The sequence below is a fragment of the Sorex araneus genome, chromosome 9 (assembly GCF_027595985.1).
Source record: "Sorex araneus isolate mSorAra2 chromosome 9, mSorAra2.pri, whole genome shotgun sequence".
NCBI lineage: Eukaryota > Metazoa > Chordata > Mammalia > Eulipotyphla > Soricidae > Sorex > Sorex araneus.
In genome coordinates this window covers 67,986,707-68,051,053 of record NC_073310.1, presented here as the reverse complement: position 1 = coordinate 68,051,053, position 64,347 = coordinate 67,986,707, and the positions used below count along the sequence as shown (strand labels likewise).

General features: G+C 58.7%; 1 protein-coding gene across 2 annotated transcripts; it reads right to left on the bottom strand.

Moving 5' to 3' along the window:
* Nucleotides 1–22,291: 22,291 nt before the first annotated feature.
* On the bottom strand, nt 22,292–62,175 carry SFMBT2 (Scm like with four mbt domains 2). Of its 2 annotated transcripts, none has more exons than XM_055146683.1 (17): nt 62,087–62,175; nt 60,159–60,214; nt 55,477–55,574; nt 49,762–49,863; nt 48,755–48,902; nt 43,538–43,620; nt 39,245–39,371; nt 33,670–33,783; nt 30,250–30,292; nt 28,482–28,549; nt 27,767–27,906; nt 26,812–26,921; nt 26,333–26,508; nt 26,047–26,210; nt 25,716–25,967; nt 25,127–25,267; nt 22,292–25,058 (listed from the first exon to the last, which is right to left on the bottom strand). In XM_055146683.1, the coding sequence occupies exons 2-17, from the start codon at nt 60,172–60,174 to the stop codon at nt 24,918–24,920; spliced, it is 1,923 nt and encodes a 640-aa protein (XP_055002658.1). In that variant the 5' UTR covers nt 60,175–60,214; nt 62,087–62,175; the 3' UTR covers nt 22,292–24,917. The 2 variants fall into 2 exon arrangements, with proteins under 2 accessions (XP_055002658.1, XP_055002659.1); XM_055146684.1 differs by having other exon boundaries at nt 60,159–60,405; nt 62,087–62,165.
* Nucleotides 62,176–64,347: the final 2,172 nt, after the last annotated feature.

The window sequence follows — 64,347 nt, the reverse complement described above, 5'->3', positions numbered from 1 at the left end:
CATGCTGAGTGAAATGAGAAGGAAAGAGACAAATATAGAATAATTGTACTCATTTATGGGATATAAAAAATAGTATAAGGCTAATATCCAAGGCCAGGGGACACAGGGGCCAGAAGGCTGGTCGATAGCTGGAAGCTGCCACGCAGTTTTTAAAGTTTCTTTTCACCTTCTACTGCTCAAGGTCACTCCAAATGGACTAGTTGGCCACCAAAGATTTAAGACAAAGCCAGGAACCCTGACCTGGTCAGCCCGCTGCCCTCCCTCCTCCTCCTTTCCCTGCTGGGACGGTGGCCAGTTCCGGCCTCGAGTCCAGAAGCTGCAACCAGAGTGGGGGACTCTGTGGGCTCGGGATTGGTGGTTCCCCTCCCTCTGCATGCGGGCGGCTGTGGCCTGAGAGCAGTGGACACAGCGTGTGGCCCAGTGTTCTGCCCCCTCCTAGGCCGTCCCTGCACCAGCCAGCCCCTGTGACGGGCAAGGCCACGTGTCCGGGTGAGCTCCTGAGTCAGACTACGGCAATCATGGCCCTGGGGACGCCCTCCCGAGTGACTGGGGCCTTGTCCACTGCAGCTGCCCAGACTTGGCGGGGGATGACAAGGAGTGTAAAGGAAAGGCAGAGTGTCCCACGAGGCAGGGGGACAGTGAGCCGGATGGGGTTGGCCTGGAGCCAGGGAGGACACTGGCCCAGGCAGAGACCTGGACACACCAGCCCAGCAAGCCCTTGGCTCCATCGCATGCCTGTAACGGGGACGGAGCTCCTGTCCTAGGTCGGCATTGGCGAGAGTCAGAGCACAACGGCGTGGATTAGGGCGGGACACGGGCCAGAGGCTGCCGGAGGGACGGAACCACTAGCCGAGTGATGAACTGGGGGTCTGCGCACTTGGCTGCTGGCTGGACCATCCTTGTCGGTGTGGTGACCTCCTGCTTTGGTCACAGTTACCAGCCATACAAATACTGCCAGGCCTCAAAGGCAGGAGGCCCCGAAGTGCTTCTGGAAACGGGCGTCGCCGCTCAGCCGGGGCCGAGGGCTCTGAGGAACCACGGTGCTCCTCGACGGAGTCTGGGCAGTTCTCAGGAGAGAGGAACCTGTGGGCTGAGACAGGGCGTTCTGCTCTCACCCTCGTCTGCCCGCCACCCAGAGGGCCAGACCGTCTCGTGTGCTCCGGGAGGGCTGCCCTGGGCAGCACCGAGGGTGGGCGAGAGCCCCCCAGACTGCCCTGTGGCTACCCGGGACAAAAATATGTCCTGGAAACGTGGGAAGTGAAGAGGAAGAGGAGACTGGGAAAGTTCGGGAAAAGGCGGTCCTCTGCAGGGAGTGCCGAGTTTCCGAGCGTTCTTTGCCTCCCAAAGGGAAAAAGGCCCTCGGAAGGGCCACGGTGAGCGTGGGTCTGTGGCGCTGCCTCGTGGCGCACGCGGGAGGGGGCAGTGTCCGAGCTCCAAGCGCGGACGGGCAGGGCTAGCTCCTGCAGGACACAGGACAGACCGGAATGCAGGTGGCGACTTGGCTCCAGAGTTCCTGAAACGGGGACCCGCAGAAGGGCCCGGGGTGCAGCAGGGCTGGCGCGGAGCTCTGGGGACCCTCGGTGCTCGGTGACCCCGGACACCAGCCAGTCACTCAGACCAAGGGCCCTGCTCCTCCTCTCTCAGGCCCCTGGGTGCTGCCCGCCTACCCGCTGTGAGGAGCGCCAACACCTGTGGCTCCCGGCCAGCCCAGTGGCTGCTCCGGCTGCTTCTCGCTAGTTCCTCACCGACTTCTCCTGTGCCACCGTCTCCAGCCAGTGTGCCCCGCCCAGCACAGCCGCAGGACCGGCCAGCTTGCTCGCTCAGGCCCAGCACAGCCTCGGGACCGGCCAGCTCGCTCAGGCCCAGCACAGCCGCGGGACCGGCCAGCTCGCTCAAGCCCAGCACAGCCACAGGACCGGCCAGCTTGCTCAGGCCCAGCACAGCCGCGGGACCGGCCAGCTCGCTCAGGCCCAGCACAGCCACAGGACCGGCCAGCTCGCTCAGGCCCAGCACAGCCGCGGGACCGGCCAGCTCGCTCAGGCCCAGCACAGCCGCGGGACCGGCCAGCTCGCTCAGGCCCAGCACAGCCGCGGGACCGGCCAGCTTGCTCAGGCCCAGCACAGCCGCGGGACCGGCCAGCTTGCTCAGGCCCAGCACAGCCGCGGGACCGGCCAGCTCGCTCAGGCCCCAGCACAGCCGCGGGACCGGCCAGCTCGCTCAGGCCCAGCACAGCCACGGGACCGGCCAGCTCGCTGATGCCCCAACGCCCGCTCCAAGGCACCGATGTGATGTCACCACCAGTGACTCTGGACACATGACACGTGTCTCTGTGTCCCCTGTGGTGCCAGCTTGCCCTTCCCCTGTGAATAGGCACGAGCTTCCTGAAGACATCTAGAGTGGGCGGCTAGGACGCACGCAGGCTCCGCCAGACCCCAGCTCCCTCTCCCGCGCCTGCCCCCGCGCACCTGAACAACTGGAGCCGTTTCCATGCCAAGAGTCGCTCTCCTCAGTTCAGCCCTCACAAGCTTTTTCAGCGGTGAAGGCCCAGGATCACAATTATCAGAGGAACACCCACCAGAGGAGCACAGCCGTGAGAGGAGCACCCACTAGAGGAGCACTCATCAGAGGAGCACAGCCGTGAGAGGAGCACCCATCAGAAACTCAAACCCACTGAGGCTGCCAGACCTGAAAATGTCCCTTGCTCCTTATGCCGGAGGGGGCGTCTTGCCCGGGCCGAGGGAGCTGACCCTATGCCCCGTGGAGGGGAGGTGCCCGTGCCCTGAGGTCCCAGGAGCCCAAGCACGGGGCACAGGTTCTGGGTGGGCCTGAAGCTGATTCCCGCAGGGAAGGCATCCAGGCCGTGCTCAGGAGAGGTGCTAAGGGCCTGCGTCTCCCGGAAGCAGCGCCCCGTCCCTCCTACAGTGTGGCCCTTCCACGGACGCCTCGAGCCCTGGGGTCTGAGCCCAGGGGCACCAGATAGGAATAACTGTGCCCAGTGGGCAGTAAGGGCCCAGGAGAGCTGCGGGCGCCCGGGGCGGAGGACTAGCACACGGTCCCCCCTGAGCACCAGCCCCGGGGAGGACTCTGGGCCCGAGCAGAAGCAGCTCTTCCTAGGCACGGGGACTCCCGAGCCTTTGGAGCTTCCCATGCTCCCCCTCGCCTTGGAAACAGACCGAGTCTCAGCACCAGAGTCGGGGGTGGGCGGATGGGCCTGGTGCCCGTGGTAAGCGCCGGAACAGGATGGAGCAGGCAGGAGGGAGGTGTCCAGGGACTCCCAGGACACGCCAGGCGGGAGCTTGTTCTTCTCTCCACCCGACAGAGTGACTGCGTGTGCCCACGAGCTTTGGCGGAGAGTAGGAGTGTCGAGGGAACGTTACTCTCTGTTTTGGTGATGTGGAGGCATAGAAACAAAGGACAATTTCCCTTTGTTTAATTTCCCCTATTTGCTTTTCTTGCAAAGCATCTTAATGTCGAAGGGAACTTCAGGGTTATCTACTAGCTCAGAGTTTCTCAGCCAGATTGGAGGGAGGCCTGTGGCTCCCGAGGGTCCCCCGAGCTCCTGAGGCGGTCACAGGCGAAAGCCACATCACTGTGGAGTCACAGCACGAGACTGACGCAGACAGGCAGACAGGGAAAGGCCCTCGGCAAGAAGCCTAGGTCAGCTAAATTTCTGGGGAGGCAAGTTCTAAGGCTGACCCACCTTGTAGGTACAGAAAGCACTGTTTTACTGTATCACTGTCATCCCACTGTTCTTCGATTTGCCTGAGGGGGCACCAGTAACGTCTCCACTCGTCCCAACCTGAGATTTTAGCAGCCTCTCCTTACACATCCTTCCAAACGGTGCCATATTGGAGGCTCTTTCAGGGTCAGGGGAACGAGACCTGTTACTGTTACTGTTTTTGGCATGTCAAATACGCCACGGGGAGCTTGCCAGGCTCTGCCGTGTGGGCAGGATGCTCTCGGTAGCTTGCTGGGCTCTCTGAGAGGGACAGAGAATGCGTATAAGAGAATACAAGCAAGTATGTTAAAACCAAACACATGTGTGCTGCTTTAGGTCTGTCAGTGGGCTAGAATATAAGAGGTCGCGAGGACGCAAATGCGCTTCCGGGAGCTTTGCTTTACAGTCTCTGGATCTTATAAAAACAATCCTATAAAAAGAATATGATTTTGGAAACCATGAGACACACTCCTGTTTCTCAATTTGAATGCACAGTTTCAACAGTTATGAGCCCTTCCCAGTCGAATTTCAACCATCAGCAAAGAAGGAAAATACAAAGCTCCTCTTGAAAACTGTGCTCTCCCACTAGACCCTGCCAAAACAATGCGGTTCTGAACTCTTTTTAGAGTTGTTTCACACCTGCCCAGACCATCTTTCAGACAATTCTTATGTCATCATTTAAAAACTAATCAGGGGCCGGGGCGATAGTACAGCGGGTGGGGTATTTGCCTTGCACACGACCGACCCGAGTACAGGGCAAGAGCCCAGGTAAGACCTTCAGCAGCAGACCGGAGGAGATGGGTCCCCTCCCCGTGAAGGAAATCCCTCGAATACCCTCGGACCTCTCCCTCAATCCAATTAATTTTAGTGACTCAGCCCGGAGACTGGAGCGATAGCGCAGCAGGTAGGGCGTTGGCCTTGCACGCAGCCGACCCGGGTTTGATTCCTCCGTCCCTCTCGGAGAGCCCGGCAAGCTATCAAGAGTATCCCGCCCACATGGCAGAGCCTGGCAAGCTACCTGTGGCATATTCGATGCACCAAAAACAGTAACAAGTCTCACAATGGTGCCTGCTTGAGCAAATCCACGAGCAATGGGATGACAGTGCGACAGTGCTATAGTGCTACAGTGTTACAGTTCAGCCTGGAGAAGATCCAGCAGAACCAAAGGTCAAGGACAGGCGTTTCAAAGGCCGCACCCAATTCTTCCCTTTAGCAAGACTCTTACCTAGGAAGAAGCCCACGTGGAGGCAGGGTGGAGAGACCCTGTAAAGGCCACCTTGACCAAAGGGAGGGCGCATGCGCTGCCCGAGCCCAGGTGCTGCTTGTGTGTGTCACATGTGTTGCCCCCATCTCCCTCTCGAGATGTGGACTTCCATGCTTCCCCGTCCAATGCTGGGGTGTGTGTAGGGCTCTCTCCGCCCTTGGAGAAGCCCGCATTCTCTCTTGAGCGCGTTATTCCTCCTTCCCTTCAAAACCTCCAAATAAAAACTGTCACTTCACTGCTCGTCTGGTCCTGAAATTCCTTTCTGCGAGGCGAGACAAAAACCCAGTGGCCCTGGGGCCCGGGTGGCAGAGGCAGATGGGGAGAAAGTGACCGTCTTTCTCCTCCCCGCTTCACATAAGTCACCCCTGGGGCCCACCGACATCAAGAGTGGGGTGCAGCCGGCAGGGTGGGCAGAGGAAGGAGGAAGGGGGGTGGGGGGGTAAGACTTGAGCAACACAGCCGCCTTCGGGCAGCAGAGGGCGAGTGACCGTGACTTTCTTACCATAAAAGGAAAAACAGTAAATAGTTATTCAGAAAGATAGGAGGGGACAGGTAGGAACCAGTGTGAGCCAGCACAGAACTGGAATAATCTGTTAGTCTCTCCCTCGGCCGCCTGTGTGGGTCGCTCTGTGTGTTCCTCAAGTGGGTGGGTGTTTTCCCGGGTGTAGGGGACCCCCCTAGCCACCTGGCCCGTGTGCCAGCCCTCTGCCCAGGAAAGGCCTGTGTGGTCCTGGGAGTATATGCCCAAAGCAAAGTGATTTAGATGAAGGAAAGAATGGGGGTGAAGGGGGCCCAAATAAAATGGGGAGAAGCAAACCTCTGGCTCTGTGCGTATTAGGACCACGGGCAATTGGCTCTCTCCCTCCCTCTCCCTCTCTGTCTGTCTGTCTGTCTGTCTGTCCGTCCATCCCCACCCCCCACTTTGTAACTTAATTTTTCCCTCTCTAGTGCACATGGAAGTGTCACATACAGGAAAGTTGGGGCTAGAGCAATAGTCCAGTGGGGAGGGCATTCACCTTGCCCAGAGCTGACCTGGGTTCGATCCCCAACATCCCATAGGTCCCCCGGGCACCACCAGGAGTGATCCCCAAGCACAGAGCCAGGAGAGACCCACGAGCGTCACTGGATGCAAGTCCCCCCCATACAGCGCCCGTGGGGGCTGCCCCGCCTCCAGGCCTTGGAGAGGGAGCACGCTGTGTCTGCTTCCTTGCACAGAGACGGGAGATAGGGAAGCCTGTTGTCAGGAACAGCGAGTACTCCACCCAGCATTGGCACCCACGGTGTTCAGTAAATCAGGCTTCTCATAGAAAGCATCATTCCACTTTTCACCTGGCAAGGGCTCTTCGACTTCTTCAAGGCCAACCTGATGGAGACTGTGCCAGTACATCGGAGTGAATTAAAAGCCAGAGTGAGAAATTAAGGGTGGACAGGCTCATAAATTACAAGGAGGCAGTGGATTCCTCCGAGAACTGAACTGCCCAGAGAACCCAACCACTGCACAGAAGTTGATAAGAAAACCAGTGGCTCTCACTGGAAAAGTCAGGAAGTTTAGTTAGACACAGCTATGGTGGCTTCTTGAAAATGCATTAAAAATATACCTTATGCTCCCCCCACCCCCCACCCTGGACCCCATATCTACCACAAAAATTGCCCCTTTCCACATTATTATCTGTCACACTGGGATCATCACTGGAGCACTGTCGTCCCGTTGTTCATAGATTTGCTCGAGTGGGCACCAGTAATGTCTCCATTGTGAGACTTGTTACTGTTTTTGGCATAGCAAATATGCCACGGGCAGCTTGCCAGGCTCTGTCGTGCGGGCAGGATACTCTCAGTAGCTTGCTGGGCTCTCTGAGAGGGGTGGAGGAATTGAACCCGGGTCGGCCATGTGCAAGGCAAACGCCCTACCCACTGTGCTATCACTCCAGCGCATGGGATCATCAGGTACCATTATTTCTGAAAAGGACATACATGTGTCTCTGTTTTCTGGGATGGACTGTCAGAAGCTGGCCATCTCTGCACGGCTGTCTTTAAGAGACAAGGGTGAGAAAAGAAGTCATGAAATTTGCTTATAAGTGGACGGATGTGGAGAGTATCATGCTAAGTGAAATGAGTCAGAAAGAGAGGGACAGACAGAATGACTGCACTCATTTGTGAATATAAAGTAACATAGTACGGGACTCACACCCAAGGACAGTAGAGACCAGGGCCAGGAAGATTGCTCCACGGTTGGAAGCCTGCCTCCTGTGCTGGGGGAGAAGGCACTTGGGGTAGAGAAGGGGTCACTGAGTCCATGATGGTTGGAGGGATCGTCGGGATGGGAGATGTGTGCTGGAAGAAGAGAAAGGACCAAACACGACGGCCTCTCAGTATCTGTATTGCAAACCACGATGCCCCAAAGTGGAGCGAGAGTCTGGGGGAAACTGTCTGCCATAGAGGCAGGGGAGGGGTGGGATGGCAGGGAGGGATACTGGGGACATGGGTGGTGGAAAATATACACTGGCGGGGGATGGGTGTTTGATCATCGTATACTGAGACTCAAACATGAAAGCTTTGCAGCTGTATCTCACAGTGATCCAATAAGTAAAATTAATTAATTAATTAAAAAAGAAACTAGGGTGAAAAGGTGGGGTGGATGACCACAGGGCCTGCCGGGGGCATCCTGGAGGCCTCCTGGGCCGTCACACCTGCCTGCAGGATGCCCCCTGCCAACCCCTCGATGCCTCGTGGCTGGCACACAGCTCCCTGGCAGACTGAGAAACTGAAACACTAGCGCCAAGTGTTTGAGTTCAGTGAACTCTGAGTTGGGTTTCTCTGCCCTGCCTTTTTGTTGACGAACACCACTTGGTTCTTTTTCCCAGTGGACTTGCTCTTTGAGGAAGACCCACCAGTGGCCGGTGTGAGTAGGAGCCTCTCGTCCAGGAGTGTGGAGAGGAAATGGGTGGCAAGGCCGGTGGTCGAGCCACCTGCCACAGCCCGTTTAGGGCCCCCCGAGAGCAGGGAACTGAGGGGCAGCGGGGAGAGGAGGAGCAGCCGGGGGCGGGGTCTGCCGTCTTCCTCTCCTTCCTCGGTGGTCCCCAGGGAAGTACCTGGGAGAGTTGGGACTTCTACAGTGCTGTGCCGTGGACACATGCGTCCCCGGCTTCTCTGGGCAGCTCAGGCTGTGCCGAGTCCACTGACGGGCCTGGCACGGGAAATCATCCCCAGCCCCAAGTTCTCAGCTCGAGCCACCTGGCACAGGGCATCAAGCCGCCTCTCCCTGGATTCCGCCCAGGCCGGAAGCAAGCAGGCTCTCTTTCCTCTGGCCACTGACTGCCAGGGCGTGGAGCTGGGGCCTGGGCATGGCTCCTTCACAAGACATCCCGGTGTGGGCAACTCCAGACTCGGCCGCGTGACTGCGGGGGTGCCCCGCTCGGGCACCGGCTCTGGGTAGCTCCGTGGTCTTCCCCCTCTCGGGTGTGCTGCGGGAACGTCAGCAGGAGGCAGTGGGGCAGGCACGATGGGCCTTTCCCCTCTATAGCAGGCTGCGCCGTGAAGATCGAGCTCGTTAGCAAGAAGCGCAAAAAGCCCGATTTTCAACTTGCAGTCTTTCTGCCGCAACCTTGACAGCTGCTTGGGCCACCGGCTTCCTCCATGGATGCCGAGAGTATCATGTGACAGGATGGCCCGGGGTGCCGCTGGCTGTGGCCCTTCAAAAGCCTGGGAGGTGCAGCCGTGGAAGAAGCTGGCGTCAGAAATAGGACCTGTTGCCCCTCCCGGGGAGGGGTTTGGGTTTGGGGAGGACTTTGTGCTTTGTGCCGTTTGTGTGGACGAGTACGGATTTCCTTGGTCTCGGTGACAGAAACTCCTTCCTGGCTCCCAGGTGGCCCTCCTGCTCCCTAGCTCCCTTCCCGACCTCAGCCTCCCCGCCCTATGGCTGCTGCAGGTACGAGGGACTGATGTCAGTGAGCCCCACAGGTGGCTGATGTGAAGCAGGGGGGAGAAAGACGTCACTCTCTCCCCATCCGCCTCTGCCACCCAGGACCCAGGGTTACTGGGTTCTTGTCTCACCTCGCAGAGAGGAATTTCAGGAGTGGACAAGCAGTGAAGTAAATAGATTTTATTTGGAGGGGTTTTGAGGGGGAGAGAGAGAGAGAGAGAGAGAGAGAGAGAGAGAGAGAGAGAGAGAGAGAGAGAGAGAGAGAGAGAGGGAGGGAAAGAGAGAGTAACAGGCTCAAGAGAGAGCCCAGGCTTCTCCAAAAGCAGAGAGACGCCCCTGCACATATCCTAGCATCAGACACGGAAGCATGGAAGTTCACATCTCAAGAGGGGAGATGTGTGCGACATCTATGCTCGGCCACATGGGCTCAAGCAGCACCTGGGCTTGGGCAGCACATGTGCCCCTTTCTCTGTTCAAGGGGCTTTTATAGAGTTTTTCCAACCTGCCCCCACGTGGGGCCTCAACCCGGATGAGAGTCCATGGCTGCGGCTGTTGCCAAGTGGGTAGAATTGGGTGTAGCCCTTGAAACTCCTTTTCTTGATCTTTCAGTCCTGCTGGATCTTCTCTGTGCTGAATCACTAAAATTAATCAGATTAAGAGAGAGGTACGAGGTTTTCAAGGAATTTCCTTCATGGGGAGGGGTCCAATCTCAGGTCTGTTTTCTGTATCCACTGGGTGGATCAACCTTAGAACTTACCTTCCCAAAATTTTTGTTGACCTAAGTTTCATTGCCGAGGGCCTTTCCCTGTACCTCCCTACAGCAGGACACATGGGAAGCCAGGGATAGAACCCGGGCCAGGCAGTGCAGGGCAAGCACCCATCTGAGGCACTGCCTCTGCCCTGATATTTTCACTTTTAGCTAGTTTACCTCCGTAAGTATTTGATGTGTGAGAGAGTCAGCTGCACGGCGTGTGTGACCCGGTCAGCTGGACATCGGCCCCCAGCAGAGTCTGGGCAGGTTTCTTCTGACGGGTCCAGAAGATGCAGCCGCCACGTGAAGGGCCTTGTTTCGAAGACTGCAAGGCAGAGAGATGGTGTCCCCGAGTCTCTCTCCAGAGGGCCCCACACCTAGTACTCAGAACCCCTGTGAGGATAGCTTTTATTATTTTTTAAAAAATTTATTTATTTATTTATTTATTTAGCTTTTTGGGTCACACCTGGTGATGCTCAGGGGTTACTCCTGGCTCTGCACTCAGGAATTACTCCTGGCGGTGCTCGGGGGACCATATGGGATGCTGGGAATCAAACCCTGGTCGGTCACATGCAAGGCAAATGCCCCATTGTGCTGTCGCTCCAGCCCCAAGGACAGTTTTTAAACTCAACTACACACCTGCAGGCATGATGGCTCCACAGAAAGAGAGAAAACAAATTTCTGCTCCCAGTCTAAAATCAGACTCCAAATCTCCCTTCACTCAAGACACTTCCGGCCAGCTATCTGCTGTGACTGAACCCAGCAAACTCTGGAGAAACTTCAGGAACATGGGACATCACGGTCCCTTCTATACCTCAACAGCGGACCCCTGGCCGAGACCTATTTCTAGGGAAAGGGAATCACTAAATCTTTCAACACATCGATTCCAGGGGATTCACTGCCCTGCCACTTTATAGACCTCAAAGCATCCATCGGACAGCGGTTTGCATTTCTACATTTGCTGTGTCAGATTTTATTCCATTCAATAATACCTTATAAAAGCCTTCATGGAAGACTACCACCAGTTTGTAACTCGTGGGTGCCATCAAAAGACCTCTTTAAGGAAGAAATGCATAAGAATGTCCCCACCCAAGCCTGCCTCATGGGCTGGGAGAAGGCAGCTGGGATAAAGAAGAGATCACTGAGTGGATGGTGGTTGGAGGGATCACTCGGGGTGGGAGATGTGCGCTGAAAGTACATAAAGGACCAAACGTGATGGCCACTCGGTATCTGCATTGTGAACCATAATGCCCCAAAGTAGAGAGAGAGTCTGGGGGAAACTGTCTGCCATAGAGGCAGGGGGAGGGGTGGGACGGGGCAGATACTGGGGACACCGGTGGTGGAGAATGTGCACAGGTAGAGGGATGGGTGTTCAATTGTTGTATGACTGAAACTCAAACATTAAAGCTTTGTAAGTGTTGCTCACGGTGATTCAATTAAAAAAATTAAGAGAAAGTAATAAGAAAATAATTAGCATTTTCTACTATCAAAAAACAAAATGAAAAAAAGAATATCCCCGCCCACTGGGACACCTTTTCCTCATTGTTCTCCTGGAGATGGAGCTTCGTTTGCGTCTCCACCCCCGGCTCCCGGCTGGCCGCAGTGGCAAGTGTGCACACAGAAGTGAGGAGCGCGGAGACGGCAGCTCGAAGGTCGCGCTTGTCTTCTGCAGGGACACAGTGCTCCCAGTCTGTGACCAGCACGGAGCAGCTCGGAGCAGCCACCAGCGAGCAGCGCCCGGACAGACTACACGGACTTCTGGAGTCTCCGAAGAAACGGCCAAACCCTTCTCTGAATTGATTCTTCATATTTCTTTGGATTTGGAACTCGAATAACTTTTCCACGGCTGGGTTTGAGAGCTGGCTCACAGGAGATGAGGCTTCCTTGGGGTTGCAAATGCTCACGCCCCAGACCCCAAGCCTGAGCGGTGGGTGAGGAAGAGGAAAGGGAGCTGGCCTGCAAGCCACGCCCACACGAGGGTTGCCAAACACTCAGCACTCACTCGTGCAAACACACCCACGGTTCTACAGTTTGCAGCTGGAGAAACTCAAGGAGAAAAGCTCACTCGTGTGTTTAAATCATCTGCATTGATGATCGGGCACCGATTCATTTCATTACTTAAGCTGTCTGAACTTTGAGGGGGGAGAAAGAGAGAGAGAGTGAGTGAGAGCAAGAGCAAGAGCGAGAGCGAGAGAGAGAGTGAGAGAGCGAGAAAGGGAGAGGAAGAGAGAGGAGAGATAGAGGGAGAAAGAGGATAGAGAGAGGGAGAGAGAGAAGGAAGAAGGGAGAGAGGGAACAAGAGAGAGGAAGAGGGAGAGAGGAGAGGGAGGGAGAGAAGGAGAGAGGAGAGAGGCAGAGAGAGGGAGAGGGAGAGAGAGGAAAAGAGGGAGAGAGAGTTAGAGTGAGAGAGGGAGAGAGGAGAGAGAAGAAAAGAGAGAGGGCAGGGGAGAGAGGGACAAAAAGAGAGAGGGAGAGAGAGGGAGAAAGGGAGAGAAAGTGACAGGAAGAGAGAGGGAGGGAGAGAGGGAAAGAGGAGAGAGAGGTAGAGAGAGAGGGAGAGAGAGGGGGAGAGAGGGGGGAGGGAGAGAGAGGGGAAAGAGGAGAGGGAGGCAGAGAGGGAGAGGGAGAGAGCGAGCAGGCCCCCTTTACCCCAGCACAACCCCCTCATAGCCAGGTTCATCCTGGCAACACAGGGGCAGGGATGTGACATCTCTGTTCCTCCATGGTACCCAGGGGTTTCTATTTATCTATTTATTTATTTATTGCTTTTTGGGTCACACCTGGCCATGCACAGGGGTTACTCCTGGCTCTGCACTCAGGAATTACTCCTGGCGGTGCCTGGGGGGCCCTATGGGATGCTGGGAATCAAACCCGGGTTGGCTGCGTGCAAGGCAAACGCCCTATCTGCTGTGCTATCACTCCAGCCCTTCAATATTTCAGGGTTAAAATATGGAGTAATAAAGATGCTCAGATGCAGAGTTGGAAACGTCTATCAGAAAGTAGAAGAGAAAGGAAAAGGAGCTCCAGGGAGGTCAGGCCCATGAGGCTCTGTCTGTGGGTTCCCCAGGGCCCCTGGGTCTTGGTGTCACAGGGGAGTGAAAGGCGGGGTGAGTGCGTGGCCCGGGAGGGAAGTCGGGTTCCTGGCACTTCCAGCCAGCCACGGGGACTGCCAGGGTCCGGCGTTGCCCAGGGACTCCAGGTGAGCCTAAGCTCCGGACAGAGTTTTATGTTGGACAATTGTCCCTGAGCTCTTCTTGAGAAACAGGGAGTTAACAATTGTCCAACATAAGAGCCCAGGAATTCCCAGGAATCAAAAAAGTAGAGTGGGCAGTCAGAAATGGGCCTGCTCTGAGTGTTTAAAAACTCTAAGGGGCCGGATAGCACAGCGGGGATGGCGTTTGCCTTGCAAGCAGCCAACCCGGGTTCAATCCCCGGCACCTCATATGGTCCCCCAGCCCCGCCAGGAGTAATTCCTGAATTCAGAGAAAGGAGTAACCCCTAAAAATTGCTGGTTGTGACCCCCCCAAATGAAAACCCAGTAACACTGGGTCCCGGGTGGCAGAGGCGGATGGGAAGAAGTGACCGTCTTTCTCCTCCCCACTTCACATGAGCCATCCTTGGGGTCCCCTGACATAAAAATGACCGTTTTCATTTGGAGGTTTTGGAGGGAATGAGGGAGAGAAAGTGAGAGAGCGAGTGGAGAGTAATGTGGAGAGAGCCCTACACACATGCCAGCATTAGACACGGAAGCACGAAAGTCACATCTCGAGGGAGACGTGGGCGACACATGTGCTCGGCCACGTGGGTGCCCGCCGCACACGGGCCCAGGCGGCACAGCGCCCTTCTCTTGTTCAGGTGGCTTTCATAGGCTCTTCTCGGGTTGTCTTGATCGGAACGTTCTGGAGTCTTCTTGGGGCTGAATCACTAAATTAAGGGAGAGATCCAAGGGCTGGAGGAACTTCAGGGGGAAGGGTCCAATCCCCTCAGGGTCCGCTGCTAACGGTCTTACTTACCAGGTCTCTGTTTTCCTATCCACGGGGTGGATCAGCCTTAGAATTTTTGTCGACCTAAGTTCCATTGCCGAGGGCCTTTCCCTGTCCATCTGCCTACGCAACCGCGAAAGCATGAGCACATGATAATGCCAACAAGTGTTTCCTTTAAATCACCTTTTCTTGCCAAATAAAAGAAAAGAAAGAAAAACCCACTCACAACGACGGAAACGATTTCCTGAGATCCCTTTTGGAAATTCTCCCTGGCGAAGGCCTTGATATTCCCCCTGACGCTGGCTTCTTCCCCGGAAGGGCGGGGAGGAAGTGCGTCTGCTGCTGCCGGTGCTTCGGGAAGGTCAGTGGCTTCCCCAAGACGTGTGGCCACGTCTCTTCGGTAAAAGGAAAACGGACGCGATGATTGTCTTTCCATCCTCAGCGACCTGGACCCTGGCAGAACCAGCAGTCACCCTCTGAGGGAGGACGCGGCCACGCTCCCGTGACGGGAACAGGCTGCACAGGAGTAAGGGACAGTCGTGCCTGCAACCACCCCCACCCCGCCAGCCCAGCCAGCCTGGCCCCGGGACACCGGCTCCCAGCCGGGGCTGCAGGGTGGAGGCGGACGGTCCCAGCCGTCTCACCCAGACACGCAGGGTAGAGGCAGACGGTCCCAGCCGTCTCACCCAGACACGCAGCTTTTCAGAATCATATCTGGGGAGTACTAAGGCACCACCAGTGTTTCCTCCCCAGGCAAATGTTTCCTGTTTCCCCTCTAGCCCCTGTTAGCCACCGTTAGCCCTGCGTTTCACAGCTGCCCTTCCACGCCAGGGCTGTCTGCAGCGGCTGTGGCGTCTCGAGCATCCCTGGGAGGATGGTTCTGCCGTGCCTCCGCCTTGATGCCCCGACCCAGCACTGGCCGTTGCTGTGTCCTCCTGGAGAACGGCCAGTGCCCCTCCCTCCCTGAGCAGCATGCAGGCCACACCCGCCTAGGCTGGGAGTGTTTCCGCTGCCCCCAGCCCCATCCCGGAGCCCAGGGACCATGGCTTCTGGGGTTGAAGACCCCGCCCCACCTTGGCCTGCCGCCCCCCTGCTCCTGAATGAAGACCCCTGGGCCACCCTCCCCTGTCCACCTCACCGATACTACTTGTCCACAGCTTAGGCGCAGCTGACCCCCTTCAGACACATCTGCAGATGGTGACACGAGCCGCCCGACAGCCAGGAGGCAGGAGAGCAGCTCCGCTGAGGTTGCTGGCACAGCTGCACACACACGGTCCTCTCCTCAGAAGGGAGGGGCGCCGGAGCACAGCGATGCCCTTTCCTGGACAGTAGCCCGCAACTCACGGATACACAGGCTGGGGCGGCTGTCAGAGGGCAGTGTCCCGGGGTGGCTGTCAGCGGGCAGTGTCCTGGAGTGACTGTCAGCGGGCAGTGTCCTGGGGCGGCTGTCAGCGGGCAGTGTCCTGGGGCGGCTGTCAGAGGGCAGTGTCCTGGGGCGGCTGTCATCGGGCAGTGTCCTGGGGCGGCTGTCATCGGGCAGTGTCCTGGGGCGGCTGTCAGCGGGCAGTGCCCTGGTGTCCTGGGCGGCTGTCAGCGGGCAGTGTCCTGGGGTGGCTGTCAGAGGGCAGTGTCCTGGGGTGACTGTCAGTGGGCAGTGCCCTGGTGTCCTGGGCGGCTGTCAGAGGGCAGTGTCCTGGGGCGGCTGTCAGCGGGCAGTGTCCTGGGGTGACTGTCAGTGGACAGTGCCCTGGGGCGGCTGTCAGCGGAAAGTGTCCTGGGGTGACTGTCAGTGGGCAGTGTCCTGGGGCGGCTGTCAGCGGGCAGTGTCCTGGGGCGGCTGTCAGCGGACAGTGCCCTGGGGCGGCTGTCAGCAGGAAGTGTCCTGGGGTGACTGTCAGAGGGCAGTGTCCTGGGGCGGCTGTCAGCGGGCAGTGTCCTGGGGTGACTGTCAGCGGACAGTGCCCTGGGGCGGCTGTCAGCGGAAAGTGTCCTGGGGTGACTGTCAGCGGACAGTGCCCTGGGGTGGCTGTCAGCGGACAGTGCCCTGGGGCGTCTGTCAGCAGGAAGTGTCCTGGGGTGACTGTCAGAGGGCAGTGCCCTGGGGTGGCTGTCAGAGGGCAGTGCCCTGGGGTGGCTGTCAGAGGGCAGTGCCCTGGGGTGGTTGTCAGAGGGCAGTGCCCTGGGTTGGCTGTCAGAGGGCAGTGCCCTGGGGTGGCTGTCAGAGGGCAGTGTCCTGGGGCGGCTGTCAGCGGGCAGTGCCCTGGGGTGGCTGTCAGCGGGCAGTGCCCTGGGGCGGCTGTCAGAGGGCAGTGCCCTGGGGTGGCTGTCAGCGGGCAGTGCCCTGGTGTCCTGGGCGGCTGTCAGAGGGCAGTGTCCTGGGGTGACTGTCAGCGGGCAGTGTCCTGGGGCAGCCCTGGGATCACAGCTGTGCTATAACTGGGCTCCGAGCTCACCGCAGGGCCTTAGAGGGTCGTGTCTTTAGAGCGGCAGGTGTGTGTGGCCTTCCCTCACACCTGTCTCTTCCTGCTCAGTCCCCTCCCCCAGAGCTGCCAGGGGACTCTCGGGCCTTTTATGAAGCTTGATTGGATCAGTGTTTCCTAAAGTCTGTGACATCAGCTGGGGGTGATGGCGGGGAACAATGCGGGCCGTGGGGTCGCGTCAGGACAAGTGGGGAGCACTTTGTTTAAAGGAACGTTTCCAGAGGTGGAGCTATATGGGGAGGGGTTTGCCTTGCACAGTCAACCCAGGTTCGAACCCTGGCATCCCATAGGGTCCCCCAAGCAACTCCAGGAGTAATTCCCGAGTGCAGAGCCAGGAGGAACCTCTGGGCTGAGTGAGACCCAAAAAGACCAAAATATAAATAAAGCAAACAAAAAAAGAGAAATACTTCTAGGACAATGGTGAGTAATTTTTATTTCTTTGAAAAGGCAAGTATGTCTGGGGAAGACCCTCGTCTGCACCTTCTCTCCATCCCAGTCGCCGGCTCTCTGGGAGACAGGCTCTGCAGCACACGCCCCTCTGTGAAATGCCAGGCACACACCGGCGGCTTCTCACGGCGTTCCCCTTGGTACTGACAGTGCTCTCGGCTTCACCTCTCACCCACTGCTGCCCGGTGGAGGGTCACAGGTATGTCTGAGCCCATGAGCACAGGCAGAGGAGTCCTCCCTGACCACTCCTCAGCTCGCTAAGGACGCACAGCCCTGCGGAATGAGAGCCGTTTGCCTGTCAACTGTATTTCATTTACAGCAATGCTGAAAATAATTAGGAAACAAGAAGTTTCAGTGCCCTGGAGACTGCTGCAGGGAAGGATTTACTCCTTGAGCTGAGCCACCCTTGACCTTAAAGTCACCGGGGATATAACACCGCAAACATTCCAAGATGCTCTCTGGAAATCTGACCTCTGTCCTTTATTATCTATTAGCAATTACAGATAGAATCACCTAGCGTAGAAATCTCACTTAAAAAAAAATCTGAAAACTCAGCCAGCTACTTGCTTTTGATTGCCCACCTCCAGTTGTATTCTCTATGTAATTAGGTTTATATAGATCGGATTAACTACGCACACATATAACTAGGTCATCCTAGGAGGGTAGGACCCGAGTGCTCTCTATGCTCAAGACGCTGTTCGGAAGGGGCGCAGCCTTGCTGGGGAGAGACCCTCGTTGCACTAGCGAGACGGGAGGTCCGGAACGGGGCGCCGTCCCAGCTCAGCCCCAGGCACGGGCTGAGACCGAGCTGAGCGCCCGTGGGGCTGCTCTCACGGGCCCTTTCTCAGGCCAGGACCTGGGCTGGCCCGGGCCTCCCGCACGGCCTTCCATCCCAGAGGGAGTTCGTTTATAAGAGGTGGCAGGGCGACGCATCACCCACCCCCGGCCCACACTGCCAGGCAAACACCTGCTTCCAGCTCACAGTCGCACGCAGCGATTCCTGCTCCTGGCAGGGTTGGTGTAAGCCCCCAAGCCTGCAAGGGGCACTAGCATGCCTCAGGGATCTAAAGTTCATGCCCACGAAAACGGGCCAGGAGGACTGGTCAGGGTGGTCAGTGGCTGGGAGTTGCCACAAGGGGGTGGCAGGTGGCGATAGTCGGGACAGAGGAGGCCAGCATGATAACGATGGTTGGGAAAGGGTCACTCTGGGCAGGAACCGAGTGTTGAAGGGGGCGAAGGGGTAGATACGACAACCGTCCAGCATCTGTCTTGCAAGCTGTGACGCCTAGAATGAGAGAAAGAGAGAGGAGAGAGGAGAGAGAGGGAGAGGAAGGGAGAAAGAGAGAGAGGGAGAGAGAGAGAGGGAGAGAGAGAGGGAGGGAGAGAGAGAGGGAGGGAGAGGGAGAGAGAGAAGAGGGAGGGAGGGAGAGAGAGGAGAGGGAGAGGGAGGGAGGGAGCGAGAGAGGGAGAGAGAGAGGAGAGGGAGAGGGAGGGAGGGAGAGAGAGAAGGAGGGAGAGAGAGGGAGGGAGAGGAAAAGAGGAAGGGAGAGAGAGGGAGAGAGAGGGAGAGAGAGAAGAGGGAGGGAGGGAGAGAGAGGAGAGGGAGAGGGAGGGAGGGAGCGAGAGAGGGAGAGAGAGAGGAGAGGGAGAGGGAGGGAGGGAGAGAGAGAAGGAGGGAGAGAGAGGGAGGGAGAGAAAAAGAGGAAGGGAGAGAGAGGGAGAGAGAGAAGAGGGAGGGAGAGGGAGGGAGGGAGAGAGAGAGGGAGAGAGAGAGGGAGGGAGAGAGGGAGGGAGAGGAAAATGAGGGAGGGAGAGAGAGAAGAAGAGAGAGAGGGAGAAGAAGGAGGGAGAGAGAAGGAGAGAGAGGGAGGGAGAAGAGGGAGGGAGAAAGAAGGAGAGAGAGAGGGAGGGAGAGAGAGAGGGAGAAGAGGGAGGGAGAGAGAAGGAGAGAGAGGGAGGGAGAGAGAAAGGGAGGGAGAGAGAGAGGGAGGGAGGGAGAGAGAGAGGGAGAGAGAGAGGGAGGGAGAGAGAGGGAGGGAGAGAGAAAGGGAGGGAGAGAGAGAGGGAGGGAGGGAGAGAGAGAGGGAGAGAGAGAGGGAGTGAGAGAGAGAGGGAGGGAGAGAGAGAGGGAGGGAGAGAGAGGGAGGGAGAGAGAGAGGGAGGGAGAGAGAGAGGGAGGGAGAGAGAGGGAGGGAGGGAGAGAGGGAGGGAGAGAGAGAGGGAAAGGGTGCGTGTGCCTTGGGCTAGCAGCTCTGCCTGCTGTTCACCATCTCTTGCATCTGGAAAAACGCCCTTAGTTTCTGTTTCTTTGTTCTGGGTCCTGTGGTTGGAGGTGTCGCTGCTGTTAGGCTGGGGGATCCCAGGGGTCCGGAATGGAGCTGAGCTTCTGCATGCAAAGCTCTCGGGCTCCTGAACCCGGACTGTGAGCCCCAACTCACAGCACACTGCCCCCCGGGCCCTGCAAAGGCCGAGACGCAGCCGAGCTCCGCTAAAGAACCACGTGACGGAGACGGCCAGGCGGACGTGGGAACGAGACGGTGTCTTAGCCTAGATTTGAAAAAATTTCTACTGGACCTAAACCTTTCCTTTTCTTTAGCACCTGGACTTATGTGTAGAGCAATGGGTTGAAAACCAGTTAAATCCCCTGACATAAGGAAGAATTCGATTACAGCTCAAAAAGCAAAGCAAAGTGCTTTCTGGTAGGTAAGACATTTAAAAAGATTTATGCTGTGTTCTCATTCCCCTGACCCTGAAAGAGCCTCCAATCATTGGGGAAGACGAGTAAGGAGAGGCTGCTAAAATCTCAGGGCTGGGACGAATGGAGACGTTACTGGCGCCCGCTCGAGTAAATCGACGAACAATGGGATGACAGTGATGCAGTGACGCTGTTGTTGCCAGAATGTTCTGTCCTTTCCTTGCGGCACTTTAAGTTCCTTGTGGAGCTGTCAAAGAATTTTCTAATTCATCTGAGACTTAGTTTCGTGTCTTCATTCCTAACTGGAGAGTAAGCAGCCACTCTGGCAAGCAGTTTGCGGGCAGCAGCTACCAGGGGTCTCACCAACCCCATCGCACGGCGCTGCCGCTCCTCAGAGGACTGCGTTACTCCAGGGGAGGGCGTTGTAAGTTTTAATTTCCAGATTGCCAGATTCTCGTGCTCTCTCCCGCGATTACCTTCCTCTTCGGTTGGAATCTGTCGATTTCTGCACAATTTAAAAAGCAATTTGACTTCCCAAACCCCAGAAGAATCTCAGGGGGCCCAGTTTCAATTGAAATAAAAAAGATTTGAGCTGTTTCTCAGCAGCACACGGGCACTTCTTTTTTTTTTTTTTTTGCTTTTTGGGTCTCACCCGGCGATGCACAGGGGTTACTCCTGGCTTTGCACTCAGGAGTTACTCCTGGCGGTGCTCAGGGGACCATATGGGATGCTGGGGATCGAACCCGGGTCGGCCGCGTGCAAGGCAAACGCCCTACCCGCTGTGCTATCGCTCCAGCCCCAACACGCGCACTTCTGACCCGCCTTCCTCCCCCACCCCAACCTCCCCGGTTTCCAGAACGTGATCTGCAGTATTCTCTTCGCGTCAAACTAGGCACAGGGCATGCTGGGTCTTTTTGGTTTTTTGGTTTTTGCCTTTTGGGTCACACCTGGTGATGCTCAGGGGTTATTCCTGGCTCATGCACTCAAGAATTATTCCTGGAGGTGCTTGGGGGACCTATGGGATGCTGGGAATCGAACCTGGGTCAGCCACGTGTAAGGCACTGTACTTTTTAAAATTTTATTTTCTTTTTTGGGTCACACCCAGTGATGCTCAGGGGTTATTGCTGGCTCTGCACTCAGGAATTGCTGCTGGTGGTGCTCGAGGGACCATATGGCATGCTGGGAATCGAACCCAGGTCAGCTGAGTGCAAGGCAAACACCCTCCCCACTGTGCTATCACTCCCGTCCCAGGACGTGCTGTTGTTACAGGTTTTCTGCGGGCTGCATGGCATTGCAAACACCCACCATTTTATGCACAGCGAGACGCGGCCAGTGTCTTGCAGTGACCCCACCGGCTTGCACAGCCTTAACTAAGCCAGCTGGATTGAAGTTCTCCAGATGACCTAGTGAAGAAATTCTATCTGGCTGTTGCCTGCACGATGTCCTCACACTCTCTGCGGACCCCAAAGCCCTTGAGGTGTCCCAGGACCAACAGACTCCTGCCCCATCTACCCATTAATTTTGCTTTGCTTCATTCATTCATGCATCGAATTGGTCTTGCGGTGAGTTCCCGAGTTGTGTCTTTTCTGCGATATTCTGAGTTTCAGACATGTTGGGTCCTTTCGGGGATTTTGTGGCCTCAGAGACACATCTACTGGGGAAGGCTGACGGAAGGAGGGTAAACTCTTAGAACCCAACTTTACGAACCCATGGGCCTTTACTGAACAATTTGTGAATAGCGCCCCCTATAGGGAGGGAGGGAAGTCTGCCGTGTGCTGAAGGCGCAGAGTGGGGGGGTAGGGAGAGGGGGCTACCTATCCCCCAGAATCCCCGTCTCCCCACCTGCACAGGGCACCGGAGTTCTCCGGGGGACAGGTCTCGGAGCTGACACCCCACCCACCCACATCTCCCCAGTGGGGGTGTGGACGCATGTGGAAGCAAGGACAGTCAGTGCTACTGAGGAGAAAGCTGGCCCCTGGGAGCCCCTCGGCCCTGGCCACCGGGCATTCGCTCTGCATTCCCCGTAACGGGAGGCGTGGAATCCAATGGTCACCTGACAGACGAAATTCCTTGTGTTTAAGAACTGGAAGGAATGAGGGTGCAGAGCGGCCTGGGGTCTGAGCCTGGAGTGTCCACTCGTGTCCCCGTGGGGCTGCCGAGCCCCTCACCCCGAGTCTACCTCTTGTCCTGGGGTCACCTCTCCGTCGCCCTGGCTCGGGCTTCAGGCCAGAGGCGTCTCCAGCTCAGGCAGGCAGCCGTCTCCCTCCACCACCACCCAGACCTTCCAGCCCAAGGGCCGCCACCTGGCCCGAGAACGACCCCCACTGGGCGTCACTGGGGCTCTCGATGTCCTCATTTTATCTGAGAAGTCACACTGGCCTGGGCTTTCTCTCAGCTCTGCTTGCTGGCGTCCCGACGTCTCTGTGCGTTTAACCCCCCGGGGGTCTCACCCACGAGGCCTCCAACACCAGCTCCAGGCCGGCCTCTGCGTGTGGCGGATCCTCCAGGCCTCGGGAAACTGGAAGCGGAAGCCTTCCTGCCCCCCGGTTGTGGCCACACACCCACCTCCCCATAGCAGCCCCCACAAGCCAGGAGAGGAGGCAGGGGTGTGGCTGGACGACAGCCTGCTGATGGCGTTTCAGGGGCAACACAGAAAGAAAGGTGGGTTTTTGAAAAGATTTTGTTGATTCATTCCACTTAGCTCTGGAAAAGTGCTCCCATCCCGACAACAGAATCGTGAATTTCTGTCCACAGAGATCTTCACACACAAGCCAAAGGGAAAGGATATTGGGGAATTAAAGAAAAACCAAAATAACGATAAGGACGGAGGCAAGAGGTGAGCAGCAGTGTTGGAGGAAGAAGAAGAACTGACGCAATTCTTGATAATTCTCAATAAAATGTCAGACGCGAGCAGGTGGCCGCTGAACGCTCAACAGGCTTCAGTGTGTGGCAGAAGGGGAGGTACAAACCCAAAGCTGAGTAACCCTAGCAACACTGACGCTAAAAAATCCGCCTGGACGCTGACACAACCACCTCAGAATTCATTTTTCCTTTATTAACAATGTGGCGTACAAGTCTTCAAGTAGAAAGGGATTTTCCGTTTAGAATAGAAATTAAAATAGAACTCTGCTATAGATGTTATTTACAAGAGAACGTATATACAGAATACAGTCTTACAGCAGACAACATGCCCTTTGTCCTACAAACCTCAAAAGCCAAAACACCCATTTTCCCTTCTATGCACTAGAACATAAACTAAACAGGAGTGAAGCTTCCACAAGAAAGATTCCAAGTGGGCAGTGGGTGGGCAGACCTCCTCACAGACGCTGGCGGTCATCACGCTTCCGGGGCACGCCAGCTCCCTTCCCAACACGATGATTATCCCACCCCGAGGCTGTTCCAGAACCTTCTCTTCCCACGCAGACACCTCGGGAGGTGCTTTTCCCCTGCCGCAGGGCCACACGAGTGCCCTGTCCCCTGGAGGCCCTAGGAAGGACCCAGGTTCTGGGGAGAGGAAGTGAGTCCCAGGTAGTGAAGCAACCAGCATCCGACCACGCCGGGAGCAAACTCCCTTGAATTTACCAGAACTCTGATCAGGAAACGGTGAGAGTCGTTCTGAGGGGCCAAGACTGCGCCCCCTTGCTTGAGCTGCTGCAGCAGAGACACTCCGTGCACCTCGGTATCTGCCTTGAAGGCCCCGGGCCCCTGAGCCCCGGTTCCCTTCACGTGCTTTCTACAGGGCGAGGCCACCTCCGAGCAGCCTCTGCACCCAGTTCCCTGGGGAGTCCTCTCGGACCGGGGTCTGCCCAGGAAAGCCCTCCTGCCTCCAGGACGAGGCTCGAGCCCACCTTCAGAGGCGGCCCCGGGCCAGGGGACGGCGTGGCTGCACCGAAGTCGGGGCGGTGAGACTGACGGAGGAACAGATCACACGAGATGACCTTCCACGTCTGACAGAGCCCACGGCCCCCCGCCCTCGCCCCGACGACCCTGCAGGCTGGGTGGGCGCCAAGGACCCCAACTTCCGGGGCGGTTCTGCCCGTCTATGGGGGGTGATTTCTTTCCAAGCAGACTTTTCTGCCCCTCCCCCTTCCGGGCTGGATTCTCACGTGTGGGGTCTTCCCCGCTTGGCAGCTCTGACCCTGCGGGCAGTGGGCCTCAGGGCATGCGTGTCCTGGGGTCCCAGCACTGTGACGCGCCTGCGTGGCCAATACCAGACAGCAGACCCGATGGGGCCCCGAGAGGCCCAGGGCGGCGATGCCGGGCCGGGGAGCGGAGGAGGGCAGGAGGCTCGGGGGGCCCGAGGTGGTCCTGAGCGGGGCAGCAGACCAACGGAGTGCCTGGCTGGGGCGGAGGCTGGCAGAGGCAGGTGTGAGGGAGCAGTGCCCGCCCGGGCCCTGGGAGCCGCTGGCCCTCGGTGGGCACAGGTGGGACATGCAGATGAGAGCTGGGTGGCTGGCGGGTGCAGACGGGCAGCCCCACACATCCCCCACACACGGACGCCCGGAGCTGCAGGGACCGAGGGTCCTGGGAGCTGCCTGCCCAGGTGCCCACAGCACCATGCCGTGTCCATCCTTCTGGTTCACACGCCCGGGCTCAGCCTGCAGGGCCACTGCCAGGGCTCGTGGGGGCAGAACCCTACGCCAGGCTGGTCCCAGCACCAGGCCCCCTCGGACGGGGCCCAGCAGGCCACCTGGTGTCCCCCCCACCCTCCCAGCCCCTGGACATCCTCAGGCCCAGCGCTGAAAGCGGGTGGCCACACACTGCGGGCAGGGCCTTTGCGCCCCGCGGGTGGCCGGAGCCGTGTAAGCGAGGTGCCCGGCGCTCCCAGGGCCTGCTGGTGACCGCCTCTCTCAACAGCGGGAAGGGCTGTTCCTGCCAGCCGGCGGGAGAGCCCACAGCGGCTCCGCTGGGTCGGGGCAGGGACGGGGCCACAGCACGCGCACATGAGCCCGCCTGCACGTGGTGCCACGTGGTGCCAGCACGCGCCAGCCCCAAGCGGAGACTCCCAGAGGCCGTAGAGAGCCGCCCTGCCTGCTGTCTGCGAGGAAGGGGCGGGCGTGGCTTGAGCCAACAGCCCGGCAGCTCCCACTTCCCGCCCGGCCCTCACTCGGCCCATCTGGACTCTCCCCTTCAGGCTGGGCAGAGTCGCGGAGGGAGCAGCGGCTGGCGTGGGCACCCCTTCCCCTGCCCCTTCCCACCCTCCTGCCCCCGAGAGCCGGAGCTTTTCCTTCCGGGACTCGGCAGCGTCTGGGGCAGAATCGGAAATGGGGCAGCGGACCAGAAAGCTGCCGGGAACCCAGGCCCCGAGGGCTCACCGGGTGGGCGGGGTTCCCGTGGACGGGCATCCTGGGAGTGGCCATTCACTGCCATGTCCACGGCCCACTCCCAAGGGGCCAGCTGTCCCCCGCCTGCGTCCAACAGCGGCCAAGCCCCCAAGGAGCCCCCAGACGCTCCAACCAGGCCACCTTGGCACAGCCGCAGGCGGGGCTGGGCGGGTCCAGGTCCGGCATTCAGAGGCCACGTGCGGGATCGAGGAGGCGGGCTCCAGGGGCAGGCGTGGAGCAGGGAGACGGACGGGGGCCCCACTCCCGGGCAGGCACACGAGGGGGCGGGGAGGGCTTCCTGTGCCAGCGTGGCGTGGGCACCGTGCCGCAGGGCGGTCAGCTGGCGTACTGGGCGTAGAAGGCCAGCTTCACCCGCTCCACCTGGTGGCACAGCTTGATGGCGGGGCCCAGCTTCAGCTCCAGGCACTCCTGCACCGTGGGCAGAGTCAGCAGCAGCAGCGCCTGCCCGTCGATGTCCTGCGGGACAGGCCACGTCAGGGGCACGGCCACTCCCGAGTCCCCCCACCGCGGCCCGCGGCAGCCACCTGTTCCTGGAAGATCTTGGCCAGCGGCGCGCAGTCCGTGAGCTTGATGAAGCGCACCACGTCGGTGACCGTCCACTCCAGCGGGTTGCTGTCCAGGACGAGCCTCTCCTCCTCCTCCTCCTCCCCCACGGGCGGGGCGTCCTGCGGGTGGACGGGCACGGCCACTGTCCCTCAGGCCGGCTCTGGGCAGGCAGCCCCCACTGCGGTCTCCTGGGGACTGTGGGGCACCCTGGGTGCAAGGGGCAGTGGGGGCGGGCAGAGGGGACATCTGGGGCCTGCCGAGGACTCAGCCCCTCTGAAGGCACAGACACAGGCCACATGCCCCGCCCAGCCCCTGGACACAGGCCCATCCCCCACGTAACCCTGAGACCATGAGACCACGGGTTCTCCATGGCCAACCCCTGCGCTGACCCGGTTCTCCAAGCTACCCGAGGGCCTAAAAACGGAATCCTGGGGTCTTAGATCGGGACAAGACCCCTGTGGCCCTCACTCTGCTCCCGTGGGGGCGCATGCCCAGTGGTGCCGAGGGAGGGAGACCCGGGCCGGGCCCCACTGCCCTCACGCTCTCCCTCGGGCCACGCTGCCGTACCTCAGCTCTGTCCTGGCTGGCCGCCGGGCCCCCCTGGGTGCAGGTGGGGGGCGGGGCCCTGCGGTTACGGCGTGTCTTCTCGGGGGGCAGCTGGCACGGGGGCTCCAAGACGCTCCTCAGGGCGGTGGCCCCGGGTGCCCGGGCAGCCGGCAGCTCACTGGACGTGTCCGTGTGGTCATCGTGGGGCTCCGAGCCGCTACCCTCACCCCCGCTCTCCTCCTCCGGGGCCTCCGCCGCATTGTCCTCGCTCTCCTGCGGGACGCACAGCGCTGGGCAGTGGGGCCCGCGTGGGGACCGGCGAGGCTGGGTGCGGGCTGGAGGGGGCACGTACCTCTCCGGAGGGGGCCGCCCCCACGGGGGACGCCGGCTGCTGCCTCTGCGCCAGGAGAGACCTGCGCCGTTTCCGCCGCCGTACCGGCCGGGGTGGGGCGCTGTCCGCGCTGCGCTCGCCCACAGGGGGCCTGCTGACCCTCCTCCTCTTCCCGTAGCAGTAGGCTGCCCGAGAGGAGGCGGCTGTCAGCGCCAGGACGGGGGTGGGGGGGGGCCGGGGAGGGCGGGGCCAGGTGAGGGCTGGGGCGCGGGGCAGCGGGAAGGCCCCACCCCGGCCCCCCACTCACTGTACTTGGTCTTGGTGTACGTGGAGCAGTTCTCGGGGCAGTGCTCGGCCACCTGCACGGGGCTGAAGAGGTTCGGGCAGCACTCCAGCCGGGCACACACGCGCCGGCAGAAGGCGGCCACCTGCGCGGCCGTGCGGACGATCTTGGCCACCGCCCGGTAGGTTTTGCCTCTGTACCTGGACCCGGGGAGGAGGTGCTGGTCACTGGGGCCGGCAGGTCCCCCCTGCAGCCCCCGCTGTGCCTTGGCCCCACAGATGCACGGGGCTGGGGTCACTCCCGGACATACCCAGCCTGGCCCGCGGAGCCCCTTGGCCTGGCCGGGGCCGGGGGCGTGAGGTGTGGGGGGAGGAACCTGGGCTCTGAGTATGAGGACTCGCACCCCTGTGTGGCCGTCTCCAGGGTACCAGATTCTTAGAGCCCAGGAGCCGGGGCCCCGAGGGGCGCGGGGGAGGCTCGACCCTCGGCACGGCCGCACTCACTTGGCCTTCAGCGTCTCCTCCTGGAAGTCCCAGTGCGGGTCCTCGACCAGCTGCAGCTCCCGGAGCACCTGGCCGGGCTTGTAGGCTGCGTTGATGATCATGCCGAGGACCTGCGGGTGGGGGGCGGTGACCCCTCACGGCCAGGAGCCCCCGCTGCAGCGACGTCAGGGAGGCAGAGAGGGGACGGGACGCCCTGGGGACCCCAGCGGGGCTGCCACGGGCCAGACACGGAGGGGGGAGGGGGACAGCCCAGTCCCTGGACTGGGACGGGGTGGGAGGGGGGAGGGGGACAGCCCAGTCCCTGGACTGGGACGGGGTGGGAGGGGCCCTGGCCTGGGGAAACAGCCCCTGCAAAGGGCCCTGGGGCACTCCGGCCTCCATCCGCCCTCGCCCTGCCTCGCCTGCCCACTCCCTTCCAGCTCCGGTCACCCCGCGCTGAGCCCCGGGCCCCGACTGTGTCTGCACAGGACCCACCACCGCTGTCTGGACCCTCAGCAGGGATGGGGCTGCCCCGGCGGGCAGGGCAGGGCACTCTGGGCCAGTGGCCGTGGACACTGCTGTGCAACACTGACCCTCAGAACCGTGGACTGCGGGGCTTCCTGTCCAGGTGGGCAGCCATGGGGAGGGAGGCCCGCCCGACCCTGAGGGTCAGCAGGACCCATCAGAGGCTGAAGCAGGCCCCGCTCTTGTGCCCCAGAGCCCGGAGCCCCCTGCAGGCCCCAGGGCGACCAGGGGAGCAGGGCCACACGAGGGGGTGGCCGAGAGCCTGCCAGGGGAGGCAGGGAGACGCCCTGTACCCCGGCCCTTCCTCACTGCCCTTCCCAGAAGGCTGCCCGCGCCCCAGGCACCCTCGGCGGAAACTTCCGGAACCCTACTGCTTACAGCTCACACTCCATTCGGGAGAAACGCGCGGCTGTCCTGCAGGGCCAAGCGTCCCCACGGCCATGGAACTCACCTCCTTGAGGACCAGCACGCACGTGCCAGGCCCCACGGAGCGCGGCAGCTCGGCCAGGCGGCCCTTGTTGAGGTAGGGGCCCGAGAAGCAGCGGTGGTTGATGAAGAGCTTCGGGCAGCTGTACTTGCCGTTGGCAGGGCCTGCCGGGACAGCGGACACAGTGCTCAGGGGCAGTGCTGAGGGCAAGGCCCAGCCGGAGCCCTGGTGATCTCCCCCCATGGCTCAGGGCCCTTCTCCCCCCCCCAGTCAGGGCCCCTTCTCCCCGGCCATCTCCCCCCCCCAGTCAGGGCCCTTCTCCCCGGCCATCTCCCCCCCCCAGTCAGGGCCCTTCTCCCCGGCCATCTCCCCCCATGGCTCAGGGGCCCTTCTCCCCGGCCATCTCCCCCCCCAGTCAGGGGCCCCTTCTCCCCGGCCATCTCCCCCCCATGGCTCAGGGCCCCTTCTCCCCGGCCATCTCCCCCCCCAGTCAGGGGCCCCTTCTCCCTGGCCATCTCCCCCCCATGGCTCAGGGCCCCTTCTCCCCGGCCATCTCCCCCCCAGTCAGGGGCCCTTCTCCCCGGCCATCTCCCCCCATTCAGGGCCCCTTCTAAGGCCTTAGAGCCGTCTCAGCCACAGACCACTGAGCAGAGCCAAGCGGCCCGAGCTGCGGAGGCCTCTGCTGGCCCGGTGGCCAAAGGAGCCCCCACCGCCCCCCCCTCGGCCCCTGGGTCCTCACCTGCGGTGTCCAGGTGAGGCAGGACACAGAGCTCTCTGTGCGCTGTCTTCTCCGCCGAGGAGGGAGAGCTGTGGGCAGAGGGTGAGAGGGTCCTGGGCCCCGAGCAGCAGCCAGCGCGCCCGGAGCTTCTGTTCTCAGAAGGATCCAGCAGGGTCAGACGTGTGTGCGGGTGAGTGCTGCATGCGTGCCTCTATGTACATGTGTCTGTGCACACATGTGTGCACGCATACGCACACATGTGCTTGTATGTGCATGCACGGAGGCCATGTGTCTGCATGTGCATGCATGCGTAGATGTACACACGTGTGCATGTGTCTAAGCACACACATGTGGCTGTGCACATGCGTGTGAATGTGAGCACTCACATGTGTGCATACCAACGAGAGCAGCAGTGGAAATGGACATCACTCCGAGGGCAACTCCCGGATCTGCCCAGGGACCCCCAGAAGCCCCCAGCCCTGCCCTGCTCAGGGGTCCCGGGCATGAGGTCTGGGGGTGCTGGGCTTGCCTGGAGCCGTGGAGCGACAGCGGTGCCTGATCCTTCCCTCCTGGTCTAAGAGCAAACATGCTCCAGGCCATCTTCCAGGGGGTCCAGGCTCCCCCCAGGGGAGCTCTGCAGGGACACCAGGAGCCCAATGAACCACGCACGGAGTGGGAGGGCCAAGGGGCACTGGTTCCTGGGGCAGAAGTCACCGGGGAGAGGGAAGGAAGTGAGAGAGAGAGAGAGAGAGACAGAGACAGAGAGAGAGACAGAGACAGAGAGAGACAGAGATAGACAGAGACAGATAAAGAAAGAGAGACACGGAGATAGAGACAGAGACAGACAGAGAAAGAGAGACACAGAGATAGAGAGAGACAGAGTGACAGAGAGAGAGGGAGACAGAGACAGAGAGACAGAGACAGACAGAGAAAGAGAGACACGGAGACAGAGAGAGACAGAGACAGAGAGCGCTGGGCCTGCAGCACTGTTCAGAGCCACCCGCATGAGCCCACCCAGAAACTGCACACGCCCGGGCCCCGTAGGACGCCTGAGGGAGGAATGGGGGGACAGGGCCCAGCACCTGTGCTTGCACGCACACACACACACACACACACACGTATACAGACACACACACATATATATAGACACACAAAAGCACAAAGAGACAGACAGAAACACACACACACAGGCACACAGACAGACGCAGAAAGACATATATACAGACACACAGACACACACACATATGCAGGCACACAGATACACACACACACACACAGCCAGTCTAGGAGTAAGAACTCAAACGTGACCTGAGCTAAGGGTGCAAACCTGCCCCGTCCCGTTGCTGTGTGAAACCGCAGCTGGAAATAACTCCTGGTTATTTCTAACCCAGGTTAGAAGCCAAGAGTGTCCCCAAGCTGCTGCTCCGGCCACTCACCCTGGAGTGTAACTCAATCCTCACGTGCCCCGGCTACAGAGTAACAGGCACACGGAGGGGCTGCGGCGTCCCCACTGCAGGCCGCATCACGCCAGCCAAGATGCCGGTGAGGCCTCGGTGGCTGCTGACGTCAGCGTCACGGCGGTGCCTGGCCCTGTCTTACCCCCAAAGGGCCAGACACCTGCAGGGTGTCGAGGGCGTTGCAGGCGCCCCACTCAGATCAGGCCCGAGTGTCCCCAGGGGGCCTGCGAGGGGCACTTGTGCCTTCTGTCCCCCTGCCGACCAGGACGAGCCGTCCTGCCCCTGTCCTCTGGGGGAACCACGACCACCCCACGCCCGGGGCGGGGACTCACTGCTTCTCCGGCTGCACCACCGCAATCTTCCTCTGCTTCTGTGCTGTGGGACAGGCAGAAGGGAGAGACGGTCAGCCTGGCCACGGGCAGGGAGGGAGCATCTGAGACAGAGCCTAGCTTTATCTCTTCTCTACTTATGTACGCCTTGTTTCCATTACAGGGCTGTGATTTACAGTTACTGACGGTTGAGTTCCAGGCATATAACATTTCAACCCATCCCACCACCAGCGTCAGCTTCCCTCCCGCACTGCCCCATTTTCCCTCCCACCCCAGCCCCCGCCCCGTCCCCCTGTCACCTTGACAAGCTCATGACAAAGTTTCAGGTTGAGTTTAGATCTCGAGTCTTCAGTGTTGCTGAGTCGGTGTTTGGGTCTGTGACTCAACCCCTCACCCTGTCACGGCATAACTGAAGCCCTTATGCCTGCTCACCCGTTATTCCCGCTCTCTCCCCCTAGATTCTCTCCTTCCCCACCCTCCTCTCCAAACACCGGGGCCCGGGGCTCCAGGCCTCCCCTTGACTGCAGTGCATTTCCCCACCCAGTACACTACAGGTAAGAGGTCAGCCTGTATTGGTCTTTTTCTTTCTGGTTTATTTCACACAACTTCCAGTTCCAACCAGGTCGTAGCAAACTGCCCAATTTCATCATTTCCTGTAGAATTCTACTGTGTGTAGATGCCGTGGACTGGCGTGATGGCACAGCAGGTAGGGCCAGTTCAACTCCTCCATCCCTCACGGAGAGCCGACAAGCTACTGAGAGCATCCCGCCTGCTCGACAGAGCCTGGCAAGCTACCCGTGGCGTATTCGATATGCCAAACACAGTAACAAGTCTCACCATGGAGACGTTACTGGTGCCCCTCGAGCAAGTTGATGAACAACAGGATGACAGTGTGTCAGTCCTACAGATGCCACATCTTCATAATCCTTTCATCGAAAACAGCTCAGTTATGGTCACATTTTATTTTATTTAGCTTTTCAGGTCACACCCAGTGATGCACAGGGGCTCTGCACTCAGAAATTACCCCTGGCGGTGCTCAGGGCACCATATGGGATATTGAGAATCGAACCCGTGTTGGCTGCGTGCAAGGCAAACACCCTCCCCGCTGTGCTATTGCTCCAGCCCCCGAGGGGTCACATTTTAAATTATGATTTCATTCCTGCCCCCTATTTATTTCTTCCAGCATAAAACTGGCCTTGATGCATCAGAAACGAGGACTAAGGAGAATGCATTTACTCCTATCACTCAAGTGGCTAGTCCCATATAAAACACGTATTTAATAAGAAGGCAACGGCCCTCAGTGGTCAGACACTGAAAGAGAAAGCGCGGGAAGGCACAACTCTCCAGAATGCCTTTGCTCCCACAGGAAGCGGGAAGGCGATCACTCTCCAAACAACAGACTCCCGTCAAGTTTAATGATGTGTTCTTAAACAAAAACATCTTATTACTGACGGGTGGATGGGTGCCGAGTGAGTCTGTCTGTCAGCGATGTTAAGTGAGCCTATGTTTGTAACAGTTTATGCTTGTGACAGATCAGAATCGCCAAGTCCAGACCCTCTGGCATCTCCCACGTCTGGCAGACAGGCTGCGTTTCCCCACACGAGCATCAGTCAGCCCCAGCCAAGGTCTGGAAGCTGCCAGAGACGGCAGGGCTGGGCTAGAGTACTTGCTTCTTTTGAGCAGGACGGGGTGAGGATGAGGATGCCTGAGAGGGGCTGGAGTCACAGCGCAGCGGGGAGTGCGTTTGCCTGGCACGCGGCCAACCTGGGTCTGATCCCCGGCATCCCACAGGGTCCCCCAGCACCGCAGAGCCAGGAGTAACCCCTGAGCATCGCCGGGTGTGGCCCAAAAGCCAAAGCCAGTAAAAAAGACGCCTGTGAGCTGCCAGTGTGGGGTCACCTGCCTGTCCTGGTGTTCGCATCCAGACGCTAGCAGGGGCAGTGGGACCCTGGCAAACAGGCTGGCAGCGAGCAGAGGACGGCTGGCGACGGACGGCGAGGGCCGTGCCCCACAGGGCTCTGGTGAGTGCGCAGGACGAGACACACAGGCAGCCCCCACCTGGGCCCAGTGCTCGCCCAGGAGGCCCTGGGGGTGGGGGCAGCCACTCGGGAAACAGGCGGGAACAGGCTCTCCGCTCTACCTTTCCGAGGGAGACCTGGGCGAGGGGAAGGCGGCCCCTCTCTCAGGCCTCCTTGACTCTCCAGAGCCAGGTACTAGGCGTCACCTCGGCCCACCCCCTGGACGACCAGGAACTGTCCATCCTGCTGAAGCACTCTCCGTGACCATCACGGACGCGCCTCTGTAAATCTGCTGACAGCAGGCTCTGGGGGGCCAGCGAGGGAAGGCACTTCCTCCCCGGCAGACGGGGCCTGTGGTGGGGGCTGAGGAAGGCGAGCGAGCAGATGAGGCACAGGGAGAAAGCATCAGAACTCTCATTCACAGGAATGAAGAGCCTGTCTCTTTAAGGGCCAGCAGTTTTAAACAGTTAGGGTCGGGCAGAAATGTCAACAGTGATTAGCCTGGAGGAGTTTTAAGTGGGATCATTAGATAGTGATGGTCTATAAGGACATGTTAGCACAGTGTGTGTATGAGTGTGTGTGTGTGTGTGTGTGTGCTGATTTGCAGTTTGTCCAAGGTGTGTGTGCGTGCATGGTGATTTGGAGTTTCTTTGCCTGGTGTGTGTGTGTGTGTGTGTGTATGTGTATGTTGATTTGGGGTTTCTTTGCCCAGAGTGTGTGTGTGTGTGTGTGTGTGTGTGTGTGTGTGTTGATTTGGGGTTTCTTTGCCCAGAGTGTGTGTGTGTGTGTATGTGCATGTGTGTTGATTTGGGGTTTCTTTGCCCAGAGTGTGTGTATGTGTGTGTATGTACATGTGTGTTGATTTGGGGTTTCTTTGCCCAGAGAGTGTGTGTTTGTGTGTGTGTATGTGTTGATTTGGGGTTTCTTTGCCCAGAGTGTGTGTGTGTGTGTGTGTGTGTGTGTGTGTTGATTTGGGGTTTCTTTGCCCAGAGTGTGTGTGTGTGTGTGTGTGTGTGTGTGTGTGTGTGTGTGTGAGTCTGTGCTCAGACTGTGAGCTGGGTGCCGTCCTCAGATGGAGCAGACACCCATGAGAAGACAGGGTGGGAGCACTGTGGGGCTGGTATTTCCAGTCATCTCTGCTGAGGTGAAGCTCACGAGGGCGATCAGTCCTCCTCGGACACGCCACTCGGAAGCGGGCTCTGCCTCTCACGCCCCTGACTGGCTGACAGACTGCAGCGCTGGGAGCCAGGCCTGGGGCTCTAGCTGCTCCGCCTGCCCAGTGCTCCCGCTTTCCGCCTCATGTACCCACCTTACAGAACTGAGGGCACGCGCTGGCGTCTTGCATGATGCCAACATCCCAAGCCTCTGCCCACCCGGGCCCCGATGTCGCCCCCAGCTCACTCACTCGCCATCTTGAGGGGTGTGGTCAGAGGGTAAGCATTGGCCTCGCACCAGCCCACTGGGAAGATGTCCATGGATTCCACGTCCACGATGAACTCGGGCACGGGCGTCTGGAGACCTGCAGGGGGGAGGCAGGCAGGGGCCAGGTCAGGACAGCGCATGAGGGGAGAGGCAGAGGGAGGGGGTAGCGGGCAGGAGGCCCTGCCCTTCCTCAGAAGAGCCTCGAGGTGAAGCGGACGAGGTGGAGGGTGGTGGGTTCACGGACACCGAGTATAGTCACCCAGACTGCATCTGGGACCACCCTAGCCAGAGGGCACTGACCATCACACAGGGAAGACAACAGAGACGGCAGTAAGGGGCATCTCTCTGACCATCACTGACTGTCCACTGACCAACACACTGACACGTTATACTGGTGTGTGACGCTCTGGAAGACTCCAGGAATGAGACACTTCTCTGACCATCACGTGGACAGTCCACTGCACACTGACCATCACGCTGACTGTCCACTGACCATCCACTGAAGCATCACACGGACCATCACACTGACTGTCCACTAACTGTCCACTGACTGTCACATTGACCATCACACTGACCGTCCACTGTCTATTGACTGTCACACGGACCATCACACTGTATCACACTGACCATCACACTGACCGTCCACTAACTGTCCACTGACCGTCACAATGACCATCGCACTGACTGGCCACTGACTGTCACACTGACTTTCCACTGGCCGTCACTGGCCATCTACTGACTGTCACACGGACCATCTCAAGGCCCTGGAAGATTCAGTGACACAGGAATGAGACCGCCTCCCTCGGTTTAAGTAGTTACTAATTTCCATGTGACAAAAATCCGATTGTGCAATAACAGCTTAAAAATATATACATATGTATATATACTTTTTAATCACGGCACCATGATTTACTAAGTTGTTCCTAAAGAATTTCAGGCATACGGTGTTCCAACACTAACCCACCACCAGTGCCAACATCCCCCACCAATGTCCTGGGCGCCTTCCCCAGCCTGGCTCTTGCTCGGCGCATTCTTAGGCCCGGCTGTCGAGTGTGAGTCTCCGCTTACACACATTCGTACCCTCACCTCTGCACCACCGTGACCCCGGAGCCCTGGCTGCTGCCCATTACCTCCCGTCCATCTCTTTTTACATCCCCCCTTCAGTTTCCTTCCTTCTCTGTCCTCATTTCTCTAATCGAGGGTCAAGGGGGACCCGGGCACCCCACGACACCTGCATCCCCTCACGCGGCTTTTCTATCCACCCCAGTGAGCGAGACCATTCGGCATTCCCTCTATTCCTCGGACCCACCCGCCATCACTCCTCCTACTCCACCCAAGTTGCAGCGCTGCACGATCCCCGGTGCTCGTGGCTGCAGAGTGCCCGCTGGCCGTGCCTTCCTTACCGCTCATCTGTCACCGGGCCCTGGTGATTATGCTGAGGGCCGCAGCAAGTGTGGGCGTGGTGCATGAGCTCTCATGGGGGTCACCTAAGTGGTTTAGTAACCAAGGTGCTGTGTGGGCTATGTCAGCATCACCACAGAGCAAAGGGGAAGAGAAGACCTGGGGCTAATGGGAGCGGACCAGCCCCGGGACCTAGAGCACAGACACCAGCAAAAGGGGAGAGGCAGAAAACACGCTGAGGCAGTGTTTCTAGAAAACACCGGGGAAGGTGCGAGAACCAGGGCCCAAAGATGGAGCTGGGGCAACTCACGGAGCAGTGCCCCCAGCTGCCCTGAGAACAGGAGAGGAGGGGAGTCGGCATGCCCATGTTCTCACGTGACAGCTGGTGGGCTTCCCATCATGCCCCCAAATCCTGACTTCACGACCCGCAAATAGAGCGGGCCACCCCAAGGCACCCCAGTGCCCGCCACAGTGCTCTGAGATTCCTCCCTGTGGCCGTAAAGCAGCGAGCGTTTCTGCTTTGGGTACTGACTCACGTTTCATCCCTTCACCAAAGACACCTTCACACCCGCAAGCGGTCCAACCGACTAAAGGGAGATGCCCTCCCAGGGAAACAGGGCTCAACCTGGTCTTCAGAGCAGACTCCCGGGGGCAGTGAGGAGGTCCCGGGTCTCCCTCCCCACAAGGCACCTTCTCATCTCCAGACTAACAGACACAGCGCGTGGTTCTTAGCGACTCAAACACTGCTGGCAGGCTGGACGGACGCATCCACCGGGGTCTCTGCATTTCCATCTTCACGTCTGGGCACAGAGCAGATTTTCAAGGTCAGCGTGGCAGCACCGTGGGGACCTGGGCTCACGCACCCCTCGCATCAGACGAATGATCACCGCCTCAGCCTCCGGGCTCAAAGGAGCACCTCGGGAGGCTGTCGTGCCAGCTCGAGAGCACTTTGATCTGAGCTGGGAAGGCGTGTGGCTCGCATGAAGGAGGCCCTGCCAGCAACAACACGATCAGCGGCAGCAAGCCTCAGCCCTGCCCTGTCCCGCCCCAGCTCCAGCCCTGGGACTGATGGGAGAGTTGAGAGTTTTCCTGCCTCTGACCTGTTTGTAAACACCGACACGTCCTTCGCTCCACCAACATTCCAAGCCGGATGGACTCAGAATTACCCTGTGAACATGACCTGCTGCTGCTGAGGGGTCCCGCAGTGTACAAACACTGGAAAGGCAAGCAGCACTTTCTTCATTTTCCCGGAAGTTTCAAACTACGCCACACTCCAAACTCCACCATGAACCAAAGCAACTCTAACAATGCTACTCTGGGCCCCACCAGGAGTGATTCCTGAGCCCCCGAACAAACAGGCAGGGGTCAGAGAGTGACCAAAGCAAAGCGAGCTGCCCCTGGGGCGCACAGCGAACGCGAAAGCTGGGCGCAGAGCGGGAAGCAGTGGGAAGAGGCCCCAGGCCCTGGGGTCCCCAGAACATCCACACACAAGCACCCCACCCTGTCGTCCTTGCCAAACACGAGCCCCATCCCTGCCGAGGCTCCGAGCCCCCGCCGCCATGACACCGACCTCTTCGTCTGGCCGTGGGTATGTTAGCTCCTTTTAAAGGTCCTTAAAACAGCTATCTCGCTTGAAGAAGTCAAATATTCAATGAAAACCATCATTCAAATAACCTAAAAGTGGTCAATTAGCCATGTGTTGACAGATTTCAAGTCAATTTAAGACATAAAAAATAACTCGTTCATCGTCACGAAGTGCTTCATAAATCTCAAGTGTTAAACAAATGGCACCGTCGGAATAACCATGACCATAAAGATAATCGAACAGACCCTTAGTGACCAGAGCAAGTCACTGACCTTCGTCCCAGGATGGAGCCAGTTCCTGAGATAAGGAAGCAGACAAGCCCGGGGTCCTACCTCTAGCCCTTTAGCCGGGAGCAAGGGAAAAACAACAATAAAGAATAAAAGAAAACCCGACCCAAGCAGCATCAGGAGACTGATGAAATTTTATGTGTGTACGTTATTTCAGTATGAGACACACGCATGCTCCGTCTTGAGCAGAATCCTAGATGGGTAATATCCACAGATACCATCCAACTTCCTTTCCGTGCTGAGCCAATTCCCTATGTATGCCCAAGGCTGAAGCGGTGGGCAACACATCTTCTAATGTTTTCTAAACCAGCTAGTCTCAGGACAACAGGAGGGAAGCGTGCGGGGGGAGAAACACGAGCCCCCACGATGGGCACAGTTCTTCGTGAGAGAATCCTCTCTGAAGACAAACAACACGGGAAAGACAGTCCCAGGGATGCTGACGTTGCTTCCTGCTGTGCTTCCTACGACTCGGGAGGGCGCTGTAGGGCCGGTGAACTTAGCCATGAATGTGACGGCCCAAATGGTGGGCTGGGAGGAAGGCGGCATGCCCCAACACTGGGCAGCGCGCCGGGACAGAGAGGGTCCCTCCCCTCAATACCGACAGCATGAGGCCATGACAGCTGCAAAGCAGTCCCGAGTACAGGCTGCTAAATAAAGGCCGCCGAAGAGATGTAACCGAACGTGCTCAACCATGAGCCCCGGGCTCCAAATCGCACCATTTTCTGTTTCTACGCTAACGCTGTGAACAAGACTCCCATCTCCTGACAAGGCTCAGCCCCGTCTAAGGTGGCAAATTCCATTTAAGGATTAGGAATCGCAGGGGGACCTGCTTCTCCAAGGGCAGCTGGCTCAACGCCGCTAGTCGTGATGCAGAGTTCAGAGTGACACCAGAGCTGCCTTTTGGCTGTTTGTCTAATCTTAGCTAATTCCAGCTTGTAGCCCTACTTCCTTGGAATTCCATTCAGCCATCAACTTTGGGAGCTTTTCCTTTTATTTCAAATGGATTTTGAAATTCTAAACCACTCCGGGTTTGAAACTCATTTCTGGGAATTAGTGACACAAAGGAAGCTCAGAACAAGCACTGGAGACCCCACACCTTTCAAGGTCAGATCACACCGGAACTGACCTTCACAACTAGGAAGGAGACACAGCACCCACAGTATTACCCTCTCAACTTCCTACGTAAGGGTGGTCTGAGCTTGGTGAAGACTGAGAACGCAGACCAGGAGAGCTGACCTTAGGATATTGTTCACACTCTGTCCTGTTTTTCCGTGCACATCAACAATACCAAGGTTATGAAACCGAACAAAAAAGAAACTTAACATCTGATTTGCTTACATTCTTTCTCATTGAAAATAAAATCTGAAATAAAGTCTTCTATTAAGACCCCAAATCTGATCAAGATATTTGTCCTTTACTTCTGCTTACAAAGTACGTGATTCTGCAAAATGTCTGTACGATCATACATAACATGTAGCTTTGATAACGGACAGTTTAAACATCATTAAACAAATAAATCTAAAGCTTGGTTATTATCCATCTGAAGAGAAAGTCATTTCTGGTTACTATTTTAAGGGAAAAAAAAAACCCACAAATATCTCTGGAAGAAACCAAAGTAAAGTGTATTCTTCACATTAAAACTTACCTTTGTACTCTTATCCTCTTAATAACCACGACCTCAAATATCCGTTTTAGTGATTCATATTAATTTAATTGTGACATTAGCATTCATAATCGTAGATGTGAAAAGACCGCTGTATTCCCACCATAACTTGCCCTCCCCCTCGGAATCTCATTTCATGGGCTTATTAGTTCAGATGAGCGCCTCCGAATGAATTTCTATTCGATTAGCGTCACCTATTTAAGAACACTGAATAATTTAAGATGTTTACCTAAAGGGAGAGCGACTCTGTCCGGAAGACAAACAACACGGGCCCCAAACAAACGGGCCCCAAACAAACGCGCCCCAAAGTGCGTCCACACGTGCCCGACGCACCCCAACGCACCCCGATGGACGACCCAACAAGCCCCGACGCACCCAGATGCGCCCCATCGTGCGTCCCAACGCGCCCAAACGCGCCCCAACGTGCGTCCTAACGCGCCCCAACGCGCCCCAACGTGCGTCCTAAAGCGCCCCGACGTGCGTCCTAACGCGCCCCAACGCACCCCAACATGCGTCCTAAAGCGCCCTGATGTGCGTCCTAACGCGCCCCGACGCGCCCCAACGTGCACCCGGACGCGTCCCCGACGCGCCCCAACGTGCGCCTGAATGTGCCCCGACCTACCTTCCAGGTGAAGCCACAGCAGCCTCCCCTTGACGCCCACCACGGAGGCCACGCACAGCTCCCGGGGGTTCCGGGGGTTCACGGCTTCGAGTTTCATGTTCTTTGTGAAGCCCCGGCTGAACGCGGTCTGAAAGAGAGGAGACGTGGCCCCAAGTTTAAGACATGGTGTGAGCCCAGGAGACACATAACTCACACACCTGCACACTCACAATACACGCACACTCACAATACACGCACACTCACACAGTACATGCACACATGCACGTACACATGTGTAACACATGCAACACATAACTCAAATATACATATGCACACTCACACAATACAAATACACACATGCACACTCACACATGCACTCACACAGTACATGTGCACAGACTCACACAATACACTCAAACATACAACACACATATATACATACAATAAGTGCACACTCACAATACACACACATGCACACTTATACTATACTCCCACATGAAACACAACACAAATATACATGTGCATACTCACATATACAATACACACACATGCACACTCACATACATTACTCACACAATACCCATGCACATATGCACACTCACACATTCACATGCAACCTAACACATATACACATGCATACTTAACACACAATACAAATAAATACACATGCACACACACAATACACATGAACACAGACGCACATACACTCATGCACTCACATATACAACACAAATATAAGTATGCACACTCACATAATACAAGTACACACATGCACACACTCATACATGCAACACACAATACAAATGTACATACACACATACACACAATACACATACATATGTAACACTACATGCAACTCACAATACAAATACACATGTGCTCACACATTTGCACTCACACAATACATACATTTGTATTTAACAGAATACAAGTATACACATGCATGCTTACATGCATGCATGCTTACATACTACACATACACATATGCTCACACACATGCACTCACACAATACATACACATGACACAATACAAATACACACATGTACTTATATGCATACACAATACATACACTTGCAACACATACACACATGCACACAACATACACATATACAATCACACACATGCACTCATGCATATCCACATACATTTGCACATGCTTACTCATGCATACATGCCTCCCCACACATATTTAGACACTGCAACAAGACAGTGAAAATGCTCATACACAGCACTGACACACACACTCATACACGCCCTTTACACACGCACACTGTCACACACACCATGACAAGACAGTGAGACATGCACACATATTCGCACAGTGACAGGATAATCAGACCCAAGAACATGCAAACCCGTACCCTGGTGGGGTGATCGACCACACATACTCACAGTCACGTTACACTCGCATGCACACACAAGCACACAGGCACGTCACTGCCACCTGCCCCCACACAGGCACATCCCCCACCCACAAGTGCTCGCATCACACTCACACACTCGCCTGCCGCTCACCGCACAGGCCCCTCTGCAGCACAGCGGCCCACGCGTGTTGTTCCCGGTTTCTGTCCCTGTGAGCCCAGACTGAGGACTCTACTCGGGGTGTCGGTGGGCGAGCAGCCCCCAGGGCCGTGCCCCTCCCCCTGCGGGCGCTGCCTGGCCCGGCCCGGCTGTCTCGGGCAGGGGTGCCGCTCGCTGAAGCGGTCCGTGTGTGCCCGTGTTGCTCTCGCCCCAGTTCCCGTGTTCTGCAGTCAGACCGGAGTGCTTGCCTTCAGGGCAGGACTCGCTCCGTGGTGCTGTCCTCTCTGCAGCCCCACCACGGCCCTGGCCGGACCGAGGAGCACGTCCTGCCCCCGTGGCTCCCGGGGCCCCCTGGACGCCACTCACTCCCAACTCCCAGCCCGGGCTCCCTTCTGGGCTCTGCGTTTCCACGACCTCAGGTAACAGGGGTCAGACAACGGGTCTTGGGCGCTCCGGGTGCCCTACACGTCCCGGCAGCTCTCCAGTCTCACGGCAGGCCCCTGGAGGGGCCCCACTGGGGGCCACGGGCTCTTTCCGGCTCTCAGCGCTGGTCCAAGCTGCTACAAGCCCTCACGCACGAGTTCTCGCAGGAACCCGGTGCCCCTGGCGTCTGGGGCTGCCACAGCAAAGGCTCTCCCGGGTCATTCCTGCAGCCAGGAGGCCCGGACGTGTGGGCAGCAGGCTGATCCTGCCCGTCTCAGGGCCTTTCCCGTGCCCGCACCCTGGGCTTCTCTTCCCTGCCTACCTCTGTGGTCTCCCAAACTCAAACCACAGCCCTCTGCCCAGGTCCCAGGGTTTAGTGGACGCAAGTGGGCCGTAGGCCTCGTTTTTGCTGCTCGAGAAGCAGCATCAGGGGCCACTTTGTGAGGAAACGCCGTTCAGCCACGCCACTTCCTCCCAGCACCCGCTCCCTCCACGCCTGCTCCTCCCCAGGGCCAGGGAAGCTGCGTCCTGTTCTGTCCCACCCTCTGGGCCACGCCCACCCCGTGTTCCCCCCACCCATGCTGGGAGCAAAACTCACTCCAAATACCTAAAAGTAAATACCTGAAGTGTCCCCAAATCTCTCACTACAATAAAGTTTAACAAGTTTGACAAAATATTGTAAATGTGTCTATTCTGAAACGTATGAGCTGAGAAGAGCAGGCACGGGGCTCCCCTAAGCAGCCCAGGCTACGCCCTCTGGTGACCACTGACCAGAAACGGGAGCAGTGGGCTGACCCGTCTTTCCACGTGGCTGAGCACAAGATGCAACAATCTCTCTACAGAACCAACACGGAACTGTTGGCCGCGTAGACCCCGACACGCCGCTTTCTGCTGCTCCTCTGGACACTGGGAGGGAGGGTGCTCCGTGCGGGCCATTTCCTGTGGCCCGCTGCCCGCCTTCTCTGAGCGCCGGTGCACAGCTGCCCAGCTGCTCACTGCCTGCAAAGCCGCTCGGTACGTGCAAACGCACCGAATCCTGCTTGACGAGGGAAAACCACAACCACACGACCTCTGTCCACCTCAGCTGGCTGCCCGTGGGCGATTCATAAAGGATCAATAACTAGCCCGTGACCTGCATGTGTCACTCGGCCTCTGGCTTGGTGGCGCCATCCCGGTCCCCCTGAGCGTGAGGCATCTCCTGGCCCTGCGTTTCTGCCTTTCCTGCGGACACCTGAGATGTGTGATTAAAACCGAATCCAAAATAAGCGTCCCACTCAGGAGCACTTGCAGAGAGCTCACCACACGCGGCAAAGTACCGGTGGTGTGCTACAGCTGCCAACCGCTGCGAACAAAGGAAGCAGGTGCCTCCCAGCGGAAACGCGGCACTTCAGCTGGGCTCAGGGGGCCCCTGGCTGGGGCCGGGGCTCCCAGGGTGCCCAGCCAGCCAACCCACGCAAACAAGCGCTGGTTGAAAGGAAGCAGAAACTGACCCCCTGGGCCTGGCCACGGCAACGGGCCACACACAGGCGAGGGGAGGGCAGGACTCTCCTCCCTGCGCTAACACAGGGCCAGGAGCTGCTCTGTGTTAGGGAGGACTCTCCTCCCTGCGCTAACACAGGGCCAGGGAGCACCTGCCTCCTTCCCAAGGCCCCGGGGCCCATGGTGCAGGGTCTGCAGAGTGCACCCACTCTCCTGGAGCCCATCGAGGTGGCCGGCCACGCCCCTGTGGTGAGCATCTTCGCGAACATGAGTGCCTGACTGGGGGGCATCGGGCCGGGGCGCCTGCAAGGCCTGGAGTCAGGGGCAGGTGCGGCTGGAGTGAGCAACCGTCTCTCTTCACAGCTCTGAGGGAGTGAGCAACCGTCTCTTCACAGCTCTGAGGGGGAAAAGCTGCAACATTTCTGAATGACCGATACAAGCAGCTCCGGTCACAGCTGAGCCAAGGCACACACGTGCAGACACACACACGCACATACGCACGTGCGCGCACACACACACACACACACACACACACACACACGCGTACACGCACAGATGCTGTAATACAGCAGTGAGCTCCGTGAGGGGGAGGGAGGGACTGCCTGAGCCTGAGTGGACTCTGAGAAATGCAGATGTCACCCTTCAGGACTCTGCTTCTTCCCCTGCTTTGGGGGCCACAGCTGGCAGTGCTCAGGGCTAACTCCTGGCCGTATGGGAAGCTAGGGGTCGAACCCGGGTTGGTCACAAGCAAGGCAAGTGACCTGCTGTGCTACGGCTGTGGCCCCAGGCCCTTTCATCTGTGTGGGAGGACCTTCCGGGGGAGTCAGGCCCGGGCAGCTCCCGGCCACCCAGGAGGCCGGCCCGTGTTGAGAACGGAAGGTGCCACTTACGTCTCTGAAGCAGGAGGCCGGCGCCTCCTCCGTCCCGTGCTGCTCGTGGTAGTCCGCCCAGTCGAAGGCCCGGCCGGCGTAGCCTGCACACAGCAAACGAGAGCGTGTGGGGTGGGCCCGGCAGGCCTGCCCTCGTGGGGCCCTCGCTTCCCTCAGCTGCCTGTGAGCAACACAGTCAGCCCTGGCATGTGTGCGTGCTCACACACACGCTCCATCACGTGTGCGCTGCGCACAGCCTATCGTGTGTGCTCACACATACACTCCATCTCGTGTGCACTGACACACACACGCCATCGTGTGTGACACGACAGCTCCATCCTGAGGCGCAGGGGCAGGCGTACGGGCGGCCGTGGGAGGGGGCAGTCTCCTGCTCTGGGGGGGAGTGAGAGAAACCTCGGATTTCCGGAGTCCTTCCCACAGGGTCTCCCAGACACCTGCCGTTCACTGGGCCTTCGGCTGCCGCAGCCCCTGGTCCCGGGGCACGCCTGGCTGCACTGGGGAAACTGAGGCCCCGCAGCCCCTGTCTCCATCAGCCCCTCACCAGGAAACAGTCTGTTCCTTCACTTGCTGAGCTCAGGTGATGGGCAGGGGAGGGGCCCACACGGGGAGCAGGGGGGTCGCAACCAGCTGGTGGGATGCCAGGCACGCACCTTACGCCAGCCCTGAGCCAGTCCTCTGAGACGGGAGGGGATGTGGTGAGGCCTGGCTGGCCCTCGACCCCGCGCCCCGCCGGCCATGCAGGCAGAGGGACCCCAGTCCTGTGACACCCGTCATTCCATCCCATGCGCCCGTCATTCCCTTCCCACAAACTGCCTCCAGCCACTGCGATGTGACGCACCCTCTCCAGAAGGCTCTGGAAGGTTCTGTGAGTCCTCCTGTTCTCCCTGCACCCCTCCCTCCAGAGCCCTGCCCTTCGCCAAGCCGTGCCGTGTGCCATGCCCTGGAAGCTCGCTAAGCCCACGGTGCACGCGCCAAAGATCGAGCACCGTAGCACGAGCTCCGGGGGGAGAGAAGCAGCTCTGGGCCCATCTCTGGAGCAGCGTCCGGCTCTGCTGTCCAGCAGGGGACACTCACAGCAGGACGCAGCTGCCGGAGGCGGGGGGGGGCAGAACAGGCAGTGGGGTTCACAGCCTGGCACTGGGAGACCCTGGCCCCCCCGCCTGAGCCCCCGAGGGAAGGGCTCCGTGTGGCCCCCGGGTCACTCCCGTGGGGGCCTGTTCCCGTGGCCACTCCCCGGGGACAGCGGGCCGGGGGGCAGGCGATGAGTCACCCGGGGGCCTGGCCTGTGAGGCTGCAAGGGGACCAGCTCCGTTCACATAAGGGCCCAGTGCCTCTCACGGGGCCACGCCAGGAGAGGTCACACGTGTGGCCGTGGCACCACCGGGCAGGGAAGGCCAGGCAGGGCTGTGCCCCCGGACCCGCCCCCACTCACATCAGCCGGAGTCTGGCATTCCCGGGCTGGTCTGCCCAGAGAGCGCTGTCGCCTGGGCACAGAGCAGTGACTGGGCTTCTCCTCCGTCAGGGCCGCCGCCTGCGTCCCGGGCCGGCCCTCGCGCTGCCGAGCACGGCCAAACTCCGCCGTCCTCCCCAGGGATGGTCCTTGGTGCTGGGCTCCCGGAAATGAGTTACTCTGCCCGAACCAGCCTCCCGGCAGCCTGAGGGACCTTCATTCACTTTGTCCCTTAAAATTCCTTTCCCCTGGCCGGTAATGAGCTCCCTTTGGACGGCCGTTTTGTGACAGCTCAGAAAATAACGGCTCCATAAAAACAAGTTGTGGTGGTTCGTATAATGGAGACGACAGGAGTCAATTAGGCTCATTAATCAACAAAGACAGAACAAGAAGTACCAAGGCCGCACCAGAGCCAGGAAAACATCCTGAGCACAGGGCGCGGGGGAGGGGTGGCCGAGCGGAGAGCGATGAGGGGCCCCGAAGCCCAGGCTGGCGGGAGACACTGGGCTGCAGCCACTCGGGGCACTGCAGCTTTTCTTGGTGCTTACTTTGAGTGACGGTCCAGCTGTTACAGGTCACTGGCCATTTCCTGACGATACAAATTAATTGGCATAAAACAGTTCCACTTACAACTATGCCCATCAGCAGGGCCAGCGGCCAGGCTCTGCGAAAACAGGTCAGCAGGGGACGGTTCGTGACCTTTGACACAACGACTCCGCTTCTGGGAGTGCGTATCGTTAAAAAAACCAAAACCCCGCAAAAATGTTCTCCATGGAGACACAAAGGCGGTCTTGTTGTGGGTGACGGGGGCGGGGCCGGTCCCTGCCATTCCCAGCGGAGACCCTTCCGACGGCTCCGACGCAGGGGCCGGGCAGGCATGAAATCGCACCGTTTGTCGGGGGGAAATAATCTCGGAGAACGATTGTTGGAAGTTTCAATGGAGACTCGGCAAACAGACGTGTGGGAATGTGCCCCGCGCCGTGGGAAAGGCGGGCACTGGAAGAAGGCAGGGGAATCGGAGTAACCGCAGGGGCTGGGACGCCCGCATCCCGCCATCCCCCCCGCTCCAGTCCAGGGGACCCCCCGCAGTGGCCCGAGCCCCCCTCCCGGCCCTCACGTGCTGGGAGCAGCCGGGTCCCCCATTCCTGAGGAAAGTCACCCCCCAGGCTAGGACGCGCATGGGGACCAGCAGAGGCCATGCCAACGCTGGAGCCCCACAGCCCAGACAGGCACGGTCCTGCTTCTCACACTCCTCGCAGCGCCTCCCCCCTGCACCCCGAGAAGGCTACAGCCAGTTCCACCGCGAGGCACCAGGTTCCAGGCCAGGACTCGGCCCCTTCACCGCGTCGCCAGGACCTCTCCCGCCACCTGCACTCTGCCCAGTCACCCGCTCCCGCTCACCGTGGAAACAGAGCAGCCCAGCCTGTGCTGGGGGACCCCGGGGACGAGACGGTTCTATCACTGGCCTCTGCCACGACACACCAGGGAGGGCAGTGAAGGCGCCAGAGCTCAGCGGGCCAGGCATGTGCTTCAGCCCTGGAGCACTGAGCGAGGAGGCCTGAGCACTGCTGGGTGAGACTCAAAAGCAAAAAGGCCCAGAGCAACCTGTGGTTGGTCCACAGAGAATAAAGACCGGGGCGTGTTTCTGCCGGATTCGCGATCTCACACGGTCACTTCTCACTGACCGGCACCGGCTGGGTTAAGCCAAAGGGCACAGCTCTGCGGGGTCCGGGCCCGGCCCACTGGGGAGCAAACGCTTGGGCACAGGCACCCTGACACCGCCCGCCCCGCGCCGTGGCCGGCTCCAGGCCGAGAGAGACCGTTTCCTTTTTAAATCTTCTTTTCTATCACTTTTTTAAAAACTTATTTCTACTGAACCGCTGTGGGGGACCCTCACAGAGGTTCATGATTGGGCCTCAGTCACCCTTCAGTGCTCCAACACCCATCCCGCCACCAGCGTCCCCAGGTTCCCTCCCGCCATCCCCACCCCCCACCCCTGCCTGCCTCTACGGCAGACGCTTCTGTCTCTCTCTCCGTCTCTGCCTCTGTCTCTCTCTCCGTCTGTCTCTGTCTCCATCTCCGTCTCTATCTCTGTCTCTCTCTCCGTCTGTCTCTGTCTCTGTCTCTCTCCGTCTCTGCCTGTCTCTCTCTCCGTCTCTTTCTCCGTCTGTCTCTATCTCTGTCTCTCTCTCCGTCTGTCTCTGTCTCGTCTCTGTCTCTGTCTCTCTCTCCGTCTGTCTCTGTCTCGTCTCTGTCTCTGTCTCTCTCTCCGTCTCTGTCTCTGTCTCTGTCTGTCTCTGTCTCTCTCTCCATCTCCGTCTCTGTCTGTCTCCGTCTCCGTCTCTGTCTCTCTCTCCGTCTATGCCTCTGTCTCTCTCTCCGTCTGTCTTTGTCTCCATCTCCGTCTCTATCTCTGTCTCTCTCTCCGTCTGTCTCTGTCTCTGTCTCTCTCCGTCTCTGCCTGTCTCTCTCTCCGTCTGTCTCTTTCTCCGTCTGTCTCTATCTCTGTCTCTCTCTCCGTCTGTCTCTGTCTCTGTCTCTCTCTCCGTCTCTGTCTCTGTCTCTGTCTGTCTCTGTCTCTCTCCATCTCCGTCTCTGTCTGTCTCCGTCTCCGTCTCTGTCTCTCTCTCCGTCTGTCTCTGTCTCTCTCTCCGTCTCCGTCTCTGTCTCTGTCTCTCTCTCCGTCTCTGTCTCTGTCTGTCTCTGTCTCTCTCTCCATCTCCGTCTCTGTCTGTCTCCGTCTCCGTCTCTGTCTCTCTCTCCGTCTGTCTCTGTCTCTCTCTCCGTCTCTGTCTCTGTCTGTCTCTGTCTCTCTCTCCATCTCCGTCTCTGTCTGTCTCCGTCTCCGTCTCTGTCTCTCTCTCCGTCTGTCTCTGTCTCTCTCTCCGTCTCCATCTCTGTCTCTGTCTCTCTCTCCGTCTCTGTCTCTGTCTCTGTCTCCGTCTCTGTCTCTGTCTCTGTCTCCGTCTCTGTCTCTCTCTCCGTCTGTCTCTGTCTCTGTCTCTCGCTCTGTCTCCGTCTCTATCTCTCTCTGTCTCTGTCTCTCTCTGTCTCTGTCTCTGTCTCCGTCTCTGTCTCTCTCTGGCGCCCGACTCCCAGCCCCGGGAGCATGGGGGAGGGTGGGCCAGGGGAGCCGGGAACCCCCCGATCCCTCCAGCCCGCCTCTCAGCTCACGCCCGTCACAGGCGCGAGCGCAGCCCAGCACGGCGGGGAGGAGCTGCCACGGAGCCAGGATTCTCAGCTGCAGCACTTGGACGTTATTCCCCAGAAGTGGGATCTTTGCTCGGACCTGCCATCGCGGGCACAGGAACGGCCAGCTGGGCCCAAGAGCACCCGTGTCCCTGCCCACCGTGACTGTGAAGGAGAACAGGCTCAGGGCTCAGTGTGGGTCTGTGAGATAACACGTTGGCACTTGGGACGGGGGTTCTGAGGCCACGTGCCAGCACCTAGCAAACAGCTGACCCGCGTGGGCCCTAGTTTCCCATGCGCCCAGGGACCGAGGGGCCGAGGGTTACTATCCCGCTGTTATAAAACCCCCCGACCCTTAGTCACGCCTGCTTACTTCTGATAACACGTTCAGATCCTTTTACATGGAAAGTTAAGAAGCCCCTTCCCCGAGTTTCCTGTGAGCCTTGCTCCGGACGCCACACAGAAGCCACTGCTTTCCCGTTCCTTGTGTCATCTGCCGTTTCTCACCACAACCACGCCTTCAGACTCAACAGGCGCCGGGCCGGGGCAGTGCGGCCCTCCCGAGCCCCTGCACGCACCTTTTGGGGGGGTGAGGTCAGCTCCGTTCCTCAGGCACCACTGGGCGGGTAAGACCCCCGAGGAGTCCGCGTGGCACAGCATGGAGGGGGCGCTGGGCTCTGCCCGCAGGTCGTCGATGGTCACTTGGAAGAAGTGATTGTTAAAGACCTGGGTGGAGAGAGACGAGAGCTGGGTCAGGTCTTGGCGCGGGGACGGCCGTGTCCAGGCGCCGTGTGGGCACAGACGGACATCAGACCGACACCCAGCGGCTGCGGGGAGCCGGAGTGCAGGAGAGACGAGAGCCAGGTGCCCAGAGCACGGCCAGGAACCAATGACGGCACACGGCCCCTCGTCCTCCCCGAGTGTCTCCCTCTCCGTCCGTCCGTCCCTGTGGCCCGGCCCCTGCTCTGGGCCTTCCCTGGGGCCACAGCCTGGGCTCTGATGGTCTCACGAGCATCTCGCACACCTGTGGGTGGGCAGCCTGCCCTCCCCTGCCTCCCCTGCCCGCCTCTCCCCAGTCTCCGAGAGGCCCAGCAGGGGTGAAGGGGCGCAGGGAGGGAAAGGCGGGGCCCTGACGGCAGGAGGCCCCCAGACAAGGCCGCTGGACAGCAGGCCCGGGCAAAGGCCATCCTCCCGGGGGCCTGCCTCGGGTGCTGAGCTGGGTGCTCCAAGCCCGGGCCAGGAGGGGAGCGAGCTCCTGCCTCAGTCCTCAGTCACTGCAGCCCGGCCCGAGGCTTGCCCGAGAAGCGAGTGTGAGGGCCGAGCCGAGCTCCCTGCCGGCGGTCCGCAGCCCCCGCAGCACTGCCCAGCACCTCCTCCCGGCTGCCCGGCTGCCCCCGAGAGCTGAGGAGGAGGCGCTGTGGCCGACTCAGGCCATGCCGGGGCTGTCTGGGCCCCGCAGTGCTGGGGACGGAGCCGCCGCCACCGAGAGGCGTGGGCTATGCGTCGGCCGCCTGCACCCCGAGGCCGCTGCACCCCGAGGCCTATTCCGCCCAGGCCAGCGGGGTGGGGCCCCGGCGGCACTCACCTGGGTCACGGACGCAGGACAGATCTGAAAAGGCTCCCGCGAGTTCACGGCTTCCAGCTTCATGCCGACTCTGAAGGAGTGGCTGGGCAAGTCGGCATGGTCCTGCGGAAGGACGGCGGCGTGAGCCCGAGGGCAGTGCCGGGCCTGCCCTGCCCACGGTGCCCCGACCACTGAGATGGGACGGAGAAACACACACACACACACACACACACAACACACCCGTGCCTGTGCACATACACACATATGCATGCACACACACCCATGTGCGCACACACGAGCGTGCACACACACACACAACACACCCGTGCCTGTGCACATACACATATTCACATACACACATACGCATGCACACACATATACATACACACATACACACACCCGTGTGCACACATATGCATACACACATACATATACATGCATATACTCACAAACATACACATATGCACATGTACACACAAATATACACATACACACCTAAACACACACACATACACGCATACACACATATATACACATACACAAGCACAACCCTGCTGCAATCTCGCTCTATTTCTGCAGGGGGAGGGGCAGGATGCAGCCCCTGTGGCCAGCCTGGGCAGTGTCCAGCGTCCCTGGGGCTCCCACGTGCCTGACGGGCCTGGAGGTGCATGCGGGTCACCTGCTCCTGAGGGGCCAAACGCAACTTGGCCTCACTGCCCACCGCGGTCACTGAAGGCCAGAGAGGCCAGCGCCAGGCCAGGGGAGGCCTCAGCTTCGAAGGCTGCGGCCAACCGGGGGTGTCAGGGCTGAGGGGCCGGCAGCCCACCCCGGGGCAGGCGCTGTGCGGCCAGGACCCCTCCCCGCTGGGCGCCTCACTGCTTCATGATTCTTCTTCCTCCTCCTCCTCCTCCTCCTCCTCCTCCCCCCCTGCCCGGGGGCCCACTGCAGCCCCTGGGCCATGTGTGCAAGGGGCCGAGGGACAGACAGGCCAGTCAGCGCTGGCCTCAGAATACACACGTGGACTTGGACTCATGAAAATCGAGGACAGGCTGGGCCAAAGTGTTCTTTGCCGAGCCCGCGGCAGGTTCACTTGGCGTCACGGTCAGCTCCGGAGGGTCGCTGGCTGCACCCTCACGGGCCCAGCGCTACGTGCGTCCACCCGGCAGGCATCAGGATGCCAGCCTGCTCCCTCCCGGCGTCATTACCGCTCAATCCCATGGCCCTGAATTAAATTTACCCACTGAAATATTTATAACAAAAGGGCAATAAAATACCTGTAAACTGAACACTAACGAGCATTTCCATTTCTCACTCAGAGCTGTAAACAGCAATCTGATTTGCAAGTCACGCAGTAAATCACGGTGAGAAACGGCGCCACACAGCCAGTCCCCGAGCCCCCGCTTCAGCGGCAGGGGGGAGGCTGCGGGGCTGCGGGAGAGAAGCGGGCAGGGGAGGGTCAGGGCCGCCAGTGCGGGCGCTACGACAGTCCGGGCCCCCGCACCGGGGGAGGGCTGGGGTTCTAGCCACCCTCTGGGCCCCCCACATGCGGGGAGGGGCGCCAAGGCCCCCTGTCCTGCCCCCACGCCCCACGTCCACTGATGGCACCAGGGAGAAAGAACAAAGCCGGGCGTGGCTCCTGCGACCCTTCGCCGTGGGACACGGGTAACGCCGAGGACAGGACGGGGGCTCAGGGCTGCCCTGGGAGGGAAACCCAGAACAGCGCCCTCGGGGTGGGACCCCCAGGGGCTCTCACGTCCCGCAGACCAGCTGGTCGACCACCACAGGCTGAGCCAAGGACATCCGTCTGCGGAGCTGGCAACTGGCACTGCCCAGAGGTCAGGGGTCAGGTCAGGGGGTCAGGTCAGAGCAAGGAAGCGGCGGCCCAGGGTCAGGGGTCCCCAAGCACCCCGGGAAGGGCCCGCTCCTCAAGGCTGCTGTTTGCAGCTGCCCAGCGGGAGGAAAGGCAGCTTCACCACAGAAACAGCATCAGCGGCCGAGCGGACGGGGCAGAGCCAGGCCTGGGAGTGGCCGCGGGGCTTCGGCACGGCCCGCACTCGGCAGGTTCAGGCCCAGGCCAGGAGGACCGAGGTGGACGGGAGAGCGGGGTGCGGCTGGACCCCCAGCAGGGACGGCGCTGGCCACACACGGTCCCCGGGAAGGGCCCAGGGCACAAGCCCCACTCGCTCCTACCCGCCACCTCCACAGGATCTCTCAGGCCCACCTCCCATGTTAGGGGGCCGAGGGAGGGGGGAGGGGCAGGGGAGGGGGGGAGGGGGGCTTCCCTGCTCAAGGCCGTCCTTTCCGGTTCCCTTCACTCTGTGGGGAAGGCTCTAAATAGCTCCTTGGGAATTCCAAACGCAGTTTAAACATTCTTGTAGATGAGAAAGATTGACAGGCGGGGGGGGAATGAGTGGGTGGGTCTCCGGGCTCTGAGAACAGCAAGGCCTGCTGTGGGACCCGCCCGTGGGACCCGCCCCCTCAGGGGCACGCACCCTGCTCTGGCCTCCACCAGCCAACACCCGAGTGGCCTGTGAGTCTGTGACACTCTGAGGTGACACTGGCCACGGGAGCCACGACACAACAGAACTGTGGCCGACACAGGAGCTGCAGGCCCGGGGAATCTTCCCCTAAATTCTGCCCTGAGCCCCGATGGTTCTACCCCGAGTCGGCTCAGAAGATGCGGGGGCTGTGATGGGTGGCTGGCGGGCTGCAGGGGCCGAGAGCCGGCCGGGAAGGGGCCCCTGACGTCCTGTTCAGGCCGGAGTGGAAGGACAAAGGAAGGGTCTGACTCCCAGGGGGAAGCAGCCCCCAGACCCCATCTTCCGAGCGGAAGCCCAGGAAGCGACGGGGGCCGAGGCGCCCAAGGAAGGGACAGCAGGACGTGGGGGGGACGACGCAGAAACTGCAACTACAGAACAACGGTGCCCAACCCCAGCGGTGATGCCTGAACTCAAAACCAACGGAGGAAGGGCCTGAGCTCTCACCCGAGAGGTGGAAAGGCCCAGACCTGCGTCCACCGCTCTCCTCTGGGGGGCGCTGCAGGTGGGCTCCGTGGCCCTTCCCGGCCGCCCTCCCTGCAAGGCACCTTCGGGACAAATGTTCCACTCCGAGGAAGCTGGCCAACTGGGAGCGGGCGCTGCAGGGACAGCGAGGTCACCGGGATCCAGTCAGGCCAGAGAGAGACATCACGGCCGTGGGCACCACGCGAGGGGGCGAGGGCTGCAGGTGCGTGCGAGTCGGGCACCTTGAGGGCTGCATTCATTACTTCACCCCAATTTTCAAAGGGAACGAGACATTCCAGACCCTTGCTCGGGCATCTTAGCGACCTCATCGGACGGGGCCCACCCTCTAGCAGCCTGTCTGCAGGGAGCCCAGGGCCGGCCTTCTTGCGACGGGCGACTTCAGACTCGGGCGGGAGCTGCTGGCAGGCCGCACGCTTCCCGCGAGGGAGCCGCGTCTGTGGTCACAGCTGTCCGTGGGTGTAAAAAATACAGACGCACGCACGGGGAAGGGTGATGTGATGTGTGTTGTTCACGGGCTCTCGGGGTGGTGCTCGCATTCGGTGTTCTCAAGCCGCTGTGTACGGACCGGCTCCTCGTGCTCTGCTTCTGTCTGTCTCTCTATCTCTGACTCTGTCTCTGTCGTCTCTCCTCTGGTCTCTTCCGACCTCTCTCTGTCTCTGTCGTCTCTCCAATGGTCTCTTCTGATCTCTCTTCTTCCATCTCTCTCCGGAGCCCTCCTGCTTCTCTCTGGAGCCCCACTCGCTCTCACTTCTGACTCAGTCTCTCACTTCTGACTCGGTCTCTCACTTCTGACTCGGTCTCTCACTTCTGACTCGCTCTCACTTCTGACTCGGTCTCTCACTTCTGACTCTGACTCTCACTCGCTTTGTGCTCTTTCTTTCCCCTGCTTCTGGCTCCAGTGACTCCCTGATTCTCTTTCACTCTGTGCTCTGCTTCTGTGTCTTCTCCCCTTCTCCTACAGTCTTAGTTTATACAGTAATCACATAGGGTGGTGACACGAAGGCGGACTGAACATTGAACAACATGGAGGAGTAAGAGCACTCCTCCAGGAGATTAACAGAATCTCATCTAAGGAGATTACTCCAGATTACTAGGAGATCTGTTTAAGGGCAGGATCCCATCCAGGGTGTGTTGCTTTCTTCTTTCCTCAGCTAATAATCCACTTAAATAGTTGTAGTAAATTACTTCTAATATTTCTAGCAATGTCATTTTGTATGAGCACAGTAAGAGTTATATCAGACTTAAAGTTTGGTTCTTCCTGAGGACATCTCACTATACATTCCAGACCACAGTCCTCAGGCCAGGTCAGTCTTCCTAACCCCAGCAGGGTCCTAGTCTCGTCGTTACTTTTGGATCATGACAGCATTTGTCTATGACCATGCTCTCAACTTATAGTTGAGTATTGTGGAGCTTTGGCCTGGCCCATTTCGATGCCAGGGTAGCTCACGGCTTGCCCTGGGTCCAATTCCGTCCCTCATCGGGACCCTGCTTTTGGGGTGCTAGGAACTACGGGCAACTGAGTCGAGAAAGCAGATGCCCGGGAGTAAATATTATTGGAGTCAATCAGCTCCCAAGTTACAAAGCATAATATTAACTGTCTTCCTGGGTCCACACATAAAGGACATTGCTTTAAGGCAAGCTGAGTCCCTGCGGCAAGGCTGAGAGGACAAACCCCAGGTTATCCCAGATGTGGACAGAGCGACGTGGCTCCAGCTGTTTCAGTGCCCCCAGGGCCTCTCAGAGGAAAGCTGGCGGTCAGGGATGCCCCACTAACTTCAACCATGTGCATTTCCCACCTAACTGGGGGAGGGGGACCCTCTGGTTCACTAATCACTATCTTTCCATCAATGTCTAGTTTAAAGATTTTTCTGCACTTGGGCTGGAGCTATAGTACAGCGAAAGGGCAATTGCCTTGCACACAGCTGACCCCGGTTCAATCCCAAACATCCCATATGGTCCCCTGAGCACTGCCAGGAGTAATTCCTGAGTGCAGAGCCAGGAGTATTCCCTGTGATTGCCGGGTGTGAGCCCTCCCCCCTAAAAAAAATGATTTTCTGCATTTTTCAAATTGATGGTGGGTGGGGGTGTCAGAATTCCCAGTAAAACACAGCACCCAAACGCCTGGAAAACGTTCCTTGGAGCTGGGAGTCACTAGCAGCGGAGACACTGAGGCTCATTTCTCTGGCCTGAGGCTGGGACTCGGGCGGGGAGGAAGCGCCTCATCCCAGGGGAGACACGACACGGGGCACCGGCCTCATGCACGCCCGCCCTCCACACACCCACGCAGCGGGAGAGTGAAATAATTCAAAGGACTGGCCAGAAACGCTGCTGGCCCTTAGCCACTCCTGCGCTCTGCGCCCACGTCCCTCTCCCATGGACGCCGATGTCCCCGGATCCCGGAGGAGGGTGAGTCCGCGGAACCCAGACAGACATGCACCTTTGACCATTAGGAAAGGGACAGAAATAAAGTCAGTCTGCTGGGCAGCGCAATTACGGGGAAAATAACTGAGTCTTATTTTGGACTCAAGAGAATGGCGCTTGATGAGTTCTAAGGGTGAGTGAGACTGGAGGGAGGGAGACCCAGGGAGGGGCAGCTCAGACAGAGAGACCCTCACGGCGGGGAGGCGGGGTCGCCAGGGGGGAGGAGCCGAGTTGGAGCCGGTGAGGCAGCCCCGCGTGTCCACTCTGGCCAGAGCAGGCATAGCGCCCTTACCTTGAACACTTCCATGGGAAGAGGGAACTGGGCAGCGTCAATAAGGGATTTTTCCAGAGCACATTTCCACTCAGAGGCCATCTTCAAAGGACAGATTTCTGTAGCAACAGCAAAGCGGAGGGAAGGTCACGGCTGAGCTGGCCACTGGGCACATCTGGTGGTGTCCAACGCTCACACCCGGCCTGCGCCCACCAAAGGGGTCTCCGCAGCTCCAAGCATGGGGCACTCAGCACCCAGAAAGGAGGCACAAGCGACCCTCTACCCTTGGGGCGGCCCTCGGCCACTCGGTGACCCCCAATTCCACGTCACCCACCTTTTATTTTTGTGAATAAACCAGAAAAGTGTATTCAGACTTGTGAATAACCTTCAGGAAACCAAAATTAGAAAGATGGAAAGACCTTGGCAGAAGCCTGGGAGTGACTCGGGACTGAACAGGCCTGGGGATAGTGCTGGGGGGGAGGAGCAGGGGGGGCGGGGGGCACTCGCCAGCCCGCGCTGACCCCCGCACCTCTGCCAGGAGGAATTCTTTTTTGTTGTTTTTTTAATTAAAAATGTTTATTAAAGAATTGTGATTTACAAAGTTACTGATGCGTTTTAGGGATACAATATTTCAACCCCCCCCACCACCAGCCTCAGCTTCCCGCCCCCCGCCCCCAGTGCCCCCACCCCCCGTCCCCAGTGCCCCCCGCCCCCCTCACACGACAAAGGGGCTGCAGCTCAGATCCTCCGAGTCTGCATTTGGGATGTGAGGTGACATACTCATCCCTGTCACTGGGCCTGGCCCCACGTTTCTAAGCAGGGAACACCCTGGAGGGGGGCACAGTCCAACACCCCCGGCCAGGTCACCACACTGGGTGCTGAGAAGAGCCCACGGGACTCAGGAGCGCGTGGAAAGGCGGTTGGGAACCGCCAGCTGGGTCTCAGGGCTGATGTCTAGCTGCCAAGACCCCACACGTGGCATCGTGTCCCCACAGCCGCTGGTGGCCATGGGACGTGAGTGTGCGCGTGTGTGTGTGTGCTGAACAGCTCACGAGGGGGGATCTCCCCGCAGAGACCACCGTGCGGGAGGGACAGACCCTGCGGCAGCCCCCCCCCCCCCCGCGCTTGTGGCATCATCGCCACATGTAGGTGCTCGGCCAGAGGCCACACAGGATTCAGCCCTGCTCTCCGCATGGCAGCTGGGGCACATGTGGGCCTCCCCACCCCTGACTCGGTCAGGGGTAAACGCTTCTAGAAGAGCCGTGAGCCCAGTGCCGGCCACTCTCCCGGTGTCGCACACCCCGTGAGGGAGAAGCTCGGTCCTCAGTCGGGTCCGGGCATATCCCTCTCCCTCTGGCCTGGGCCTGGCCCCCAGCGTGGCGTCCGGGTCTGTGGCCAAAGGAAAGGCAGCCTTCCTCATGGGACCCCGCAGCTGGGGCACAGAGAGGGCTCACAAGGCCCGTGCAGAGAGCAGGGGCGCGGCCTCTGCCCCAGGGAGGAGGCCAGGGAGCACGGGGAGCCCAGGAGCCTGCTGGGGAGGCACACGAGGAGGCAGGCACCAGGGCACCCCACCTGCCTGCTCAGCAACGGGCCAGGAGCCCGGCGAGTCCATCCCCAACACCCCACCCCCCGGCTTCTCTGGTGTCAGGAGAGAAGCCTCGGCCCCATCTCTGCCCAGCGATGACTCGCACAAACCCAGGGCCAGGCCCTGCGCCCTGGGTGCGAGAACCACTCAGGACGCCCAGGATCAGGTCACACGTGCCCACGGGGCCAACGTGGCCAGGGCACACGTCTCCACGGGGCAAACGTGGCCAGGGCACACATCTCCACAGGGAGAAGGTGGCTCTGTCACCCCTCGACGGGGACAGACGTGGCCCTGCCACTGTCTGCATGTGCAAGCACAAACCTCCCACACCCGGAGAGCTCAGCTGCAGCCCCAGTGCCCGCCCCAGCCTCCCCCTCGGAGCTGCCTGTTGAGAGGGATGTGGACCCCAGCAGAAGGCGTACGGGAGCAGCGACTCTGACAGAATCACACGCCTGGTGTCACGGCCAGGGCCGCTGACGCAGGTCGTGCACGTGAGCCCTGGCCCGGCCGTGTGAGGTGACCAGGGCTGGGTCACATTCCTGGGGAATCACCCGCGGAGGGCAGGCAGCAGTTTCTGAAAGAATGAGCGTCTCCTTCTCAGCACCTGTCTTATTTACGCTGGGGCCTCTGGGGTAGTGCTCAGGGGTCACTCGGCCCTACGACACCAGCAGTGCTGAGGCCACCCGGGCCAGAAATTGAACCCAGGGCCACACATGCAACCCACCACCCACAGCTACACCTGGTCTCCCTCAGCATCTTGACTCTGAAGGAATCCGAGATGCCTTGACCCTGAGCAAAACCCTGGGGTTCAGGGCAGTGCTGAGAGGGTGGGACAGGTCAGGGGGTGGGAGGGAGGGGCAGCACGTCCCCTGGCAGACTGGGGATCTGGCACAGGGCCTTAGCCCATCTCGAGTTGTTCTGCTGTAGAAAGGAATGTTCACACCAAACAAGAAACAGTTTTTTAAAACGTCAAAATAAATCACAGTGGATGTAAATCACCTGGCACTGAGTAAACACTGAAGAATGGTGACTTTGTAAATACTGAGATTTTGGCCCGGTTGGTTATGTCAGAAAACAAGATGTGTACTGCTGCAGCCAGGGAAGGAAACGGAGAGATTTCAGCACTGAAGCAGTTAAAATCCCTGATGTGCTGGGGAGAACACAGCTGCACTCACCTGCTACATTCAGGTCAAAACAGATTATTCAGTGGTGAGCCTAACTGATGGAGAAATAGGTCGGCGGGATGGAGGGACAGATGGAGGGGTTGATGCAGGGGCAGGTGGATGGATGGGTGGGTGGGTGGATGGGCTGAAAGCTGGTTGGCTGGTGCATGGGTAGATAGAAGGACAGAGAGATGAATGGGTGAGTGGATGGATGAGCAGATGGATGGGTGGGTGATGGAAAGGTGGGTGAAGAGATGGGTAGAAAAATAGATGAATGAGTGGTGGGCAGATAGATTGATGGGCAGGCCAAACAGATGGATGGAGGACGGATGAATGAAAGGAAGGATGGACAGATGTGTCTGAAGTGCTCCTGGTCGGGCACCAGTGTCTGAGTCACCGTCCCATGGTGACCAGGGCCCCCTGGTGCGTTTGGGCCTGGCTGGAAACCAGCGGCACTTTATTCATCAGTCTGGAACATTACTGAGAAACCCTGAGGGTTGGGGCAGCAGCTACACATAGGTGTGGTTGAACACTAACGAGACAGTGGGCAGGTGTGAAGCCCCCCCTTCAGGGGAAACGCCCCAAGGAGACGCGCCCAGGGGTGGCTTCCGTCCCAGGGCACTGCTTTCTCCCTTCCTTTACTGGTAGTCCTCCAATCATATTACATTTATTTCTAAACAATATTTCTAGTCATTTTGTATAAACGCAGTAAGAGACACAGGTTTTTAATCTATGCCTTAGATTAAGCGTAAATGGTCTCTCTGCACTCATGGCAAAGGGTGGCCTTTCCTGGGGACATCTCGCCCTGTTCCACAGACCACATCCTCAGGCCAGGTCAGTCTTTCCTAACCCCAAGCAAGGTCCTTTTCAGTCATGGCAGAGCCTGTTCCGTGACTGCTCTTAACCCATTATACTTCTTATGGGCACTGAGGTTGTCCTGTGTGGAAGCCAGGGTAGCCTGCAGCTTGCTCTGGTCCATCCAGTCCCTTGGTGGGACCCACCTTTGGGGAGTAAGGAACTAAGGTCAATCAAAGGGCAACTGAGATGTAAGTCAAGTAAGTATGTCTTACTTGATGCCCAGGAGTAAATATTATTCAGAGTTAATTAACTCCCATATTGCAAAAGCATAGTATTGTTTTCCTGTGTCTATAAAAAAAGAACATTGCTCTCAAATAAAAATATACACAGGACATAAAGGAAAGGGAAAATTAATACCCCACTTACATATAAAAATCCAGGGCCACCAGAAGGTTTGACTCTAAATCTGATTTGCAGATATTTGTGGCTAACAGATGGGGAAGAAGAACACAAAGGAGAGGTTTAGATGAACAGGAAGGACTGGGTGTGCCCCCAGGAGCACTAGAGTGGGAGTAATTCAGTTAACCTAAGCTCCCTGCAGGAGGAGACAGGACGACACAACGTTAAGCCTAAAATTCTTGGAACTATGATGGATGGGTGGGCGATGGGGAGGTGGGTGTGTGGGAAAAGGGTGGGTGGATGGACAGATGCATGGGCAGTGAGCAGATGGACAGATGGACAGGCCAACGGATGGGTGGACAGATTGATGGGGGGGGTGTGGGCAGATGGGCATGTGGCAGAGAGATGAACAGAGGTCCACAGGTATGAATACAGACAAATGGACACATGGGCATTTTTGTGCCCACTTGCAATTCATCAAAATACCCCAAATATGGAGAAGATATTCACGTCCCATGCTGTTACATGTTTTATTTCTGACCCAGTAATTCCAGATGAACTTCCTCATGGCCCTTTCTCCTTCTAGAATACCACTGGCTGAGGTCTAGGGTTTCATAGTCCATACTGAGAGTTCTGGCGTCTACAAACCTGAGATCAAATACACTGATGTACAAAACACCACCAGCTCATCAACTTCCAGACACAGTCGGGAGGCCAGCAAGCCTCTCTCAGTGTGGACAGGCCAGCAGCGCCCTTACCTGAAGGTGGGTCCATTCTGTACTTATTCTCTTGACACCAACCAACTGGTCGAAGTCTGTAATCCAAGTAAAACAACCACTGGTCATAGGATTCAGTGTCCTCCAATCCCACATAGCGAAGGCGTAATCTTCCTCCAACATTTTCAATCACACTAACTATCCAGTACTGAAAAGGGTTCTGAGAATCCTGAAGTTCTATTAAGGAACCAACTGTAATGAGGTCTAGAGGGCCTTTCCCTCGCAGAGGCTGTTTAAACAGAAGCAAAACTCCTTATTTTAAACTTTATTTTAAGGTTCCCATGGAAACAGATGACAGCAGAAGATAATATTTTTCTCACACCATCACCCAAGCTACTGGCAAACAGTCTGTCCTCCCAGCCCCCCCCGCCCCCCCCCCCACCCGCCCGCACAGCCAGAATCACACTCAACAGGGAGTAGGTTCGTGCTCGGCTCTGGTCAAAGAGCCCTTCCCAGATAAAACTGCATCTGCCCGAGACTCAGGCGGCTCAGGGGAGAGTCGCATCCCAATTTGCCTCAAACTCGGGACGGGCTGCTGGCGCTGCTGCTCCACAGAGGACCGGGTGGGACAGTGGGTGCAGGCCAGGCCTGACAGCCACGTTACAGTGCCCGCCTCGAAACAGCCAAACCCTCCTCTCTGCCGTGACTGCAGGAGAGGAGGGAGAGCGGGTGCAGAAAAGCCCAGCTCGTCCCGTGGACGGCCAGCTCAGTTGGACCACTATGCAGAATCTTCTAGAAATTTCAGGGACTTAGCTTGGGAAATACATGAATCTACTCCCCAGTTGAGCCACCTTCTGAATGCAGGTTAGAATCTGAGAAGGGTGTTTGCTCAGCCGGCGTGGGGGACCATTTTATTTTTTTTTAAACAAACCAATTAAACAGAGTAAGAAAAGTCATCCTTTCGAAGGGGTGAAAAATCATCATTATCGTTAGTTAACGAAATAATTCAATGATAAGCCATTAAGAGAAACAAATACATTAACTGGAATGTGCGAAAAATGAGTAACTGCATCCTAAACATGGTAATCCAGAGCACCCAGGTAAATCCCTTGAGAGAAGGGAAATGAGGGCTCAGGTCCCGAGAGCACGGCCCGGCCCGGCCCGGCCCACTCAGGCACCACACAGTCTTCTCCCCTTCTCCAGGATGACCTTCTTAAAACAGACGGGGCAGGTCTGGGAAGTTCTGGTGACCGTAGCCTGCTCTGCCTGTTAGCTAGCTGATATCAAAATGCATCATAAAGCTGTTCTCAAGACTTCAGTTCTTTCTCCCTTGGGCACGTAAATTACCTCTAAGTGGCCAGGTCTCTGCTCGTCTTTCTGGGGGCTCATGCAACCACTCGCTAACACGAGTGCTCAACCTGGGGTCATGCACGAGGCAGGGGATACTCAACAGGCCAGCTGTCAGGGCTCCATGAGAGACACCTCTCCTGAGGCCACAGCAGCCCACGAGTCTCACGTATGCCACTGACCCAGGGCAGAGGCACAGACGCCAGGCCCCGTGAGATCGTCCCAGTGAGGGACCCTTAGTGTCGGGTGTGGCCGGGGGGTGAATGTCACCCCAGACACAGACGCCAGGCCCTGTGAGGTCGTCCCAGTGAGGGACCCTTAGTGTCGGGTGTGGCGGGGGGGTGAATGTCACCCCGGGGACAGACGCCAGGCCCTGTGAGGTCGTCCCAGTGAGCGACCCTTAGTGTTGGGTGTGGCGGGGGGGGGGGTGAATGTCACCCCGGGGGACACTCTCGGTGCTGTCAGAATCTACGTAACCCAGGAGAAAGCAGCGCGTCTGGCTACAGGCCCAGCGGTCAGTGTCATGCAGGAACTGGCAGAAGGATATATGCAGAGGCGCCAGGACACGGGGGCCCCGGAACCGACGGCTCAGACACAGAGTAGCGGTACGACAGAATACATACACCTTCCAGCAGGCTGGCGGGCGCCGTCCGGGAGCCAGTCAGGTCCCGTATGAGGAACTCTGTCCAGTCCGAGTACTTCTCTCTGATGGCTGGGAAAACAGGGGAGAGAGTGAGGGGGGAGGGAGGGAGAGAGAAAGTGAGAGAGAGGGAGAGGGAGAAAGGGAAAGGGAGGGAGAGAGGGAGAGAGAAAGAGAAAAAGAAAGGAGGGAAAGAGAGGGGAGAGGGAGAGGGCAGAGGGAAGTGGGAGAGAGAGAGGGAGACAGAAAGTGAGAGCAATAGAGAGGAAGAAAGAGAAGGAGAGGAAGAGAGAAAGAGAGGGAGAGTGAGAGAGAAAGAGAGAGGGAAAGAGAAAATGAGAGAGCAGGAGCGACAGAGAGAGGGAAAGAGAGAGGGAGTGAGGGAGAGAGAGAGGGAGAGAGAAAGAGAGGGGGAGGGAGGGAGATAGGGAGAGAGGGGGAGAGGGAGGGAAGGAGGGGAGAGGTCAAGAGAGGGAGAGGGAGAGAGAGGGAAAGAGAGAGGGAGGAGAGAGGGAGGGCGGAGAGAGAAAGGGAAAGTGTGAGAGTGGGAAAGAGAAGGACAGGGAGAGACAGAGGGAGGGAGAGAGAGAGAGTGAGGGAGAGAGAGGAAGAGAGCAAGGGAGAGGGAGAGAGAGTGTGTTTGCCACTGAGGCAGGCTGGGGTGGGGGACACTGGTGGTGGGAAATGCGCACTGGTGAAGGGACCGTGTACGCTGAACCTCTGAACTACTTTCTAACTATCTCATGGAGACTCCATAAAAGTCAATAAATGAACCTTTTTTTCTTTTTTAAAGTCTGGCTCTCCTTGACTGACAGGCTGTGAGGATCCGTAGATACAGGACAAGGCAGGAAGTGACGCGCTGACCTACGAGGCCGCCCGTGTGGGGAGCCCCGGGCACGTCTCGCGCGGAGGGCACTGCATTCTGTGCGGCCGGGAGCTGCCGGGCCGGGGCGTTTCTGCACGATGAGCGTCTCCACGAGTCAGCACTGAGCAGACAGCGACCGGACGCTGACAGGGAGAGAACCACACGGCCCCCAGCCCCTGGCTGCTCACTGTCCCCACGGCGGGCTGGGGGCCATGGTCATCGCTGTAGAAGCATCTCACTTTTCAGAAGAAACACTGCATTGTTCATCAACTCTGCCTGGCTCCTCTGCCCGCGGGTGAGACCATCAGAAAAACAACAGCGTCCAGCCTTTTCCTCCGACCAAAAACAACCGCGTCCAGCCTTTCCTCTGACCAAAAACAACCACGTCCAGCCTTTCCTCTGACCAAAAACAACAGCGTCCAGCCTTTCCTCTGACCAAAAACAACAGCGCTCAGCCTTTCCTCTGACCAAAAACAACCGCGTCCAGCCTTTCCTCTGACCAAAAACAACCGCGTCCAGCCTTTCCTCTGACCAAAAACAACCGCGTCCAGCCTTTCCTCTGACCAAAAACAACAGCGTCCAGCCTTTCCTCTGACCAAAAACAACCGCGTCCAGCCTTTCCTCTGACCAAAAACAACCGCGTCTAGCCTTTCCTCCGACCAAATCTCTTCAGAAACTCTGAGTTTGAGTAGTTAGCTGCTAGAAACTCCCCTGTGCCTCAAAGGAAACTCTGAAAGCCGGACTGCCCGGGGGTGGGTGCCCGGTGTGTGGGAGGCGCTGGGGCCCCCCCGGCCCTGCAGGGGTCCCACACACTGCCGGGCACAGTCCCGGCCCCAGCACCGCCAGCAGTGACCCCCGCAGCAGCGACAGACCAGAGCCGAGGCACAGCAGGGAGGGTGTCTGCCTTGCACGCGGCCAGGAAGCCCAATCCCCGGCTTCCTGCGTGGTCCCTGAGTGCGGAGCAGGGCCTGAGCACCACTGGGCGCAGCCCCCGAAACAAGTGGAAATAACTGTTCCGCCCTCGAGGCTACTTCCTGCACAGGCTGGCGGGCGAGGGTCAGTGTGGCCCACCCCCAGCACACCAGACCCGAGCCCCAGATGCAGCCTCGCAGAACGGGGTCCTGAGCACTGCTGGGGAGTCCGCCCCCTCCCAAGGCCGTGCTTATCACCACGGAAGAGCTCCTCTGAGATTCCGGAGTGCACAACACAGACCCCCCGGAAGGACGCGCCAGGGCCGTCCGGACCCCTCAGCCCCAACAGGACACAGTGTCCACAGAGCTCCCCCACCCCGCCCCCATGATGGAGCTGGAGTCTGAGCAGTGGGGGAGGAGCCCCTGGGAACTCCCTCCCCGACTCGGCTGGGAACCCCGACACACCCC

Coding starts and splice junctions, on each gene's coding strand:
- SFMBT2 (XM_055146683.1), bottom strand. Junction 28,550..30,249: donor GTGGTGCAGCCGGAGAAGCA/GTGAGTCCCCGC, acceptor CTCTGCCCACAG/CTCTCCCTCCTCGGCGGAGA. Junction 25,968..26,046: donor GGGCGGCCCCCTCCGGAGAG/GTACGTGCCCCC, acceptor TGCGTCCCGCAG/GAGAGCGAGGACAATGCGGC.